Consider the following 72,089-nt stretch of genomic DNA (forward strand, 5'->3'; position numbering starts at 1 on the left):
GGAAACATAAATAATATGTCCAAATGGACAAAGAGAAAATAACAGAAACATAAATAATATGTCCAAATGGACAAAGAAAAAATAACAGAAACATAAATAATATGTCCAAATGGACAAAGAAAAAATAGCAGAAATATAAATAATATGTCCAAATGGACAAAGAAAAAAAAATAGCAGAAATATAAATAATATGTCCAAATGGACAAAGAAAAAATAACAGAAACATAAATAATAAATAATAAAATAAAGCATAAAGCAAGAAATATAAAGGACAATATAATAAATTGCGGAATTTAAAGTTAATTGTTAGTATGTTAAAGATAACCATCTTGAAACTTGTCAAGTATGTTATCAAAGTTAGTAATAAACATTGATGGTGAGTGAAGGATGTTCTCGGATTTAAATTCAATGGAACTTTATCAGAAGCTTGATAAAATCATAGCGACTACACGATAAAATTCCATAAGTCTTAAATCAACCGCATACAATTCTCTTCCATGTTTGATCTTTTTTATCCCAATTCAAGACAAAGAAAAAGATAAGAAATAATATCAAATAATAAATAAATATAAATATAAAACAAATTAAGCTTAATATTTTTTTTGTGATTTTCTTGGAATTGATTTTTAGTTAATTAACAAACTAATTAAACAAATAATTATACAAATAATTAAACTTAACAAGAAAAATATTATTTTATATGTCAAAAATTAGATTATAAAAAAAATATAAAACTAAATCTAAAAGGAAAATATTTTTGGAGTTTTTTGATTGGTTAAAAATAATTAAAAAGCAATATTTACATAATTACTAATTAATTAAGCAATATAAATTAATTATGAAAAGAAATAAAATATTTTTATGTTAAAAATTAAATAAACATTTTATCAACTTAAAACTAAAATTAAAACATTTTTTTTTTTGAGAAATTGAAAATATGCATAAATATGGAGTTTTTAATTCATGAACTCCTAACACTACTACATATTAAAAATTACATTGTACTTATTCTATGATGTTCCAAGAGTGGAATAGAGTGATTGAAATTGATTGAAAGTGGCTATTTGAATGAGCCTTGATTTTTACAAGTTTCTTGAAACTTTTGAAAAATATAAAACTTATGCTATGCTTTTGGAGTGTGTTGTTATTCTTCTCTTGTTCCTCCTCCTCTTTTTTCTCCCTTGAATGAAGAAAATGAAGTTCTATTTATAGGCAAAGAGTTTGATCTTGGAAGCCTTGCAAGTGGAAATTGTCATGATTGATTTTGTGGAAAAAATATGATAATGGAATATTTTCAATGAGTGTATTTCTTAACCATGGTTAAAACACTCAAGTATTATTCTCTTCAATCTTGCAATAATATATTTAAACATCTTGAATTGGTCTTGATTGGCAACCATAAGCATCTTTGATAATATCTTTGAATTATCTCACTTTAATTAAACTTTAAATGAATAAAATTTAATTAAAATGAAATAAAAATGTCATGAATCATGGATGGGTCGTGGATGCCCTTTAAACATATGAGAATCAAGATTGAATCACAAAAGAATTGGCCTTTTTGAAAAAAAATCAAATTTTGGTCATTACTTGTTTCATGCATTTTTCCAAAAAAGGTCAACTTCATCAAGGCATATCTCCCTCAATTTTGATCCTATGAAAGTGTTCTTTAACTTTTTGGAAAGCCCAAGATGTCCTCTACAAGCCACTTTGGAAGCGTTTTTGCATTTGGAGAAGTTATTTTGATGATATGGGTTTTGACAAAAAACTGCTTTTTGTTGACTTTCAAAATGACCCGTAATGTTTTGGCTTATATCTCTTAGGCGGAAGCATTTCTTGACCTTGGTCCCAACATCAAAGTTGTAGAGAATTGAATTTCCTTGAGAATGAGCTTTGGTTGGAATTTTTATGATAAATTATGAGAGAGTTATGGTCGGTCAAAGTTCAGTTGACTTTTAGGTAAAAAACTCTAATTTTGCAATTTTGAGTTTTGTCGATTTCTGAACTTTTCTTGATGAATTATGATCAACCATTGATCACATGATGAATCTTTTGACAAAATATGGATGTTGACCAAAAATTGCATTTTTGACTGTCTGTTGACTTTTTGGTCAAACTGGTCGTCTGTTGACTGTTTGAGCTGTTGACTGTGCGTCCGAGCGAATCGAAGTTTGAAAATTTGTCTGGTGGTACTTTGAGACGTATGTAGATCCATGAAATCCATTTGAGGTCTCAAAAACTCGTTCTCCTGAAAAAAATAAAAAAACCTAGTTAGGGACTGTTTGTGTAGGAGACAGTTAGGCGTACCTGATTTTTGTGCAGTGTTGAGTCTCTGTTGACCACGTGATTATCAGAAGACTTCTAGAACAAAATCTTGGAAATTTGAAGTGCGAAAAATTGATTTGACTGATGGTACAAACACGGAGAATTGCGCTGATAGCGGGTTTGACTGGTAACTAGCTGTCCGGGTATTAACGTAACAGTTAAAGTGAAAATTCAACAGTTAAAGTTAATTTTTTCTTTTTTTGTTTTTGTTGTGTTAATGGTGAAAAATTTATTTACCTGAGCTGTTAGAAAAACACAAACATAATAAATAAATAAAATATACTGTACGCGAACGAAAATACCGATAATAACCTTGAAAAAAAATATTTAATGCACAGAAAAATAAATATTTAACACACATAATATTATCTTGATAATTAAACTACCGTACGACAGATAGTACAACATTTAATACTAACAGTACAAATATTACATAATATAATGAACAGTACAACAAATAAAATAAACGGTACACTATTTGAAAGCGACAAATACAACAAACTTTAAAAATGACGATTAATAATCCATGCTATGAACAACAGAAAATAGATGATCGGAAGTGTAACCATCGCAGGTCCGCATTTTTCAGGACTATGCAGACAGAAGAAGGACATGATCACCGTAAAAATAGTGATGACTATAAGAAAAAGTGTATCCATCCACTTTGCCATTTTTGCCGAGGAAGAAGAGAAAATAATTATGAGATAGAAGTTTGAGAAATTTGGGAGATGAGTGAAATTTGATGTGAGAATTTATGGAAAAAATGAGGAGTATTTATAGAGTGAAAAGAGAGAGATAGAGACGTTGGGAGTGGAGTGTACCGTTTGAATAGTAGTAGGATTTGAAAAAAAAAGTATGGTAGGTTTTGAAAAGAAAAAGGGTATAGAATAAAGCTAGGATTTGATTTTGAAAAAAAAGATTTGAAAAGAAAGAAAGAGATTTTAAAAAAATAATATAGTATAAAAATAAAAATTAGTGGGAAATAAAACCAAGAATAATTTAATTGTTACCAGTATAATCTGAAACCCGGACTCCGCGCCTGCAAATTTTAATTCTGCACGAACTGCGTCAGCATTATTTATCTGAAAATAAATCTCAAATAAACAGTGTATGAAGTGATAAACAGTATTTGGCGTTTATGAAAGGATAAATTTAACAGCGAACCAAAATACTGTATAAAAAATTCTAAAAATTGAGTATTTATAAAATCAGGATATTTATGAAATAAAAATCCAAGATTGTATAAAAATCCAAATTTTTAGACAGAAGTCTGTTGACTTCTTTTTTTGAAAAAAAGAACGCGGGCGAATTTTGGGGTATAACAATAATGATCATAACACTTAGAAAATGATGGGATCTCAGAGGTCAAAAATTGGGGTGCAACAGATGCCCCTATTTAAGTTTCTTCTATCCGGAGACACGATGATTGTAAATCTTCGTTTTAACGTGATGGAAGAGACTTAAATATATAAAAAAACACAATTTTTGAACCTGAGATGCAATGTAATGCTTATGATTATGAATTCACATGATTTCTACGAGATGGAAATATGACACTAATGGGGAGAAGTAAACAGACTCCGCTAGGGAAAAGGTATACGTCATCTAGGAATAGAATCAGACTTCACACAAAAAAGAAACAGTTGACAAAAGCTTTCAAGATAAAACATGATTGAACTTTGAGAAGAGAATATCTGCGGCATACATGAATGTGGCTACATAAAATGAATATCAAGGTAAAACATGATTGGACAACATCAAATGACAATCAAGGTAAAACATGATTGGGCAACATCGAATGACAATCAAGGTAAAACATGATTGGGTAATCATCAACGGACAATCAAGGTAAAACATGATCACAGGTCCATCAAGGTAAAACATGATTGGATGTCATTAAGGATAATCAAGGTAAAATATGATTGGATAATCATCAACGGACAATCAAGGTAAAACATGATCACATGTCCATCAAGGTAAAACATGATTGGATGTCATTAAGGATAATCAAGGTAAAACATGATTGGATAATCATTAAATGACAATCAAGGTAAAACATGATTGAAAAATACCAAATGACAATCAAGGTAAAACATGATTAGAGAATACCAAGTGACAATCAAGGTAAAACATGATTAGAGAACACCAAGGTCAATCATGGTAAAACATGATTTGAACTTTAAGAAGAAAATATCAAAAGCGTTTTAAGATAAACCATGAATGCAGCAGCATCAAACGACAATCAAGATAAAACATGATTGAACTCAGAGACATTCAAGAGTGACATTGAATGAGGTAATAACACTTTATTGGGAATTGGGACATCCATAGAAGCTTTGAATAAAAGGTGACAAAGTTCTGAAAAATTGTCAGAACAAACAAGACATATCATGAAGAATATCAGATAGATACAGACAAAACGAATCAAAAGGATAAATTTGTTTTGGTAGGTGCCAATAAGTTGGACTTTGATCTCAAGGTAAGATGTTGACAACAACAGGACCTTGGAAGAATGTTAATGAGCATGATTTTGTTTCTATGCATGATGTTAAAGTTTTCTATGCATGATGAATGCTCAATGCAATGTAGTTATTCATGACGACTGGGATTGACTCTTTTGTGAGGCAAGATTGGAGCTTTGATTCCTCAACACAGGAACTCTGAAAACTCTGCTTGGAAAGAAGATGCTTGAACAAAATTCTTGCAACACTGATAACTGTATCAAACAAATGATCCTTTGAGAAGTACTGATAAATTGTGCTTGGGGATTGCTGAAGAAGATTGCCCCAGTATAAGTCTTGCAGAGGATATTCTGATCAACAAATCTTGATTAAACATATGAGCAACAGGATCTTAAAGTAACGTGCCCATGATAGGATCACTGACCAAGTTTCTCAACTGTTTGAACTTCCTAGAAGATGAGTGCTTACTTGCAAATAAAATGTTCATTCAAGAATGTTAATTTTAATGCAATGCTCAAAACACATTTTTGAAATCAAAGTCACTTTGTAAAGAAAATGGAATCACTGTTCAAAACATAAAGGTTAAAACAATCAACGTGAAAGATAAAGCAAAGATATGGTATCAACATAAATGATTGGTAAATCTCTTGGGAGTCAGCTTACGCAACCTTGTTGTAGTATGCTTTCAAAATAAACCTTGCTTCAATTAGGGCTTTTGAAGGTTGTAACGTGGTCAGGTTCACGGTTTAAAAAATAAAAGGTATAAGGCTCAAAATTTTTGTAACCCACCCCATCTTCGTGATGATCTTCAGTCCTAAACCCAGTTAATTCAAAATATGCATTCAGGTTCCAAGAGACTTCTGGAATTTTTTACCTGTTGTAATGATGATAGTTCACAAGCCAAGAAAACTTAGAGATGGCAGTCACTTCTTCCTTTTGATAGTCACAACATTTTGTGGTTCAAGAATTTATTGACTTATCTCTTCTTTTTTCTTTCTTTTGATATCCCTAACTTTTGCCTGAACTGTTTATTTTGAACTTACAGTCAGCGGGATGCCTTAATTTTTGCCTAAGTCATTTTTTGATTTTGACTTAGCAGGCTTTTCGTCGATTTTCTTTTTTGATACTTTTTTTTCTGAAAGATAGTGACTACCTTGCTTAATGATTATAATGAACCATCATTGACTTTTGCTCGGCGTCTCCAACATTTCTTTGATGTAAGTGGAGGAAAGCTTGTGATTAAAATACTTGTTAAAAGGTGTATTGAATGATTCTCTTAAAATAGAATGCACAACCAAATTAACTGGGAACTACCCTGCCCCGGGTTAAAATGTGGGTTATTTCGTATAGAAAGAAACACCAACTTCTAGGCTCAAAGGGGTTGACGAGGGATTAACTTCCTTATTTCTCCAGTGTTTGGGAATTGAAACAATGCCTGTACATCGTCAGCAAAGTTTTATTTGAAAGCATACAGTTCAACAACTTGGGTATTTCGTTGTCATCATCCTCCCTCCAATCTTTGCATAAAACACAAGTTTGATAGAGAAAGCAAAATAGAATTTTTTTTTTTGTAAAAGAAGCATAAACATAGACATAGTAGATGAAAATGAATTCAAACATACGATGCTCATTTCATTAAAATCACCATTCATAAACAAACAAAGTCTAAAAGTAAACAGCACGATTAAGGAAATGCAAACAGTAAAGAAACAAGGCCAAGTGACTAATCAGCAACAAGGATGAGTTGTCCTGTCTTGATACACTGGCTTTAGGGAGGTAATTGTTTCTGACCCGTTTTCAGCCATTCTGATTCGGCAAAGGATTAGTGACAACATTGGGACCAACATTCTTAAAAGATAACAACTTTGATCTAACCAACTCTTGAACTCTGGCCTTCAAAGGGAAACATCTTTCTAAATCATGGCCCGCTGCCCCTTGATGGAAAGGACAATGAAGATCAGACCTAAAACCTTATGGAAGAGGATTTCGAGGAGGAAGAATCAACTTGATGGTAGATAGATAACTCTAAAGATGGAGACAGACAAGGATAAGTTTCATGGATAACCTGAATGTATGTATGCAAATGATGCAATTGTTGTTTATATTTTTTTTTTTGAGTTTCAAAGAAATTAAGATATTAATTTGCAAACATTTAAGCATTGGATTAAAGCATTGATCAAGTTATCATCAAAATTAATCATCCATTTTGGTGGATTAGAGTTTTCACCCCATCAACACCCAAGATCCATTGAGTTTGATGAAACTTACGATGTTTACAAAAAAAGACCTCTGAGTTTATTGGAAATCAAAGGAAAAGATTTTTATGAATGTATGAATGCATGAATGCCACATATACAGACATGGTAACACAAACATGGTGCACATAAGATAGGTTCCAAAGTTCAACGTCACGAGCATGAGGTCAAAGAACCAAATATGGGATAGTACTAGGGTTAATCACCTGCATAACATATTCTACTGATACGTCAGAGTCTACATTTTTCTTTCGGATATTACCGGCTTGCACAACTGAACTTGTGAGCTAGCAATATTCTCAAGAAAAACTCGTCTGAGTGTGGCTCTCCGCATGACAACTAATCCAAGTCTTCACCTGAATAGTTTCTGCGCCACAACCTAATAAAGCCAAGATGGGTTATGGGTTCTACGGCCAACTCAGCTTCTACAGTTCAATGAAAGCAATAATGTCTTCGCAACTGAACTTGCTAAACATATACTACCAACAAGGAACCTCCACTGAGCGGAAGGATTCTCATGCCAGCTTTTTAAGGACTGAACTCCTTGTATGCCATACATGACTATACCCTCCACCTAATTCTTATGTGTACTTAATCCGGGTTAGGATTTGTCCATAATGTATCTCAAGTGATGGAACCACACATATATCAAGAATAGCATGAAATAACAAGTATGTACAAAATAACCAAGTATAAGCAGATATTAAAGTGATCAAAAACTATAAGGTAACCCCTCTAAAAAAAATTTCAAGTCCCCAGCAGAGTCGCCAGTTCTGTAAACTCGGTTTTTTTTAGGCGAACTGACTCCTTGCTCTTTTTTTTTTGAATTTTTATATTTTTTTGCAAGAGTCGCCACCGACTTTTATTTTATCCAAAAAAGGAAAGGCATAAAAGAACAGAAAAAGACCTTTTGACAGATTTTGGGTTCGGGGGGTTGGTTATACAAAGGGAAGGTTTTAAGCACCCTTTGTATCCATGGTTATCCATGGGCTCTTAGTTTTGCTTAGATCACTTTTTCTCTTGTTTGATTTTTTAAAATAAGCTCGGCAAGACATTAAGCCTTGTGCCTACATACCTCCTCGGTGCAATGGAGAAGTCAGAGCTAATGTAGTTCCGCTTTTAAAAAACGTTTGAAAAAAAAACATAAACACGTTTACCATCGTCGGAGCGAATACTCAGCCATTGATCTTGATCATGAGAACAAATAGATTCTTTGCATCACAAATGAAAGAAGGGCTCCAACTCGGATGAAAATCAACGAGTATGACACTATCTCTTTCACGTGGAAAAGATTCCATTATATCAATCAATCTCAAAATCGTGGGGTATCTCAACTCACTACAACACTTAACCGTGTCTAAACTTTGAAAGAAAAGCCACTAAGGGCAAAAGGTATTTTATAAGAAAAGATTTTTAAAAGAGGTTTTACAAACATAAGAAGATTTTGGAAAAAGGGAGAAGATTTTGAAAATTTAAGAAGTGGGAGGAGATGAAGAGGCTATCCTAGTGCTTAAAATAAAAGTTTAAGGAGAGAATGATCTAACCAAAATAAGAAACCAACAGTTGGCCGACGCATTACCACTTGGGGATCCAGATGAACTTATTATCTTTAGCACCACTTTGCATTAAGCACATTAAAATTCTGATGAAAATCGGGCAGAGTAACGGCTGTTTTCGGGTAAAATTCTTATCTCAATGCCTTGGAATTAACCATCAAGGACTTTCAAGGAAATACCTGCATACACAAACAGACAACAATCCAATGCCAGACAGACAGAACAACCATAGAGTAATAACAGAATAGGGGTCCAGAGGCACTAAGTCCATAAGTCCAAATCTCCAAAATGCTAGGGATAGTAACCAGTAGTCCAAGAGAGAACCTTAAGCGTTTTTTAGATTTTTGTTGTTTATTAGTGTTTTAGCATAAAAGTAAAGTATGGTCCAAGTGGACAAAAAGAAAATAACGGAAACATAAACAATGCGTCCAAATGGACAAAGAAAAAAAATAGCGGAAGCATAAATAATATGTCCAAATGGACAAAGAAAAAATAGCGGAAACATAAATAATATGTCCAAATGGACAAAGAAAAAATAGCGGAAACATAAATAATATGTCCAAATGGACAAAGAAAAAATAGCGGAAACATAAATAATATGTCCAAATGGACAAAGAGAAAATAACAGAAACATAAATAATATGTCCAAATGGACAAAGAAAAAATAACAGAAACATAAATAATATGTCCAAATGGACAAAGAAAAAATAGCAGAAATATAAATAATATGTCCAAATGGACAAAGAAAAAAAAATAGCAGAAATATAAATAATATGTCCAAATGGACAAAGAAAAAATAACAGAAACATAAATAATAAATAATAAAATAAAGCATAAAGCAAGAAATATAAAGGACAATATAATAAATTGCGGAATTTAAAGTTAATTGTTAGTATGTTAAAGATAGCCATCTTGAAACTTGTCAAGTATGTTATCAAAGTTAGTAATAAACATTGATGGTGAGTGAAGGATGTTCTCGGATTTAAATTCAATGGAACTTTATCAGAAGCTTGATAAAATCATAGCGACTACACGATAAAATTCCATAAGTCTTAAATCAACCGCATACAATTCTCTTCCATGTTTGATCTTTTTTATCCCAATTCAAGACAAAGAAAAAGATAAGAAATAATATCAAATAATAAATAAATATAAATATAAAACAAATTAAGCTTAATATTTTTTTTGTGATTTTCTTGGAATTGATTTTTAGTTAATTAACAAACTAATTAAACAAATAATTATACAAATAATTAAACTTAACAAGAAAAATATTATTTTATATGTCAAAAATTAGATTATAAAAAAAATATAAAACTAAATCTAAAAGGAAAATATTTTTGGAGTTTTTTGATTGGTTAAAAATAATTAAAAAGCAATATTTACATAATTACTAATTAATTAAGCAATATAAATTAATTATGAAAAGAAATAAAATATTTTTATGTTAAAAATTAAATAAACATTTTATCAACTTAAAACTAAAATTAAAACATTTTTTTTTTTGAGAAATTGAAAATATGCATAAATATGGAGTTTTTAATTCATGAACTCCTAACACTACTACATATTAAAAATTACATTGTACTTACTCTATGATGTTCCAAGAGTGGAATAGAGTGATTGAAATTGATTGAAAGTGGCTATTTGAATGAGCCTTGATTTTTACAAGTTTCTTGAAACTTTTGAAAAATATAAAACTTATGCTATGCTTTTGGAGTGTGTTGTTATTCTTCTCTTGTTCCTCCTCCTCTTTTTTCTCCCTTGAATGAAGAAAATGAAGTTCTATTTATAGGCAAAGAGTTTGATCTTGGAAGCCTTGCAAGTGGAAATTGTCATGATTGATTTTGTGGAAAAAATATGATAATGGAATATTTTCAATGAGTGTATTTCTTAACCATGGTTAAAACACTCAAGTATTATTCTCTTCAATCTTGCAATAATATATTTAAACATCTTGAATTGGTCTTGATTGGCAACCATAAGCATCTTTGATAATATCTTTGAATTATCTCACTTTAATTAAACTTTAAATGAATAAAATTTAATTAAAATGAAATAAAAATGTCATGAATCATGGATGGGTCGTGGATGCCCTTTAAACATATGAGAATCAAGATTGAATCACAAAAGAATTGGCCTTTTTGAAAAAAAATCAAATTTTGGTCATTACTTGTTTCATGCATTTTTCCAAAAAAGGTCAACTTCATCAAGGCATATCTCCCTCAATTTTGATCCTATGAAAGTGTTCTTTAACTTTTTGGAAAGCCCAAGATGTCCTCTACAAGCCACTTTGGAAGCGTTTTTGCATTTGGAGAAGTTATTTTGATGATATGGGTTTTGACAAAAAACTGCTTTTTGTTGACTTTCAAAATGACCCGTAATGTTTTGGCTTATATCTCTTAGGCGGAAGCATTTCTTGACCTTGGTCCCAACATCAAAGTTGTAGAGAATTGAATTTCCTTGAGAATGAGCTTTGGTTGGAATTTTTCTGATAAATTATGAGAGAGTTATGGTCGGTCAAAGTTCAGTTGACTTTTAGGTAAAAAACTCTAATTTTGCAATTTTGAGTTTTGTCGATTTCTGAACTTTTCTTGATGAATTATGATCAACCATTGATCACATGATGAATCTTTTGACAAAATATGGATGTTGACCAAAAATTGCATTTTTGACTGTCTGTTGACTTTTTGGTCAAACTGGTCGTCTGTTGACTGTTTGAGCTGTTGACTGTGCGTCCGAGCGAATCGAAGTTTGAAAATTTGTCTGGTGGTACTTTGAGACGTATGTAGATCCATGAAATCCATTTGAGGTCTCAAAAACTCGTTCTCCTGAAAAAAATAAAAAAACCTAGTTAGGGACTGTTTGTGTAGGAGACAGTTAGGCGTACCTGATTTTTGTGCAGTGTTGAGTCTCTGTTGACCACGTGATTATCAGAAGACTTCTAGAACAAAATCTTGGAAATTTGAAGTGCGAAAAATTGATTTGACTGATGGTACAAACACGGAGAATTGCGCTGATAGCGGGTTTGACTGGTAACTAGCTGTCCGGGTATTAACGTAACAGTTAAAGTGAAAATTCAACAGTTAAAGTTAATTTTTTCTTTTTTTGTTTTTGTTGTGTTAATGGTGAAAAATTTATTTACCTGAGCTGTTAGAAAAACACAAACATAATAAATAAATAAAATATACTGTACGCGAACGAAAATACCGATAATAACCTTGAAAAAAAATATTTAATGCACAGAAAAATAAATATTTAACACACATAATATTATCTTGATAATTAAACTACCGTACGACAGATAGTACAACATTTAATACTAACAGTACAAATATTACATAATATAATGAACAGTACAACAAATAAAATAAACGGTACACTATTTGAAAGCGACAAATACAACAAACTTTAAAAATGACGATTAATAATCCATGCTATGAACAACAGAAAATAGATGATCGGAAGTGTAACCATCGCAGGTCCGCATTTTTCAGGACTATGCAGACAGAAGAAGGACATGATCACCGTAAAAATAGTGATGACTATAAGAAAAAGTGTATCCATCCACTTTGCCATTTTTGCCGAGGAAGAAGAGAAAATAATTATGAGATAGAAGTTTGAGAAATTTGGGAGATGAGTGAAATTTGATGTGAGAATTTATGGAAAAAATGAGGAGTATTTATAGAGTGAAAAGAGAGAGATAGAGACGTTGGGAGTGGAGTGTACCGTTTGAATAGTAGTAGGATTTGAAAAAAAAAGTATGGTAGGTTTTGAAAAGAAAAAGGGTATAGAATAAAGCTAGGATTTGATTTTGAAAAAAAAGATTTGAAAAGAAAGAAAGAGATTTTAAAAAAATAATATAGTATAAAAATAAAAATTAGTGGGAAATAAAACCAAGAATAATTTAATTGTTACCAGTATAATCTGAAACCCGGACTCCGCGCCTGCAAATTTTAATTCTGCACGAACTGCGTCAGCATTATTTATCTGAAAATAAATCTCAAATAAACAGTGTATGAAGTGATAAACAGTATTTGGCGTTTATGAAAGGATAAATTTAACAGCGAACCAAAATACTGTATAAAAAATTCTAAAAATTGAGTATTTATAAAATCAGGATATTTATGAAATAAAAATCCAAGATTGTATAAAAATCCAAATTTTTAGACAGAAGTCTGTTGACTTCTTTTTTTGAAAAAAAGAACGCGGGCGAATTTTGGGGTATAACAATAATGATCATAACACTTAGAAAATGATGGGATCTCAGAGGTCAAAAATTGGGGTGCAACACGCACGCTGACTGCTGTCTTGAAAAAATCAACATTAGTGTTTTGGCCATAACTTGGGAACCGTAACTCCGATTTGCGCACGGCTCGAAGCGTTGGAAATCTTATTCAATTTCCTATCTAACAATGACAACATTTCAACCAAAGTGGTGATTTTTTATTCTTTGGTTTTGAGCCTTATTCGTTGATGCGCTTGTTTCGTTGCTCAAAATCGCACGTTTGAAGCCGTGTCTTCGACACTTTATTGCTCATGCTCCAAATACGCATCAATACCTACAAAATGAATAGAAAACTATCAAAAAGTAAAAAAGTATATGAAAATACAACTATTCACAAAGTATACGTATTTATATACAAGACGGAGAATTATTCAAACGGTATTAACAAAAAGTATCGATAAGTGCCACTATTTACATACACAAAAATAACTACATTTTGGCACTTATCAAACTCTCCCCAACTTAAACCTGTTTGTCCTCAAACAAGGCCAAACACTCAAAGAATCAAAAGTAAAAATCCAAATAATCAAGAATCAACACAGTTTAGAAAAACGAAACAATTGCACAGTTCAAACCAAAAACGCACAAACAAAGTAAAAACTTACCACAATCCTACAACGACACATGAAAATGAAACCAATCCTAAGTACAAAAATCATACAAAAAATTCTTAACAAAACATCCTCAATCATGAATCACGCCTAGCAAAAACTCATCGGTAAATGAAAAACACCGAAAGGTGAGGACTTTGACACACACCCAACAATCTTGCAAATAATAGACAAAATTATGCGTTCATCCAAAAATAGTATTGAAAATGCAACGGCACGAATCACAAGGGCTTTCAAGGTTGTAATGTGGCTCAGTTAACAAACAAGGAATAAGTCCTAAAGTTAATTGAAATAAAAACTTGCCTAAACCTAAGGGAGTGATCAATCCACAAAGTTTCAAACAATGGAATTTCAATCAAACTTCTTCTTTCCTTCCAAGTTTCACACCAAACACAATACTTATCATCACAACTATTACATACTCTTTTTGTTTTAGTTTTTCAAAACTTTTTCTCTTTTTCCTTTTTTTTTTCTTTTCTTTCTTTTTCACATTTTTTTCTTTCTTTTTCTTTTCTTTCCACAACCTCATACCAACCACAATATAAATGGGCAAACATCCTCTCCCCAACTTGAATACAACCATCATCATAATATGAATACTCCCTACTTTCTATGGCAAGGCAAAAATTCAAACTATAAATCATAGTTGAGGGTTCAAGAAAACAAAGAACCAAACATCCATACACAATAGAGAATCAAATGCTCATAGACAAGCATTGAACAAAAACAATATGGATGTTGACAAAAAGGATTAAAGGAGGTTACTAATGGTCACACACTCACAAGGTGAATTGACATTTGGCTATGGTAGTTGTGCTTAAAATCAAACAAGTGCCTTGATCACTTTCGTGCATTCACAAAATTAATACAAACAAAAGATTAAACATAATAATATCTAGTTAAAATAAGAAATGTCGGTCTCTCTCATATATACACAATGGAAAACCACCTCACATTTATGGTAAAAAGGTAAAGCTATTTGTGATTCAAGTCATGAGCAAGTTATGCAAAAAGAACGAGTAATATGAAATTTGTACAAATGAAAAGTCTCATAAATATGTGATGCTATAGAAAGCGATAAACGAGTACCTTGCTACGTACAAATTTGAACAATCATTACCACACAACCAGCATGTTTAATCTATCACAATCGGAGAATTACCAAATGCTACTTCAAGTAATCGGGCCATAATTTAAGTCTAAACAATAACAAAAGAATTAAAATTAAAACTATAAAAGACTATACTCTAAAGCCTTGGTGTAAGTGAGAAAAAGGCTAGGCAAGTGAACCATTAAAAAGAATTCACGGGCCAAAAGTTACAGGGCGCGCGGCGCGTCCTCAAGACCGCGCGACGCGTCCTATGTTTTGCCAAACCAAGCTCTTCAGCTCCCAGGCCGTGCGACGCGCCCTCTTGGCGCGCGATGCGCGCTACACCAGAAAAATCAAACCAGTTCCGAAAACTAGAATTTCCAGTGCGCCACCACTTAACACCTACACTACTCATTTATAGAAAATTAAAACAGAAAAATATACAACCGTTGGGGTGCCTCCCAACAAGCGCTCGTTTTACGTCGTTAGCTTGACGCCTTTTATTGTTTTACGAATGGTAAGTAACTTCCTCACGCTAAGCCAATGCTTTCGCCTCAAACGCAACCAAAAGAAAGCGACGTGCCCTAACACTTAACAAACGAATCAAAAGCAAAAGTGCACACAAGTATGTGTAAAAACACAAATATACATAAAACGCAATATTTACAAAATCCTTAGTGGGATAAACAAATTGAAAAGTGAAGATTTAGAATTTACGAACTATCCGAGTTCAATTTGTTTAGCCAACTTCACCTTGCTAAATAGCAAAAGTAAAGAGGAACAAAATCAAACACACAAACATGTATAAGTATGAAAATATAAACATGTATCAATACGAAAATATACAAGTATGAGAATATGCACAAAATATACGATATTCACAAAACTCAAAAACAAAGAAACTATCGCAATGCGAATTCAATAGAAACACCAATCCCCGGCAACGACGCCATTTTGTTGTGGCGGTAAAGCGGCAAGCAACAAAAGTTTTGGAAGTATTTATCCGGGAAATTATCGTGTCCACAGAGATTGGTGCTACTGAACTGCCGTTCGACGAATTCTTAGTTATGAGTTTGGGTTAAAATGGGTTTAGACGGTAAATGCAGAAATTTAACTTATGAACACAAAAGAATTTCATTCTTCGGACAATAGAGACTCTCGAGATTTGAAACTCATATACCCATTAAATACTTAAACTTACTACTCAGTTGAAATCAACCTAAAATACTAATCAACATCATCACGTATCGCTCACACGAAGGTTATGTCTAACGCAAAGTGAGACAACGACCGTATTACTTGCGTCGACGATCTCTCAGCACAACACGAGCAACACGGAAGCATTAAGAACCGACACTAAAGTGAATACTAAGTTCTAATCTATATCTAGAGTTAAAACCCAATAAATGTTCTTCCTAAACCCGGATTCGAATCATCCATCTCTGCAACAATCCTAACCCACATAGAGAAAGCAATCACTAATGAAGATTTGTAATGAAAGCATTAAACAACACTATGAGCAATAAATATACATATAAATAAAGCATACTTACAACAAAACCCCAACATAAATGGTTACAAAGAGAATAGGAAGAGAAGAAAACCCAATTTCTCGCAGTGTCAAACACGATCCACTAAGCTCCCGACTCCGGATCATCCATGAGCAAGCCATAAATGTTGTTTTCTAAGCTCTAATGTACAAAAATGAAGGTGATGACTTTGGGAACAAATACCCCAAAACCATAACCTAAAAAATGGGTTTTTTCCCCTATTTATGCAATTTTGGATCTGGTGTAACTCGCGTCGCGCGCTGACTGTTGTCTTGAAAAAATCAACATTAGTGTTTTGGCCATAACTTGAGAACCGTAACTCCGATTTGCGTTCGGTTCGAAGCGTTGGAAAGCTTATTCAATTTCCTATCTAACAATGACAACATATCAACCAAAGTGGTGATTTATTATTCTTTGGTTTTGAGCCTTATTCGTTGATGCGCTTGTTTCGTTGCTCAAAATCGCGCGTTTGAAGTCGTGTCTTCGACACTTTATTGCTCATGCTCCAAATACGCATAAATACCTACAAAATGAATAGAAAACTATCAAAAAGTATAAAAGTATATGAAAATACAACTATTCACAAAGTATACGTATTTATATACAAGACGGGGAATTATTCAAACGGTATTAACAAAAAGTATCGATAAGTGTCACTATTTACATACACAAAAATAACTACATTTTGACACTTATCAGTTATTCCGACCCAAGTCTAGCGCAGATCGATATCTAATTGAGATATGGTCGAAAACACTTCTATGATTTATTGGGGATATCATGATATGAAATTTGGGCAACCAAACTTGATTCTCAATTATAATTAAGAGGTCGTATGAATCAAGAGAAATCATCGTATTACCTGTGTTGTGCTTTCAAATAAGACCGATTAGAACAATTATATAAATTCAAGAGCGCAATAAGAAAATGATATAAACAATTCACAAGACTTTTCTAGTCTTCACTAATATAAATATATGGTATATTTTTACTAACACATTTCTACATAAAACTCTTGAAGTTATGCCTAGATATGTTCCAAATACCTTTCTACCTAATTGTGCGGATCTCTAAAATTCTTGAAGTCATAAATCCATTTTAATTATTAGTCTATTTTTGGATTCCTAGATATTTTCCAAATACATTTCTAATTTGAACTCATGCAAAAAAACGATACATTTTCCAAAAAAGGATGCAAAACTCAAATGAAAATCCAACCGTGACTTTGGAGTCATGCCTAGATATTTTCCAAAAACATGTTCACATGATTGTGTGGATACCTAAATTTCTTGAAGTGATATACCTACATATTTTCCTAATACTTTTACGAGTACGTAATCACCATAAAGTGATATGCCTAGATATTTTCCAAATACATTTCTACGTAATTGTGTGGATCTAAGACCCTAAGCACCAAAAGATAACGAAATTTCTTTACCCACCTCCCTACTTTCTTGGTCACCTCCAATGATAAATTTAAAATACTCCTAACTTTGGAAATGCATTTCCGAAATGTTCTTTTTTTCAAAATTTGTCTTATTTCGGAAATGCACTTTCGAAAACACGAAAAAAAGGTGTTTTCGGATATGCATTTCCGAAAACACCCCTTTTTTGGGTTTTCGGAGATGCATTTCCGAAACACCCTTTTTGGGAGAGGGGTGTCTTCCGAGATGCATATCCGAAATATTCCAAGACCAAATTGGTCTTGGAATGTTTCGGATATACACTTCCGAAAGAATTCAATAATTATTAAAAAATTAAAATCAAGGTGAATCAATACAATTAATAGGTATAAAATCAAGGTGAATCAATAAAATGAATGTGAATCAATAAAATCAAGATGAATCAAAATTTCCTAAACAATTTTAAAGTTAAAAATTATTTTACTAACTTATATAAATCAAAAACATTTTAATTCCATAAGTAAATTTTGAATTATATATAATTAAATATAAAATTTATTCATTAAATAAAGTTAAGACAAAATATTTTTTTAATTTTTTTAAACTAAATAAAAAATTATAACTCATTTTTAATTATGAATCAGAATAGAAATATATAAATATATAATAATAATTATTAATTTTGTAAGTGAAATATATAAATATATAATATATAAATATACAATAATTATTATATAAATATATAAATATATAATAATTATTATAAATTAAAACACTCATTTTTTTAATTTTTATAATTATTATATAAATATATAAATATATTTATAATTAATATATAATAATTATTATATAAATATATAAATATATAAATATATAAATATATAATAATTTTTATAAATATATAATTATTATTATAATTATTATATAAATATATAAATATATAAATTAAAACACTCATTTTTTTTAATTTTTTTGTAAATATATAAATATATAAATAAAAAATTATAACTCATTTTATAGATGAAATTATTTTAATTATTTTAATTAAAATTATTTTAAATTTTAAAATATGAATCAGAATAGAAATATATAATAATTATTATTCATAACTCATAAATTATATCAAAATATATAATTATTATTCATTACTCATAAATTATATCAAATTTATGATATGTGAATTAATTAATATCCCAAAATTTTTAATTTTTGTGATTTTTAATTTTTTTTTGTTTTTTCGGAGATGCATCTCCGAATTAATCAAAATCTCAATTTTTGAGATTTTTTCGGAAGTGCACTTCCGAACTCTGGAAAATTTTAGAAAAAAAAATATTTCGGAAATGTATTTCCGAAGCAGGGTAAAGTGGGGTTTTCGCTGGGGTGACCCCATAGGGAGGTGGGTAAAGAAAAAACCAAAGATAAAGGTGGCCTAAAACCAAAGTTATATATAACTCTACAAAGCTTATTATTTTAAGTTGAAGTTACAAACTAAACCATATTTTCCACATCATAATGTTGTCCCTTCATCTCCTTATTCCGTGTCTAATTTTTCCATTACTTTGGTTCTTTCTGAAATGTAGAAGAATCATTAAAGCCCCTCATCCACCTGGTCCTAGAGGGTTGCCAATAGTAGGGAACCTTCACCAGCTAGACAATTCTATTCTTTATCTACAATTTTCTCAACTCTCAAAAATATATGGACCAATATTTTCACTTAAACTTGGTTTAAGACAAGCTATAGTTGTTTCTTCAGCTGAAATTGCCAAAGAAATATTTAAAAACAATGATCTTGTGTTTTCTAATAGACCTATAGTATATGGTCAACAAAAACTATCTTATAATGGGTCAGAAATGGCATTTTCTCCATATGGTGATTTTTGGAGAGATATAAGAAAACTTTGTGTTATTCATATATTTAGTGCCAAGCGTGTGTCATCTTATGCCTCTATAAGAAAGTTTGAGGTGAAACAAATGATCAAAAAGATTTCCAATCATGCTGCATCTTCAAGTGTTACAAATTTGAGTGAGATAGTGACTTCTCTCACAAGTACAATAATTTGTAGGATTGCTTTTGGGAGGAGGTATGAGGATGAAGGGATAGAGAGGAGTAAATTCCATGGGATGCTGCATGAGTTTGGGGCTATGATGACAGCTTTCTTTGTTTGTGATTATATTCCATTCATGGGTTGGATTGATAGACTATCTGGACTTCGTGCGCGTCTCGAACGAAATTTCAAGGAGATGGATGAGTTTTACCAAGAGGTTATTGATGAACATTTGGATCCAAATAGAGAACATGGAGATGAAGAGGTTATTGTTGATGTCTTACTCCAATTGAAGAAAGGACGTTTGTTTTCAATTGATCTCACTTTTGATCACATCAAAGGTGTCCTCATGGTATGTTTTCTTGATCCATTTTTCAAATTGTATTTTAATTTGGCAAATTTTTTATATTCCAAAGACTTTTTTTTTTTTTAAATTACTTAGTTTACAAATATAAAATTATAAAAATAAAATAAGAAAAAGTGAATAATTATTGATAATTATATTTATATTTAAGAAATGATTGAGTGAGTTCATCATAGGTCGTTATCTTTATTAAAAGCCATTAGTGATTCTCAACGTGACAAATATAAAATTACTCTGATTTTTTATTTACAGAACATGCTTGTAGCTGCAACAGATACTACATCAGCGACAGCAGTTTGGGCTATGACTGCCCTAATAAAAAATCCAAGAGTATTGAAAAAATTACAAGAAGAGATTAGAATTTCAAGATTTGAAAAAGATTTTTTGAATGAAGATGATATACAAAATTTCTCGTACTTGAAGGCAGTAATAAAAGAGACATTGAGATTGTATCTACCAGGTCCATTGCTTATACCAAGAGAATCGAGTGAAGAGTGCATCATAGGTGGTTATCAAATTCCTACAAAGACTATAGTATTTGTGAATGCTTGGGCTATCCATAGAGATCCCAATGTTTGGAAAGATCCAGAAGAATTTTATCCTGAAAGATTTTTAGAAAATTCAATAAATTTTTACGGAAAAGATTTTGAACTAATTCCTTTTGGAGCCGGCCGTCGAATATGCCCAGGTATTTCCATGGGGGTGGCATTGTTGGAACTCATCCTTGCTAATCTTCTATATTCCTTTGATTGGGAATTGCCACATGGATTACTAAAGGAAGATATTGATACTGAAAGGAGCGCAGGGCTCTCTCAACACAAAAAGAATCATCTTTGCCTTCTTGCCAAAATTCCAATATAGATGTTGCAACTCGTTTTCATATTATTTTTATTTGCATTTGTACTCCATTTATGTAACACCCATGTTCATTTTATTATTTTTACGTGTCAAAAGAAAAATTTAATGTCGTTGATCATTATTGTTATTCTAGATGAATGTATTTTGTTTCATTTAAAAATATATATGTTGAAGGATGTCTTAAAACTTTAAGTGATTAAGAAAAAGGAAGCATGTTTTGTGATTGCAAAAATTAGAAATCAGCTAGGAGGTGGAGTCGGTGGGAGTGGTGCGATAATAGATTCGGGTCTGGTAGGTGATTCAGTTTTTCAGAGCCCGGGTTCATTTTTCTCGATTCACATGTATTGGAATTCTTTGTTTTCTTGGTTCGTGGATCCATTTATTTTAGGCGCCTCCATAAGATTCATCTTTATCTGATTTTAACTTGAGAAAACACCCATGAAACTAAGGATTTTGCAGTCGGAGGACCTATCAATAAGTCGATCAATATTGGGTAATGGATATGGATCCTTAGGACATGTCGTGCTCAGGTCAGTGAAATAGATGCACATGCACCATTTGTTTGAAAAGTTCCAAACCATAACCACATTAGCGAGCCAAGTTGAATACTTAATCTTATTTATGATGCATGCACTCTTCAAATTTTCAACCTCCTCATCAATAGTTGGCTGCTTCTTAACGCTCAATTTGCATTTTCTTTGAGATTCTAGATTCACAGTGGAATCAATGGTGAGACAATGATAGGCCACCCTGGCGTCTATTCCTAGCATGTCGGTGGGCGTCTAGGAATTTAAGTCGTTATTCCCCCTTAATACAGAGACCGATTTCTCCTCTTCAACTTCATAAAGAGAGTTTCCTAGTTTGGTGATTTGTAATTCTAAAGGCCCAATCTGGACCTCTTGTAGATTTTTTATGGGAGAGATCCTTTCATTTTCTACCTTCATTTTGGGATCTATCCTTGTGTGACTGGCTATGGAATGGCGGCTATAACCATCCACTCTCTTAGTCCCGTTTGGACCACCCCACCTTCATTTTGGGTTAGGTATGGAATGGCGGCTACAACCATCCACTCTCTTAGTCCCGTTTGGACCGCCCCGACTTTAGTGTTAGGTATAGGATACATCATGATTAAATGTAGACCGGATAGGACGACCCCAATAGATTGAAGGCGGGTTGTCCCTGCAATAATGTTGTATTAGACATTGATATCATTGATAAATTTCTTCCTCGGTTAAGGGCTTTAGAGCGATATCAAATTCATGCTCTCCAGTTAAAGCCTCATGCAATCTATAATATTGATGATTGGATCTTATATAGGACATACTTTATGTATCTTAACACTTTACCCGAAAAAATACCGAATGTAGTAAAGTTATTGATTATGAAAAATAACATGGAATGCATCTTAAAATTTTCACTTGAGTACTCATCATCAACATCAAAGCCCTCCTCCCACGAAATTCTTAAATCCAATAAACATAAATAAACATCTATGCCATTTCTTGATTATCTTGAGCCCGAAATCATTATAGATAACATCATATATTAATGATTCATGCACAAGCACGAAGATAAGTTATAAATTATGAGAAGAATAAACCATGAAGTATGATTAGTAATTAAATTACCAAACGAATTCGTTCTATTAGTGGCAAGTCCAAGCCTAAAGTTTCTAGGATCATGGAAAAATTTGGAAACAACGAATCTACTTTCTTCCATTTAAAAGAATCAACCAGATGGGGAATTTTTGCATCACATTTTATTTCCTCTACATGCCATCTAATATTCTTTGTGTCATTTATATTAGAAAAAATCTCTTCAAACTTTGAGTTATTAGTAGGTTACAAGACGGGTTCATTCCATTGGTGGCAAGTCCAAGCTTAAGTTTTCAAGGCTCATGGAAGAAATTTGGAAACAAAGACTCAATTTACTTCCGTTTAAAAGAATCAACTACTTGGAGAATTTTACAATCATATTTTATTTTATCTCCATACCATATAATATTCTTTGTGTCATCTTGTTTAGCAAAAAGTCCATTGAACCTTTGAATTATAGTTAGGTACCACATCACCTTTGTAGGAGGGCCCTTTGTGCTTACACCATGATCAACAATGTAGCAGTGAAAAATAAAGACATTGATTAGCTCAAATTATATTTTAGTTAAAGTCGCCACCGCGCTTTATTGTTTCCAAAGGAAATGGGAATAAGAGCAAAATAAAACTCAAAGAATTTTTTAAATCAAAACTAATAAACAAAACAAAGTTCTTAGGTTCGGGGGTTGGCTATACAAAGGGAAGGTATTAGAACCCTATGTATCTATAGTACTTCATAGGAACCTCTTTGAAATATGTATATTAAAGTTTATTATTGTTATTCTTATTTTTTTGCAAAAGAGTGGGGAGGTGAGAAGAAAATTTTATTGTGCTCGACAAGACATCGCATCTTGTGCCTACATACCCCTTAAGTGCAATAGGGAAGTCAGAGTGATTGTAGTTCCCCTAAAAAAAGGTGAAAAGGGGCCAAAGTGGCAAAATATTTTTGGGTGCTAAGTTTTAAAATTACAAAGCATATTTTTGAATTGCTGAGCTTTAGAAATGCATAGCAAGTTTTAAAAGGAGCTAAGCTTTAGAAATACAAAGAAAATGTTTGAAATGCTAGGTTTTAAAATCACAGAGCATCTCCTGTTCAATGTCTTGAACATACGCTATATAGAAACCATAATCTTTTCGTGTAAACAAGACTTTCCTGCAGAAAATTAAATAGGTAAATTTAGGTTCCCAATAAGTGAGTCCTTTGGGTTAGTTGAGGTACACTTACTAACCCATGTAATTTTACCATTTGGAACTTTGTAATTCCTGCCGTGACATTGAGGCCTAATATGTCCCTTATCACCACAATAATGACAAATGACTTTAGATAAGATTCCTCTTTTATTTCTCCTAGAGACACGAGGATTTTTCTTGAAAACAATTCCTCTATCACTTGAAGAGCTAGAACAAGAATAAGATGGTGAGGTAACATGTGTTAATTGTCCTTAGATATTTTCAATTTCAAGTTTTAAAATTGGACATTCAACACATTCCACTTTTTCCATCTTTTAAACTAAAGTATCAGAAACATTAAAACACTTATCCACAAGAGATGCATGTGCGTCTTTAAGACACTCTAAAGCACAATTAAGATTATTGATCTTCTTTTCAAGAGTTGAAATCATTTCATTTTGGAGGGCAATTTTATTAAACGCATATATAAAATTAACATATATGTCATTAAAAGCTTTAGATAACTCATTATACGAAAATTCATTTTCGAAGTCACAATTATATACCTTTAAAGAATCACCTTTCTTGCATGCCATCAAACATAGATTGGCACACTCATCATCTGAACTTCAGCAAGAATTCAAGGAGGAGCTCTCATCCTCTTCTTCCAACGCGATATAGGCTCTACGACCTTTGAAACTTTTTCCCTCCATCTTGTAGAACTCCTTATCCTTCTTTTTATGATGTTTGGTGAGACTAGGATATGTTGTTCTACAATGACCTGATTTATCACACTCGTAACACGTAATATTACCATTCTTTTTCTTGTGTTCTTTCTTAGGCAGGTGAGTGTTTCTAAAGTTTATTAAACCTTTGTCAGTGTGTTTGAGCTTGTTCTTTCTCAAATATCTATTGTAGCGCTTGGCGAATAAACTCATCTCATCTTTCTTAAGAGCTTCTATGTCAGAATTGACATCTTCTTCCTTTGATTTACAAGCTTTAGATGATGAATCTTTCAAAGAAAGATCCTGTTTCTCTTTTTTTCCTTTCTCTTTAGTTTTCGACCTTACTTCGCTAACGGCGAGTAGTTTAATCTCATTTTTATGCTCGGCTAATTATCAAAATAGCTTTGTAATGTCCAAAGTACTAAGTTCATTTTCTTCCTTGATAGCGGTAAACTTTGGTTGCCACTCACTGCATATAGACCTTAATATTTTTTAGCACAATCTTTGTTGGAATAGGTTTTACCCAAGTTGCTTAATTTGTGGATTAAGTGGAGGAATCTAGTTTGCATGGATTCCACGGATTCTCCGGGTTCCATATGAAACAATTTTAACTCCTCTGTAAACATATTAATTTTAGAATCCTTGACTTCTTCCATACCCTCATAAAGAATTTGGAGAGCGCCCCACATACCTTTAGCACTCGTATGATGTGAAATCGAGTAGAATACTTTAGCGCTTAGATCAGATATAAGTATATGGGTTAAATAAGTTTTTGGTCCCTCTAAATTTTGCAATTTTCATTTTCAGTCCCTCCCTGCCTTTAGGCAACGAGTTTTACAAAAAAACCGTTGCCAAAACCAGCTAAAACCGTTGCCAAAACCCTAGAGGGACTAAAAATGAAACTGCAATATTTATAAGGACCAAAAACTTATTTAACCCTAAATATATTTCTTGCTTTCAAATCATATGAAGCCTCTTTGGTTTCATCATCCGTCCAATCCTTAGGAAGTTTTACAACACCATCAACACCCGTGGAAATGAAAGGTCCTTCGGTGACTACACACCACAGATTTTTGTCAACTGATAATTGGTGCATACTCATAATTGATTGGGCGCGAATATGGAATTAGAAAATTTTCTAGAGGGGGAGGGGTGAATAGACTTAAAAACAAAACTTCAAGTGATTCTTCAAATAAGAATAATCGGTGGTTTTTTAGAGTTTGCACGCAGAAGATTTATAGAGCAAAAATATAAAATTATACTCAATAGAAAATTATTAGGTAGCAACCCAAATCATTTTACAATAGAAAAGAGATTGAGTACCTTGACAATTTTAGTCAATACCATTCTCATTCCTTTGGATTTTTCAACAACAACTTAAGCAATCAATACCTTGGAAATCATTTCATGTATGAATGAAGATGATGAATGGTGGATGGATAAATATCTCATGCAATATGGTTAGTACACAATGTATATGTACAATGGATAAAGTACAATGTACAAGGATAAAAAACAACAAGTATATGTACATAAACAAAGACAATGATCAAAGAAACAAGTTATATTGACATGGAAAAGCTAAAGATCAAAGATTCAAATTAGGGTTTTAAAGACAAAAGTTTCACATTCTAATCATGCATTAGTCATTAAAAGAATAAAGTCTAATTAATTCATGGTATGAACAACAAAAGACAAAGATATTCCAATGGTATGACACTAATATCAACATTTTATCAAAAGATTATATTAACAAGTATTAAAAATTTATACCAATTAATTTAAAGAAAACATATTTTTTAATGATTTTTTAAAGATATTAAATATAAATGTATAGAAATTAATCATTTACTAAACATAAAACAATTTGAATCAAACATCTTCATGGTATAAATCTTCACTTAAACATGGTATAAACCCCAAGGAAACTAAAGTCATACTCAATTAAGCAAGTTAATTATGGTATCATGGCATCAAGAGTTTATCAAGAAATTAGACCACACAAACTTTCAACAAGAGCTAAATGATTTAAACAACAAACTTTTTTTTGGTTTTTTATTTAATACATAAGATAAAATAAATTTAAGACTTGATTAAATAAATAAAATATTTTTAGATTTTTTTATTGTATTAAAACTAAATGAAATCATAAATGATAAATAAATAAAGTAAACCAAAAGAATAATGAAAAGACAAAAAAAAAAAATAGAAAAAAATAAGAGCTCAAGTGAGCAAAAGACAAATGATGTAAAGATAAAATACAATGGAATGTAAAGAACATAAAATAAAGAGCATGATATAAAGTGCGAAAATATAAATTGCGGAAACATAAATTGCGTTAAAAGTAAAAGTTAGTGCAAAATAAGGTAAGTGTAAACATGGGTGGATCAAGACCTAAGTCAAGGAAGCTTATGAGATCATTACATCAATCAAACATTTCTTAAGGCCTTAGGACAAACTTATCACCATCCCAAAGTACTCAAAGTAATCTCATGATCACCTTAAAGTAGATTTGAAATGATGAAATTTCATCAAGCCTTAATCCATACTTAATTGAACAAGATGAATCATCAAAGTCCAATTGATCCAAAAATAAAATCAAAAGAAGAAGATGGAGGTTCAAGAACACTTTTCAACTCTTGATTTAAAATCAATTGAGTTTTTCATAAAAATGTTGATGATTAAGGTACTAAATAAACAAAACAAGAGTAAAAATGCAATAGAATCAAATAAAGAATAAGCATAAGAATCTACCTATTTAATAACTTAAAATACAATAACCAAGAGGAAAAATGAAGATTTTTGGCTTAGTTTGCATTGAAATTGCTTGGAACTCAATAATCACAAGTTTATAAAAAAGTGGAATTTTGGAGCTTTCAAGTGAGGGAGTGAGTTGAAATATTTTTTTGTGTGTCCTTGAAACAAGAGGCAAAGGCCTCTATTTATAGGGAAATTTTGTGATTTGTGGAGGGAAAAATATAATAAAAAAATGTACCAAATTCAAATGGTGTTAGGTTGCTTTTTGTGAAGAAAAGTGAAAGTTATGGTTCCCATGAACTTTGGCAAGCTTTATTCATGAACAATAGGGTGACTTCTATGCTATTAGATGGTTGCTTATTGGTTTTGTGATGTTTCAAAGTTAGAAGCAACAAACAATGGACTCAATGCATAAAGTTTTGTGATTAAAGTGACTTTTCCAAAATGGCAATGGTACCTTTAGTGTAAAAATGAAATGATTTAATGGACAAACACTTAACCACTTAGAAAATGCTTCAATTAATGGTGTAAAGATTAAATTATGGCAATATTTAGAAGCAATATAGGCTACAAAAAAATTTGTAAAGAAATGATTTGAGTTTAGCAACTTAGTTGATCATGGAAAAAACAACTTCATGGTGCCATCTTCATAAATTCATATCTCCTAGCTCACAAATGCTATGGAGGAGTTCTTGTACTTTTTGGAAAGCCCTAAACATCCTCTACAACTTTGATGTTTAGTGTTTTCTCAAATTCTCAAAGGAGCTTGATAGCAAATGGCCTCAAAGTTGGGCATAAAACATGCATTTCTTCTATAATAAAAAAATACAACTAATAATAAAAAAAGTTAGTATAAATGATGAAAATAATAAAAACTAAAAGAATAAAATAAAATCAAGAAGAAAATATTTTAATTTTTTTTTAATTAAAAACGAGACCGAAAATAACGAAAAACGATAAAAAAAACAAACTCCTAATTAATCGAAAAAAGAAAATGAATATATTAAAAGAAACTACATGCAACAAAGATTAATAAAAAAGAGTGCAAATGATCAAAATCGAATATTAAAATACCCAGTTAAATAGACACTGACGATAAAAAGCGACTATGAACTGCACCGGAAAAAAAAGCGAGCACACAAACATGATCTACGTGAAATTTAGATTCACAAAGCAGACAATTAAAGGTTAAAAATCGAAATATTTTCTTTCTAATTTTCGTACAGTGTTGAATCGTTTTTTACCGGTCTACCTGTAGAACCAATTTTTCTGAAGACAGTAAAATAATTCAAAAAGACGCTTAAGGCGCTAAAAATGCATGAAATGCAATGAAAATGCGATTTTCGGTTATTTTTTAGTTTAAAAAGATGCAAAGGCAAATTTGTAAATGTGGTGGAATCTTAGGGTCAAAATTTGGGGTATGACAGCTGCCTCTATTTAATTGTCTCGAGCCTTATAACATGAAAGACTTTAGTCCTCATGGTAATAATGGTGAAAGGTAATTAAATACATAAAGACCCAAATTATTGTCCTCCCTACGCAACTGAAATGCAATGCATGAACTCTTTTTTTTTACGAGTATATAATATGAGAGACTTTGAACTCTGTGGGGAATATGACATCCAATTACTGGCTTTAAATGAAAGGAAAAGGAATCACGACATCCAAGAATGGCATTGAATGAAGTGAGAAATGACATCCAGGTTGGCACTGGAGAAAAGGAATCACGATATCCAAGAATAGCATTGAATAAAGTGAGGATCACAACATCCAAGAATGGCATTAAATAAAGTGAGAAATGACATCCAGGAGTGCCACTGGAGAAAAGAATCACGATATCCAAGAATAGCTTTGAATAAAGTGAGGATCACAACATGCAAGAATGACATTGAATGAAGTGAGAAATGAAATCCAGGAATGGCACTAGATAAAAGAGACAAGACATCCAAGAATAGCATTGGATTTAAGAGAAAAATTTAACATCTAGGAATAGCACTGGATAATTAATGAAAATACAGACAGACATATGTTTTGGTAGGTGCCAAATAAGTTGGACTTAGATCTCAAGGTAAGATGTTGATAGGAAGAGGACTTTGGAAGAATATAAATGAGCATGAAATTTATTTCTATGCATGATGAATGATCAATGCAATGCAATTTGTTTGTGACAACTCAGGTAGACTCTTTTGAAGATTGGAACACTGATTCCTCAACACGGGGAACTTTTCCGACTCTGCTATGGAAGATGCTTGAACATATCTCTGTCACACTGGTAACTGTATCAAACTGACAATCTTCTGATTGACAGATTATTGTAGGCTAACTGGTCATGGCTTCAGTTTGACTATTGATGGGGATAAGCTGATCATGGCTTCAGTTCTTGAAATGATTGCAGGAAAGCTTGCCCCAGTATGATGCTTGAATGGATGTTCTGATCAACAAATTTTGAGTTGAACAATCTTTGAATAAAAGGACCTTGAATTAATGTGCCCCTGATATGATCACTAATAAAGTTTCTCGACTTTTTTAAATTTCCTTGAAAATGAGTGCTTACTCGCAAATAAAATGTTCATTTCAAAAGTGGTAATTTTAATGTAATGTTCAAGAAAATTTTGAAAACAAAATCATTATACAATAGATGAATCACTGATCAAAACACAATGGTTTATATATTCAAAGTGAAAGAAGAAGCACAAACATGATATCAAAACAAGTGATTGGCAAATCTCTTGGGAGTCAGTTTACGCAACCTTGTTGTAGTATGCTTTCAAAATTAACCTTGCTTCAATTAGGTCTTTTAAAGGTTGTAATGTGGCCCGCTTCACGGTTTCAGAAATAAAGGATATAAGACTCAAATTTTTATAGTGACCCACCCCCTTCTTCGTGATGATCTCGAGTCCTACGCTCAGTTAATTTAACTTATGCATTTAGGTTCCAATAGATTTTTGGAGTTGTACTTGTGATAGTTATGATGGCTCCCAAGCTAAGAGAATTTTGAGATGGTGGTCAATTCTTCCTTTTGATGGTAACAAAATTTTGCTGTTTGTCAGGTATTCATTGACTTCTCTTTTGATTTTTCTTTTGATATCCCTACATTTTTTCTGAACTGTTTCTTTTGATCTTACAGTCAGCGGGATGCCCCAATTTTGCCTAAGTCTCCTTCATAGCTTTTGATTTACCGGGCATTTTCTTTGATTCTCCCCTTTATATTTCTTGGGAAGATAGTGACTACCTTGCTTAATGACGAATCATTATTGGCTTTGATTGTCATCTCCAACATTTCTTTGATGTGTGAGGAGGAAAGCTTGTGATTGAAACCCTTATTGAAAAGGTGTACTGAGTGATTCTCTTGTAATTGAATGCACAACCAAATTAACTGAGAACTGCCCTGCCCCAGGTTAAAATTATGTGTTTTTCGTATAGAAAGAGACTCCAACTTCTAGGATTAAAAGGGGTGAACGAGGGATTAACTTCCTTATTTCTCCAGTTTTTGGGAATTGAAACAATGCCTGTACATCATCAGTAAAGTTTTATTTGAAAGCATACCTTTTAGCAATTTGGGTATTTCGTTTTTATCATTCTCCCTCTAATCTTTGCATAAGTAAAAGTTTGATAAAGAAAGTGAGAAGATATATATTTGAAAACAGTAAGTAGAATTGAGTCAAAACATGAAATGCTCATTTTATTAAAATTATAATTCAGAAACAAACAAAGTTCAAGGCCTAGTGACTAATCAGCAACAAGGAGGAGCTGTCTTGTTTGAAACATTAGCTTTAGGAAAGGTTACTCTGGATTGCTTTCTCTTTAGCCACTAAGTTCTGGCAAATGATTAGTTTTTACATTGGGACCAACATCCTTGAAAGTTAACATATTTGCCCTCATCAACTCTTGTACTCTAGCCTTCAATGCATAATAGTTTTCCAAATCATGACCAGCACCACCTTGATGGAATGCACAATGAAGATCAGACCTGAAACCGGTTGGAAGAGGGTTTGGAGGAGTAAAAGCTCTGGTTGTAATTAGACCTTTCTGAACTAACATAGGACAGAGATCAGTGTAAGTCATGGGGATAGGATCATATGTGATCCTATTGCTGTTTTGGTTTTGTCCAACAGCCTGACGTTGAGGAACTTGAACTGGTTGAGGATTAACAGCAGGAGAAACAACAACTACAAATGGTTGATCATAGCATTGGGCCTTTTGACGAGGCATTCTTCTTTCACTCGAGACAACATTGGTTTCTTCCTTCTTTCTTTGAAAGTTCCCAAAGTATTTCTTTGTACTATTAGCAGATTCACCAAAAGTAGACACTTTTCCCTTCTTAATCCCTTCTTCTAACCTTTGGCCAATAGTCACCAAATCTGTGAAGCTTAAAGATATACTGCCAATCATTTTCTCCCAAAAGAAAGGTGAGAGAGTGTCCATAAACATGCTTGTAAGTTCCTTCTCATCTAGAGGTGGTTCAACATGAGAGGCTAGCTCTTTCCAATGCTGAGTGTACTCCTTGAAGGATTCTTTCTCCTTTTGAGACATGTTTTGTAGCTGACAACGGTCAGGGGCCATGTCGAGGTTGTATTTGTATTGCTTCATGAAGGCGCCAACCAAATCCTTGAAGCACTGGATATGGTTCCTTTCAAGTCCCATATACCACTTGAGTGAAGCACCAATAAGACTGTCTTGAAAGAAATGAATGAACAATTTCTGGGACATGTTGCCCCTTGTATTTCTCAAATTATGGAGTCTTAAACTTTGCAGGCATCACAAGGTCAGAAACTAATCACATGTTCCCAGCATCAATGCTAAAGAACTCATTACCTACCATGGCCCTCAATCTCTTTTCTAAAGTTTGAAACTGTTCTTGGACACCTTCATGTTCAATAGCATCTTCTTGACTTTCACTTCAGACATCAGCAGCATGATGCTCAGAGAGAGGATTTTCATAAGGAGCTCGGGTAGTTTGTGCAGTAGTATGAACAACAGGATGAGGTTCAGTGAATACAGGAGCTTGAAACACCGGTTAAGAAGATTGGCCAATCATACTAGTAGTGGAAAAAGGTGGAGAATAATTCGAAGGCAAACCAAACTCTGGCCATGTAGTTGTGGTCCTTTGGTTAGACTGAGGGTCAGTAAAAACATCAGTAAATTCTGAGACAACAGTTCTTTGAGGTGGCTCCCCTCTAGCAATCAAAACTTGCAACATCTCTGTGAGCTTGGTCATGCCTATCTTCAACTCTTATAAGCATTTAAGAGAGATGCAAATGAAACTAATTTGTCATTTGTCAACAAAGAAATTATGGTTTATCAACATAAACATACTGCATTCTTTTAAAACCAAAAACTTTGAAATTAATTTGCTACAAATTAGCTACAATTTTAGCTACAGATTAGCTACGAAATTTTATGGTGTAATACGGTGGGAGAATTGACTTTAAAAATGTTGCAGATAGCAAGAGTCGCCACCGACTTTTATTTTATCCAATTAGGAAAGGCTAACAGAACAGGAAAGACCTTTAAAAGATTTTGAGTTCGAGGGGGGGGGGTAGGTTATACAAAGGGAAGGTACGAGCACCCTTTATATCCATGGTTATCCATGGGCTCTTAATTGCTTAGCTCACTTGTTTGTTTGAATTGTTTGAAAAGTGTCGTGTGTGTTTAGAAAATATTTTTGAATAAGGACTTTAACTTGTAAATTAGTGTAGTCTTTTGGAAATTGTTTTGAAAAGGAGGTGTATGAAGTAATTTGAAATGATTTGAGAAAGCAATTAAGAACTACCTACCCTAAGTTCGTCTTTCTTGTTCTTTAAGTCTTTCGTTTAAGGGAAAGAGACTATCCACACCATTAATTAGCGGGAAGTTCTTTCATTGGATGTGATCGGGTCATCGAGGGTCATCGTTTGTCATAGGGCTATCCATACCATAAGAAGGGTAGGATGCACTATGAATGGATGAGAATAGTCATTAAGGCAACAAGTAAGGATACCTTAGCAATCGAAAGGGACTATCATCATTTAATCGAGGGACAAGATCATTTATCGTAGGTAACCCGAAGGGATAATGATCTTTTTATGATGATTTAGAATCGTAGGCAGCAGGTTAAGGTATCCCTTCGTTCGAGGGACTTGACTATTATATCGAAAGGCAACGGAAGGGGAGTTACCCTAAAGGTGTGTGGGTGCAACAATCACGTGAATTGGATTCAGATATTTATCTTGCATTAGGTGAACTAGGGGTGGCAAAACGGGTCGTGGCCCGCCGGGCCGGCCCGCGCACCCGCCAAAAAACGGCGGGTTGGGTTGGGATTTTAGGCCCGCCGCTCGCCAAAGCCCTCCCTGCCAAAACCCGTCGCCCGCCATAACCCGCCCCACCAATGCCCGCCGCCCGCCATAGCCCTCTCCTCCTCCAAAATTCCCTCTTTTTTAGTTAATTTTAGTAATTTCAATTCTTGATGGTTTATTTTATATATTTATTTGTAAATATATGTAATATTTTTTTAAGTAAAATTTGTTAAAAAGTTGCTTTTATAAAAAATTGTTTTAAAAAGTAAGTGAAAAATTTAATTAAAAGGTAAAAATAACCTATTAATCTATTAAAAAAATGGAAAAAAATATAAATAAAAATAGGCGGGCAAGCCCGCCAACCCGCCATCTTGGCGGGGCGGGCATGATTTTTGTGCCCATTTCACTTTACAGGCATGTCCGCCCCGCTTGTTTTTTGGCGGGCTTAAGGTTGGGCGGGCGGCCCGTTTTGCCACCCCTAAGGTGAACTATATTCAATTAATTGTTTTGTCACTCCCTATTTTACTAACCACGCAGTTAATAGCAAACAAATAAAATAGTTATAGTGTGCGGAAAATAAAAGCAGAAAAGGTAAAATCCTAATTACTATTACATCACAAAAATTGCAACATATACACCTTCTAGAATTTTAAATAATAGAAAATAAATAATTAAATAATCACACATGCGACAGTCAATGGAGTTTGGAGATGAGAAGAGAAGATCGCGATGAAATATTGTAGTTAGGAAAAAATCAGGGTTGGAAGTATTTATGGTGATAAACCCTAAATCTTGAAGGTTGACTTAAAATTGGCTCAAGGCTAAATAAATTATAACCTAAAACCAAATTGATTAGCCTAAAAACCCTAATGTTTAAAAAACCTACTGACAACATTCGCCTAAGGGAGAAAACCTAGTGGGTAAAAAAACCTAATGGGTAAAAAACCTAAGCGAAGGTTAATGGATAACATCTATCTAATGTTAAAATATCTAATTAAGAAAAATATCCTAAAAATATAATCCTAATTTAATTAATTTAACTAATCCTAATTATATAAAAATATTAAATTGATTAATCAAGACCTAACGTCTGAATTATACAAAAAATCTATTTTAAAAGAAACCTAATCAAAACCTATATTCTAAAAACTTTAACTAATTACTATTAAGCCTAAATCATTTAACCTAAATTAACTAGCTATAATTTAAATTATGGTTTTAGTTAATTTGTGGGTGGTAAAAAACAAACAGCAAAAAAAACAAACAAAGGTGGGACACTTGGATCCGGTGCATCAAGCTCTTGATGGTACGTGGTGGAACTGCAAGTTATGGGACATTGGATTAATCCACGCACGTATCTGATGGTAGACAGGGAGGGTGTATCGCCTGGTGAGAACGCGCGCGCTGGATCTACATGCAAAGTTCTGGGACATTGGATTAATCCACGCGCGTATCAAGATTGATACGCTAACCACCATACCACTTTAACTTTGCTGTCAAATAAACGTCACGCAAGAAATATGAACAAACAAACAAAGTGGAATTTAAATGAAACGCGCACAACCCCCATCTTCTTCTTCGTTTGAATTTTTTTTTGAATTTTGCTACGACTTAACCTCCATTCAGCTGCGATTCTTACCATAGCTAAGCCCTGCAAGTTTCATACATACCATATAAAGAGAATACACCACAAACATTAACCAAATTCTAATAAACCTCACCCCCTGAGCGCAGAACTGCAATCAATTTGGATTAATTCGGTCTCTAAGTAACATCCTCCAATTCAAGGTTTATGAACCCTAACAATGGCATATCCACGTACCTGTAACTAAACTCAAATTAAACGGTCCAGAAACTTTGCAAACATCATCACAAGCATGAACATGTATTCAAATCTTATTTATAATGCAAGAATGAACGTAATCATTGTGAAGTTTGGAGGCTTAAACCGTGAAGGTTTTTGGGTGATTCCGAGTGCTACGATCAATGGTGGTGATGTAATTAGCTTCAAAAGAGGGCGAGAAACTTTCTTGGATGCTTGTGGTGGCTCGAATCGTTCTCTAACCTTGGCTGCCAACTCTTTGTATCCTACGTTTTTTCTTCTTGAATCGGTCCAGGAGGCTACCCTTTTTTTTCTCTCCTACTATGCCGCAGGTCTTATGTATATATATGTGAGTGAATTAGGTTAATGAGTTTAGAAAGAAATCATGTAATTGAGAGGAAAGGAAATTTGTTTGATTTTACACCAAATCTTTCTATTCTTGCATCCAACTCTATTTCATGCATATTTTCCAAACATTATTGGCCATTGGATTGATTGTGATTTGGTTGAATCTTTGGAGAATGATTATATGATTTTTTTATACTTTAATTATAATAATATTTGATTTTATTTGAAATTAAAAGAATAAATTCAAAATAAAATAAATAGAAATCATAAAATAAAGATAAATGGGTTTATTGGCCTTTTATGAGATCCTTATCACGTTCATGACTCCAAAATATAGGCCTCCTACTTAAAAATTCAAAATTCCCCACTTAGGGTTTCATGCTTTTTCACAAAATTGTCAAACTTTAGCAATCCATAACTCTCTCAATAATGATCACATGAAGGTGTTCTAGGACTTTTTAGAAAGCCCAAGATGTCCTCTACAAGCCACTTTGGAACATAGTTTTCATTTGGAGATTTTATCTTGAAGATCTGAGTCCTGACAAAAAACAACTTTTTTGTGAACTTCTAGAAGGACCTGTAATATTTTGGCTCCTATCTCTCAAATGAAGCATTTTTGGCCTTGGCTTTAGAGAGACAAAGTTGTAAAGAATTCAATTTCCTTCCAAATGAGCTTTTGTTAGGAAATTCATGATAAAGTATGAGAGACTTATGGTCAATCAAAGTTCAGTTGACTTTCTTCTAGAAACCCTAATTTAGAAACTTGGACTTTTGATGATTTCTGAGCTTTCTTTAATGAATCATGATCAACCCTTGATCAAATGATGAATGTAACTTCAACATATTAATGTTGACCAAAAATAAGTAGTTTTAACTGTAATTTGACCATAGTTGACTTTTAGGTCAAATCAGTCAACTGTTGACCATTTGAGCTTTTGACTGAGCAACCTTGTGATTCAAGGCTTGAAAATTCATGTGAGGATCCTTTGAGGCATATGAGATGCTTATGATGTCCACTTGAGGTTTTAGAACCTGATTTTACCTTGGGAGAAGCAAAACCCTAGTTGGAGGCTTGTTGCTTAAGAGACAAGTAAGTGTGCCCAATTATTGCATAGTCTTGAGCAGTTGAAATTCATATGACTCAAAATATCTTGAAATATGATGGGCAAATTTTGGGGTATGACATATGGGTTCAAGTGTGATGTTGCCTTGGCCACGTGGCATGACACGTCAGAATCTTGCTACTCTGGTATTGCCACGTGGCATGCCACATCAGCTTCTCTTAACGACATTAGACATGAGGGATCAAAAGTGTGGACAAAAAACTTTATGAGGACCATTCTCTGAAGGAAATTTTTTGAGGGACCAAAAACAAAGTTTGAGATATTTAGAGGGACCATAAACTTATTTAACCCTAAACCTTATTCTTATGATGTTTGGTGAGACTAGTAATATCATATTCATTTTTCATGTGTTCTTTCTTAGGCGGGTGAGTGTTTCTAAAGTTTATTAAACCTTTGTCAGTGTGTTTGAGCTTGTTCTTTCTCAAATATCTAATGTAGCACTTGATGAATAAACTCATCTCCTCTTTCTTAGGAGCTTCTTCGTCAAAATTGACATCTTCTTCCTTTGATTTACTAGCTTTAGATGATGAAGCTTTCAAAGAAAGATCTTGTTTCTCTTTTTTTCCTTTCTCTTTAGTTTTCGACCTTACTTCGCTAACGACGAGTAGTTTTATCTCATTTTTATGCTCGGCTAATTTTCCAAAGAGCTTTGTAATGTCCAAAGTACTAAGTTCATTTGCTTCCTTGATAGCGGTAAACTTTGGTTGCCGCTCCCTGCACAAAGACCTTAATATTTCGTTAGCGCAATCTTTGTTGGAATAGGTTTTATCCAAGTTGCTTAATTTGTTGATTAAGTGGAGGAATCTAGTTTGCATGCATTCCACAGATTCTTTGGGTTCCATATGAAACAATTTAAACTCCTCTGTAAACATATTGACTTTAGAATCCTTGACGCCGTCCATACCCTCATAAAGAATTTGGAGAGCGTCCCACATACCTTTAGCACTCGTATGATGTGAAATCGAGTAGAATACTTTAGTGCTTAGAGCAGCTATAAGTACATTTATCGCTTTCAAATCATATGAAACCTCTTTGGTTTCATCATCCGTCCAATCCTTAGGAAGTTTTACAATAACATCAACACCCATGGAGATGAAAGGTCCTTCGATGACGACACACCACATATTTTTGTCAACTGATAATTGGTGCATATTCATAATTAATTGGGTGTGAATATGGAATTAGAAAATATTCTAGAGGGGGAGGGGTGAATAGACTTAAAAACAAAAATTCAAATGATTCTTCAAATAAGATTAATCGGCGGTTTTTTAGACTTTGCACACAGAAGATTTATAGAGCAAAAATGTAAAATTATACTCAATAGAAAATTATTAGGTAGCAACCCAAATCAATTTACAAATATCGTAATGATTAGTTGAGGAAACACAATGTATGCAATTGAATCAATTAAGTCGAATTCTAAAAAGCACGATGTTTCACAAATTTTAATCACCACCATAGCTCATAATGGTTTTCCAATTCAAACAAAACCTAAGCTTTTCTAATTAAGTTGCTATTACCAAAATGTAAACCTAAGCACATATGTTCTAAGGAATGCAAATTAGAGAGAGAGATATGACACAACCATTTAAAGAGCTTCGACTATTTCGTCCTTGCATGAGTCTCTGTGCACTATTGAAAGTACATGCATAATTCCACTAGATTTTGACAAATATACAAAGAGTTCATAAAATCACTTATCCATAATAATGTTGAGGACAATAAAACTTTGATTCCAAATCTTGACTTGTATAAATGGCCAACTGCCAAAACCTTAATGCACAATCTTCACTCGATTAATGTTTCCCAATAACACCAATGTTGCTCCACCTTATTTGTAGCCTTCCAAACAATCACTACTAACACAATTCTGGAGAGAAGACCTTCTTCACAAATGATTATGCATTCGTGTTGTGAAAAAGTTGACTTGAAGCTTATATATATGCTTGAGATGAAGCACACAAAATATTGAAAAAAATGGTTAGATTCGAATCAAAGTCAAAGCATGCAATTTTTCAAATGAGAAAGTGAGTGGAATAAAAGAAAATCTGAAATTTTGACCCATTTGTAGTTGATTCGGATCAAGTGCAGAGTATGATTCGAATCACATGCCACGTGATTCTAATCACGTGCAATTTTTGATTCGAATCAATTGCTCCAAAATCAAATGAAAAACCAAAAAGCTTGCATGATTTAAGTTATATGTAAGCAGTGATTTGAATCAATTTAGACAGAGGTGATAGAAAAAAGGTCTGTTTCGAATCATGTGATGACCCTGATTCGAATCAAACGATTTTAGAAAGTTTTTGGTGATTTCTTTTTTATTTGATTTGAATCAAATTACATGTGTAAATTATTGATTCGAATAAATATCTCAAAAACTAATTTTTCATGTTTTTAACATTTTTCTTTCCACGTGTTTTGAAAAGAACGTGCAATACTTTTATTCCACTGAGTCATAGACTTGACTAATAACATTTTGATCAAGTTCAAATATAATCAAAAGGTTTATGCATGTTAAAAGATATGTATTATGTGTGAGTAATCTATGAGAGAGACACAAAGATAGAATACGAAAGCGATTAAACAAACAATCAAAACACAATTGTACACAACTGTATAAGGATTCCCCCCATATAAGATGAGGATGTGCAACAACAAATCCCTCGAAGGATATACAGGTACAGTGACATGGAGATTTATAAATAAAAAAAAAAGATAACAACTAAGTTTTTTTTTTATGTATTTCAATAAACTTTGGTTCTTTTCTTAATGGCTAATGAAAAATGTCAATGCTAAACTACCCTCAACAATTACAATTTTGATAGGACTTTATTATAAAAAAATGAAGAACTCCTATTTACAGTATGGAAAAGATATATTTACACCATTTTTTAACACCTTCACCGTAGATGTCTACATAAAACATACATTTTTTATTTTATAATAATTTATTTTCCCTTGATTTTTGTGCAAAGTTGTTTTGCTGTGTTGTGATAAATTACGGTGTAGATACAGTGTAAAAAAAACCGTGTCAACATAGCAATGCTCTTACATTTTTCATAGTTTAAGTTTATGCATTTTTTTCTAGCAAGTAGATTCATTCTTACATTTTTCATAGTTTAAGTTTATGCATTTTTTTCTAGCAAGTTGATTCATTTATATGTTTTTATACATTATTTTTTGTTAAGTTTCTTGTAACACGTCTTTGTTGCAAGACAATCTTTAACACTTGAACTTTAAATCTACCAACTTAAAACTCAAAAGGATCAAATTATAGTGTTCTTAGATTGATCATCAAAATTATTTGTTGAAAATTATAATTTTCATTGTCAAAGAAAATATATAATAGATACATCATATATAGTTGATTGATCATCAAGTTCTTCAACTTTTATACCATATTATAAAAAGTCATATAAATATAAATCACATCTACATAGGAAATTTTGCTGCAAGACAAAGATGATTCTTCTTATGTTGAGTGAGTCCTGGCCACCTTTCGGTATCAATATCTTCCTTTAACAATCCATGTGGCAATTCCCAATCAAAGGAGTATAAAAGATTCGCAAGAATAAGTTCCAATGATGCAACTCCCATAGACATACCTGGACAAATTCTACGACCAGCTCCAATGGGAATTAGTTCAAAATCTTGCCCGAGAAAATTAATCGAACTTTCTAAGAATCTCTCTGGATAAAACTCTTCCGGATTTTTCCAAATATTAGGGTCTCTTTGAATTTCCCAAGCATTCACTTAAACTATCATCTTTGATGGAATTTCGTAGCCGCCTATAGTGCATTTCTCCCTTGTTTCTCTTGGCACAAGTAATGGAGCTGGTAGATACAATCTCAATGTCTCTTTTATCACTGCTTTCAAGTAGGTGAAATTTTGTATATCATATTCATCTAAAAATTCTTTTTCAGTTCTTGAATTCCAAATCTCTTGTTGCACTTTTTTAATTACCCTTGGATTTTTTATTAAGGCAGTCATAGCCCAAACAACTGTCGCTGATGTGGTATCTGTTGCAGCTACAAGCATGTCCTGCATAGAGTCATTGACAATTTGTATAAGAGAGTAACAAAAATTTATAAAAAAAATGGGTGATGCACTGACAGTGTAAAAATAATTTTACATTTGCAACTAATCATAACCTTGTTAAGCGCTAAGTCATACTGTAAATTTTGAATTAGTGATATGATATGGCAGAATAAAATGTTTTTATTGGATGACAGTGTAAAAATTTTTTACACCGGTCCACTACCTTTTAACTCAAATTTAAAACATCAAATTTGAAAGATGAATCAAGAGAATTTAACATGAGAACTCCTTTGATATGATCAAAAGTGAGATCAATTGAAAACAAACGTTTCTTCATTAATTGGAGTAAAACATCAACAATAACCTCTTCATCTCCATGTTCTCTATTAGGATTCAAATGTTCATCAATAACCTCTTGGTAAAACTCATCCATCTCCTTGAAATTTCTTTCGAGAGGCGCACGAAGTCCAGATAGTCTATCAATCCAACCCATGAATGGAATATAATCAGAAACAAAGAAAGCTGTCAACATAGCCTCAAACTCATGCAGCATCCCATGGAACTTACTCCTTTCGGTTCCTTCATCCTCATACCTCCTCCCGAAAGCAATCCTACAGATTATCGTACTTGAGAGAGAAGTTAATAATTCACTCAAATTCGTAACAGACGAAGAAGCAACATGATTAGAAATCTTTTTGATCATTTGCTTCACCTCAAACGTTCTTACAGATGAATAAGATGCCACACGCTTGGCGCTAAATATATGAACAACACAAGTTTTTCTTATATCTCTCCAAAATTCACCATATTGAGAAAACACAATTTCTGAACCATTATAAGATAGTTTTTGTTGACCATATACTATAGGTCTATTGGAAAACACAAGATCATTGTTTTTAAATATTTCTTTGGCAAGTTCAGCTGAAGAAACAACTATAGCTTGTCTTACACCAAGTTGAAGTGAAAATAATGGTCCATATTATTTTGGCAACCCTCTAGGACCAGGCGGATAAGGTGCACTAATGGTTCTTTTACGTATCTGAAAAAGCAGAAGTAATGGAAATGTACTTAGGAACAAAACAAGCAAAATTAGTGATAGCATATTGTTACCAATTTGAAGAGGAAAAATGCTTTAGTTCTTAACTTCAATGTAGAATAATTATACACACACACACATATATATATATATATATATATATATATATATATATATATATATATATATATATATATATATATATATATATATATATATATATAGATATATAACTTGGAAATTGCAGATAAGATAAAGTAGGCATTGTTTAATAATGCCGTTATAAATCTATGAGAGAAAAAATTCTAATTTTCACAAATTTTATAATTATTGTTCTTTTGGTTTTATATTAAAAATAGAGTCGGTCAAATTTAATAAAAAAGTTAATGAAAATACACTAATAGTATAAAAGAATTTTATACAATTAATTAATCATAGAAGTTGAATGTTAGAAAAAATTTGATTTTTACTTTAATCATCTATAAAGTTATGCAAATGGATGATAGTTGACGTTGTAAAATATTTATGTTTGTGTGACACTTATATTTATTCCATTTCTAAAAGAAAGTTCATGTGGATAGGAGCAATTAACTCAAATTTGGACTAAAATAAGTTTCAATTAATAAATGAATATTGTTGTTATCTAATAATCAAATGTAATACGACGTCTGGTGGAGTTTCTTTTGATATGTGGTCCATCAACTTTTGATTATGGTGTCCATAAAAAAGTTATTTTAAGTTTTATCAGTAAAAGATTCTAGTTATAGATGAAGTGTAAAATGAATAATGAATTAAGTAGAGAAATTATTATTTAAAAATATATATTTTATTTTGGATGCGAAATATATTTAACCTCAGCTATAGAAGCGAGATAACATAGAGCGTCATAAAAAAACACTACTTTATCCTTTGGTTATTAAAAATCCAAGAGGTAAGGTTATATGCACATGAGTTCGATCTCCAGAATCTGCATTTTTATTATTTTCAGTACTGGATGGCGCGTTAATTATTACCTCTTGGTTTTCCATAAAATCGAGGTAATAGCTCTAAGTTTTAACCTCGATTTTAAAAAAAACTGAGGGCATAAGATTTTTTTTAGTATTGTCGTATGCACCTGTATTACATAGCTATGTCACAGAATATAGAACATATTTTACAGAACTGAAACAGAAATATTGTACATTTTCCCAAGTTCTCAAATAGAAACATTGGATTACAAATATTCATTGTTTACACCAAATGAAAACCTAAAATCCAAAATGACACACACTTTATAATTTTACAACAAAACTAAAACAAATGATTAACCAACAAAAGTAATAACCAAAATAAAAAGTTTTGTAGGTTATCCAATAGGATTTGTCACTAGTCGTTAAGCACCTATAATTTGAACAACATTTGAAACCAATTAGGATAATCAACAAGAACTTTAAATCTTTAGTACAAGGAATAAGAAAAATAAAGAGTAATTATAAATTACTAAGTGATATAAAATATTTACTTATTAGTTTTCTCATATCCCCTCTTTTAGATCACGACGAATAGCATGCACATCATCTGAATCATTTTTTTAGATGAATGACATAATGTGTTGCGAAACAGGGGGTCTGATAGTTAAAATCTTTATTTTCATCAATACTATCAGGATGATATTTTCCATGAAGAACAATTGATCATCTAGTGTTAGAATCGTTGACTTAAAAAATTTGTTTTGCTTTGGATGCCATGATGAATGATTGTTTTTATAAGTTACCTTTCGAAGATCAACCTGTCTAAATCCAAATTCATCGGTTTCTACACTCGTGTAACTGTCAATCAACTTGCACTTTGTAGCGGGGAAAATCTGAGATCAAAGCCATAGGATTGACTCGACTCAATATTTCAGTGAAAGTCGCCACCGCACTTTATTGTTTCCAAATGAAAAGGGAAAAGAACGAAGAAAACCCAAAGTTTGTTTTTAAAACAAAAAAAAGAGATCTTAGATACGGGTGTTGATTATACAAGGGGAAGGTTTTAAGCACCCCTCATATCTTTGGTACTCCACAGGAACCTTTTTGAAAATCTGTGTCGTGTGTGCTAAAAAGAGGGTTTGTTTTATTTTTAAATAAGCTCGGCAAAGCATTAAGCCTTGTGCCTACATACCTCCTCGTTGCAATGGAGAAGTCAGAGCTAATGTAGTTCCGCTTAAAGGGAAAATGGTTTTTAAAAGGAATAAACACTTCATCGTCGTCGGAGAGAAATACTCAGCCATTAATCTTGAGCATGAGAACAAATGAGTTCTTTGCATCGTAAATGAAAGAAGGGATCCAACTCGGATAAAAATCAACGAGTATGCCACTAGCTCTCTCACGCGGAAGAGATCTCATTATATCAATCAATTTCCAAATCGTGGGGTATCGCCACTCGTTACAACAATTAGTCGTGTCTAAACTTTTGCAAACAGGGCCACTAAGGGCAAAAGATATTTTTAAAAGAAAGATTTTAATAGAGGTTTTACAAACATAAGAAGGTTTTGGAAAAAGGGAGAAGACTTTGAAAATCTAAGAACGGGAGGAGATGAAGAGGCTATCCTAATACATAAAATAAAAGATAAGGAAAGAAACGGTCTAACCGAAGAAGAAGCCAACACTTGACATTAAGAGTCAAGGTAGATTTCCCACCCTTTGGAATATCAATACTAAACCAACACATTATCACTTGGGGATCCAGATGAACTTATTGTCTTTAGCACAACTTCGCATTAAGCACATTAAAATTCTGACGAAAATCGGGCAGAGTAACGGCTGTTTTTGGGTAAAATCCTTATCACAATGCCTTGGAATTAACCATCAAGGGCTTTCAAGGAAATACCTGCACACACAAACAGACAATAATCCAATGCCAGACAAACAGAATAACGATAGAGTAACAACAGAATAAGGGTCCAGAGGTACTAAGTCCAAAAGTCCACATCTCCAAAATGCTCGGGATAGTAACCAATAGTCCAAAAGAGAGCCTTAAGTGTTTTTTAGATTTTTGTTATTTATTAGTGTTTTAGCACAAAAATAGAGTATGGTCCAAGTGGAAAAAAAGAAAATAGCGGAAACATAAACAAAGCGTCCAAATGGACAAAAAGAAAATAGCGGAATGTAAACGTCCCAATGGACAAAGAGAAAATAGCGAAATGTAAACGTCCAAATGGACAAAGAGAAAATGGCGGAAACATAAACATGATGAAATGATAAAATAAAGCAATAAAGCGAGAAATATAAAGAGCAATATAATAAAGTGCGGAAATTAAAGTCAATGATTAGATGTTAAAGATAACCATCTTGAAACTTGTCAAGTATGTTATCAAAGTTAGTAATGAAGATCGATGGTGAGTGAAGGATGTTCTCAGATTTAAATACAATGGGAATTTATCAGAAGCTTGATAAAATCATAGCGACTACACGATAAACCTCCATAAGTCTTAAATCAACCGCATACAATTATCTTCCATGTTTGATCTTTTTTATTCGGGACACGAAATATTGCGCTATGTTAAGCAGATCACCAAGTGATTTATGTAGAAATCACCCTACAACGAGGCCGGTCAAAACTTTATGTGTTAATGCATGCGAGAGAAGCGATATATAGATCACTCTCCGAAAGCAATACCGCACGAAAAGAAAATAGGTAACGATATAGTCTTTACCAAGAATCCATAAGAATTCTCAAGGTATCAAAGACTTTCATCGATCAAAAGGAAAAAAGAGAAGAAGAAGAATAAAAATGCATAAAGTAAAATCAACTCACACTATCATTAATATCATTCATCTAATATTATGGATTTGGTCATTTCAAACCTATCAACATCCTAGATCCAATGATATTAATGAAGTAGAGGAAGAAAGAAGGCAAAACAAGCATAAAAAAGGCAAAAAAAACATTCTGCCTCACTGGAAATCGATTTACCTCTGTAGGAAATCGATTTCCTGAGTGCAGAGTTCAAAATTGGCATAAAAACAAGGTGGAAATCGATTTCCTACAGAGGTAAATCGATTTCCTGCGCGCAGCTTTCAAAAAAACAGCATTATGAAGCATAAAACTTGATTTAAGCAAACATACAAACACCTTATGATCACATATCAATTAGAGCACGAAATTTTGATCAATTCACCATCAAATAGGACCAATGTAGCATCAAAGATGCATTGAACATAAGCAACAAAGATCTACATCTTAGAGTTTAGAATTTTACCACTTCTTGAACAAAATCTTGGAGTAGCTTCAAGAACAAGCACCAAATGAGTAGATCCTTCAAAATTGGAGATGAATAAGCAAAAAAAAAGAGTGAAATGAAGGAGGTTTAGTTCAAAACTAGCAAGATTCAAGGTGAATCTTACTAATTCTATGAAAATGAACTTTGGGTGAGGGTTTTGGAAAGGATGAGAAGTGAAAATGCAAGAATTTCTTTGGCTCTCCAAGCTTATCAAATGAAGATGTGAAGGCCTCTATTTATAGGATTGTAGCAAGAGTAGTGGCAATTTGATCATTGTGCACTTGGTAATTAATCTTGTGTTTAATTGGTAAAATGGGGTTAAAATGGGTTTAATGAAGGGAATTAATTTTGGTGAGGTGAAAAATTGGTAAAATGACAAAAATGATCAAAGAAAATAGGTGCCAAAATGATGTCATGCTTCCCTCTCTATTTTTTAATTTTCGTCCCAGGAAATTGATTTCCCATATGGGTAAATCGATTTCCACCTTCAAATTTTCAAAAATTTTCCTTCTTGCACTGTTTTGATTTTTTCCCGATCTCTTGCCTATAAAACACAAATAAAAGAAACAAAAGGCATATTTTTGGATTTTGGTTTGTATAAAACAAATTAGACAAATATAAATGTTTGATGGTTCCCCTCAGAGACAAAGTGAGTATAAAAGAAAAAAAATGATACCTCAAGATTGTGATCTTGATTGATGATTGAAATGCAAATGATGTATGATCTTAGGGTCAAAAATTAGTGTATGACACACTTAAATAAAGTCACTTTAAAAGTAACATAGTCAATCTCAAAAATCTCCTCAATGACCCCAAAGTACGCTCTAGATGCTAGTAAATGATTTTTATATTTGGAGATAGAAAAGTACATGGATTCATATTCAACCATAACTAAGGTTATTCAATATATACCAATGTGCTTGAAGAACTACTTCTCGGTCAAATTTCTAGACATTTTAACCTTGAATACCTCTACCATCATAACATCCATCATGACCATACTCAGAAATTCCTATAGAGTTCGCTTCTAACAAATAGTTTGTACACAACTGAATAACTTCTTATTTGATGTATCATTGACAAATAGTTTTTAACCTTGAACACAAAATGGATATAATCTCGATTACACAGGCGGGATAACGAAGGGAGACGTTAAAATTTTCCACTTATCACCTCGGGGATTTTAGCACAAAGGGAAAAGTGACACTAGTCATGAGTTTGATCCATAGCAACTGCATTTTTTTATTTTCAAAACTGCGCTACTTTTACCTCGATTTGTAACAATAATCGAGGGGCAAAGTCTTGTTTGTAAAATTTTAATTTTAACATGTTTTTTTTAACGTTTTAATCTGCAAATCTCTAATTTTTTTGACAAATTATAAATCTTTCTCATCATCAGTAACAACATACATAACAACAACAAAAACAAAATTAATAGAATCCTTAAACATTAAATCTCACAACAAAAACAACAACAAGAAAAACAACAAAATCCATGAAATCTTCAAATGTTAAATCTCAACAACAACACAAACAAAATAATAGAATACTTAAACATTAAATCTCAACAACATAAGTAACATCAACAACCATACCAACAACAACAAAAGCCATGAAATCTTTAAACGTTAAATCTCATCAACATCAACAACAACGATAAATAAACAAAATCAATAAAATCGTTAAATTCTAAATTTCTACAACAATAATATTAAACATTTTACTCGATATAACTACAACTAACATTAAACAATTTTAACATGGAATTACTAGATAAAAGATTACATTAAGAAACTAACCTTGAAATATTTTTACTACTCTTGCTTTCATTATCATTGTTTACAATCTGTTAAGTTTAAATTTTAGCACTTTGCATTCAAGATGGATAGTTGTGGCATTCACATTTTAATTGGCTAGTGATAGTTTCACGCAGATCACTAATGTTTCATGTGGATTAATGAGTTGACAATGTCTTGATCATTGTTATTTTATAGATGGACGACAAAAGTTTGTTACTTAATTTTTTTCATCAAATTAGTCGTAAATAAAAATATTTTAAAAAATAAAATATGCTACTTTACTCCTCTATTTTTAAAAAATCCGAGGTAATAGGTCATAAAAAAAATTTTAATTTTTTTTAAGGTGATATTTGTCATGGGTTCAATCCCCAGCAACTGCATTTTTTGAAATTTTAAAACTACGCTAATTTGTACCTCGGTTTTTAACAAAAATTGAGGGGTAAATTTCTGTTAAAAAAAATTAAAAGGTGATAAAGTGTAGTTTTTGGGATTCGAAGACATGTCCTCTAAATACTTTACCCCGTGGTTTTCATTAAAATCGAGGTAATAGGTCATAAATAAATTTTAAAAAAAATTATAAGGTGTTAAAATGTAGTTGCTGGGATTCGAAGATGCTTCCTCTAAATACGTTTCCCCTAGGTTTCCAGCAAAATCGAGGGAATATATGGAATTTTTTATTTTAAAAACTAAAACGTGACGCGTTTATGGTTTACACTACAGTTTTTGATGGATGACGTGAAATATTCCATCATGAAATGTATTATTTGTTGTAGTGAAGCTTCCGAACGGTGATGATTCTTTGTATAACATTTTAAAACCTTCATGTATCGCTCTACCAGATACATCCACTATAAATAAACTAGACCACAAATTAAATTCTCCCTTACTAGATGAACAACTAAGTCAACCATAATGTCAAAGAAAAATAGAAGGAAAAACATCTCTAATTGACACAAGATAACTGTAGTCTCATGTTCCAAGTCGTCTAAATTTTTATGATCAAAGATTTTACTACATATAGCATTGAAGAATAGGCACAATTTGGCTATAGTTACCCTTATATTTCTTGGTAAAATGTCACGGATAGCCATTGGTAGAAGTTGTTGCATCAAGACATGACGATCATGAGATATTAAGCCAACTAACTTGATATCATTCATTGACACAAGTTTCTTCATATTTGATGAGTATTCTTGGAGAACTTTGATACCCGACAAACAATCACAAATTTTTTCTTCTTTAGATAGAGTGTGACATGCTGGAGGAAAATAGGTTCTATTTCCTATTTCTCTTAAGGATAACTATTGTTGTATACCCATCACTACAATATCTTCACGGGATTTCTTAGTATCCTTTGTCTTGCATTTATTATTGAGAAGTGTTTCAATGAAATTACCACATATATTTTTCTCCACATGCATCACATCAAGACAATGTCTTACATCAAGACTAGACCAGTATGAAAGATCAAAGAACACCGACCTCTTTCTTTAAATATTTTTCTCCACAAGTTTTTTTTGTTTCTTTCCAATGACAACATTAATATGTTATTGTCTTTTATAAACTTCATTCCCGGTTAAGGGCTTTGGAGCGATATCAAACTCTTTATCTCCATTAAAATCCTTCTATAGTCTACGGTATGGATGATTAGGTCTTAGAAATTTTAGATGCCCGACCAAGATAATTTTTTTTTTTCCTTTTTGTAATTGGTGGTCACATGTATCAAATGTCATGAGAGAGCAGGGCTAAAAAAGAATGGTGTTCTTCCATCCTCATTGGAGAAGAATGGTGTTTTTTGTTGGTTGGAGAAGAACAATCTTTAGTTTACTAGGACTCAAAAAGTGAATGAGATAGACTTAACATTAACTCTGAAGGAATAAAAAATTTAGAGAGTTTTTATCTCGGTTTTCTTAGAAATCGAGGGATCATATCCGACGTAAATTTGTAAAAAAATAAAGGCGCATTTTTTGTTCTAAAAGGAATAAAAAACTTATAGAGTTTTTATCTCGGTTATCTTAAAAACTGAGGGATCATATCCGACATAAAATTTGTAAAAAAATAAAGACGTCTTTTTGGTTCTAAATAAAACATAAAATTGCAGGAGTTAAGAATCAAAGTTCAAATCCTAACTAACTTTTTATGTCAGTTTTGATGATAACCAAGGAAACAGATATATATATATATATATATATATATATATATATATATATATATATATATATATATATATATATATATATATATATATATATATATATATATATATATATATATATATATATATATATATATATATATATATATATATATATATATATATATATATATATATATTTCATTCTTAAAAAAAATCATGTGGATAGTAATAATTAACTCAAATTCGGATTAAAATAGGATTTATATTAATAAATTAGTTATGTTGCTATCTATAACTTGTACAATAATCTAATGTCATACGTCTTTTGGTGAAATTTCTTTTGATATGAGGTCCATCAACTTTTAATGATGTCTCTGTAAAAAAATTATTTTAATTCTCATGAGTAAAAGAGTCAAGTATTAGATAAAGTGCAAAATTAATGATGAATTAATTAGAAGAATTTGAAGTTTCAAAATTTTGAAAGGGAAAAAATGTGAAAACTCGTTTGTTTTTATGTCTGAATAATCAATGTATTAAAAAGGTATAAGAAAAACTTATAAGATATTGAGACAATCACACACACATGCATTAAAAAAAACTCTTAAAATCTCTCTTATTCTTCAAAATCTCTGGAAAATCTATTAAGACTTGTGTGGAATTGATTAAGAAGTATTTCTAGTTAATTGAAAAAACTCTTACAATGCCTAATCGATTAGAAACCATGTCTAATTGATTAGATTGGGGAAAATGACTTAATTATCAATTAGAAACACTTTTAATCAATTATAACATAGATTCATTTAGGGTTCCCTTCTCTGGATTAAAGTGACCACCTTTTGGAGTGTATTAATCGATCAAATAATGATTTTATCAATTAAATCATTTAATTTAGCTCATGGATCATTTTCTTTTGAGCCAAATTATTTCTTATTTGAAGGAAGATTTTCCTCATTCCATAACACACAATTTGTTTTAAAATAATCCTTTCTCTCATTGTTTCTACTATTTTTTTTCCTTTTCTTTATATTTTTAATTAAAATTGCCTTAATGTCTTGTGAGATGAAAAATACATGTGAGAGTTTGGTTGTACTAGTGTTCAAACTTCTATTGTTATCCATCATGAATGTGATTCTCTTGTTTGATATCTTGTTTGGGTTCTTGAGATTATCCTAGTAAAATTTATGTTTGGTTCTTGAGATTATCATGGTAAAATCTCTGTATAATTCTTGAGATCAGTCACTAAAAATCTCTGCTTTGTCTGTGAGCCCGGCCGTTAAAAACTCAGTTTGCTTTGGGGGATCAACCTCTGTAAGATCTCTCATCTGTTGTAAAAAGGGTTGTGGTCGTATCCTTAAAAATTCAAGACATTTTATTAGTGGAACTCTCAAGAAGAAATTCTCGGGACAAGAGTAGGACAAGTGGTTATTTCTTTAAACACTCAAGACATTTTATTAGTGGAACTATTAAGAAGAAATTCCTGGGGCCAAGTGGGTAGGCAAACCTATATACATATCCTTCTTTTTTATTTTCTATTTTTTAATATTCCTTCTTCTCTAATTCTTTCTGAACTTTTATTTATCCACTCTTTTATCTTTGTATTTCTGTTGAACTAACATAAAAAAATTTTGAAAAAAATATTTTTTTAATATTAATTGCAATATATATAAACCACAATCCAGCCCCCTCCCCTTGTGTTTGGAGTCACTTATTCAATATATGGTTGTCGTTGCTGTTTGCGAGCGATAAAGTAGATGGTGAAGGCGTTCCACATGTCCTTCCACGAGTTGATTGTCTCATCTAAGAGGCTTTTGTAACAAATTATAGTAGCTCCAGTAATGGTTAGTGCAAAGATTATGCACTTTAAAACTCCCTTGACAAGATGGCAGTCTAGCCAACTGTGAATGTGCTCAACGTGCTCGCCGAGATCCTTTGTTAAGACATAAGAATCAAAACAAAATAAAAAAATTATTTTATAGTTATTTAAATTTGGAAAACTAAATTACGAACGTGATTCTTAAATTACAAACATATAATTTTTTTAGTAAAGTGTATAGTGATTAATTCATTTATCATCTCAATTTTAAATCACAAATAAATCATTATAATGTAAATTTAATAATTATATTTTAACAAAGCAAATTTTAAAAATATTTAAAATTAAATAAAAATAAATAAACTAATTTAGAACCGCATATCGTGCAGACATCAATTTAATTTTTATTATTTTCAATCAATTTAGGTGATCTACGTTAAGAAGATCTTAAAGTTCAATATTAATTAAAGATAAAGTATTGAAACTCTAATAATGTTATCAATTTTAATGCTTTTGATACAAGGAAGCAAACACTTATAACTTGTAAGTCAAATCATGAGCTTTGATATTAATGATTGATCACAAAAGAAGTTAATTTGAAATTGTTATCCATATAACCAATTATTTTCAAGCAAATACTTAAACAGACCACCTTTTAAATTAAAATCTCAATATAAACAACTTTGAAAAAAAACACCAAATCAATTTGAATTTGTTATCATTTTTATTGGGACATGCTAATTCAATTAACACCACTATATTTTTTAATTTCATTTACTTTTCTTTGTAGATTTGACATTTTCTATATATATATATATATATATATATATATATATATATATATATATATATATATATATATATATATATATATATATATATATATATATATATATATATATATATATATATATATATATATATATATATATATAGGGGTGTTCATTGGTTCGGGTAAATCCGAACCAAACCAGAATCCGAACCAAACCATAGTGTTTGGGTTGGACATTTTTCAGTTCGGGCAAGAACCGAACCAAACCAATGAAATTCAATGACAATTGGTTTGGGCATCGGATTTTCAATTTTCTACCCGCAAGCCCAACCCAAACCAATCATAATTAATTATCATATGGATAGGATCAAATGACACTTAAGTGTTAAAGTTTTGTTTGACACCGAATCTCAACCGTTAATAGTAATCGATCAAACAGTATTATAAATAGCCTAATTTTTAAGCCTAATCAATCAAACGGTATTATAAATAGCCTAATTATAAATGACCGTTTGATCAATTTTTTTAACCGATGAGATTTGGTGTCAAATTAAACTTTGACACCTTTGTATCATTTGATCATATCCCTATAAATATATATTTAATATTAAATTCATTTTAATACGGAACTCTTTAAAATATTTGTCATGTTCAATACTATGGACGTTAGTATAAATGAGAGGTGGTTTGATATTAGAAATATGATAGTAGATAGTTTAATAAATTTTTAATACATTATTATAAATCATATATTTTATGACAAAACTTTCATCTCATCTAACAAAAAATCGAGGTGTAATGTCAAGCCGCGGCATGTTTTATTTTAAAATATATATATATATATATATATATATATATATATATATATATATATATATATATATATATATATATATATATATATATATATATATATATATATATATATATATATCTATATCACATATTCCCTCGGTTTTTAATATAATTGAGAGGAAAAATAATTCAGGACATGCTTTGAATTCTAACTGTTGAAGATTATGTTTTTATTTCTTTATAAGTGTAAACTAAATGATATATTCCTTCGATTTCCATAATAACCGAGAGATAAAATAATCAGATTTTACTATAAAAATACTCGCTAAATAGATTTTAACCTAATTCTAACTTATATCCAGCCTCCCCAAACTCGTATGCATCATTCTGTGATGGATTGCAAAAACAGAAAAAAAATATTTGCTCAAGATAATGAAATCATGGAACTTAAAGAAGTTTGGAAAAGTTCTCTATGAAGGATCGCAAGTAAAAAAAAAAAACATTTTCTAATGGTTGAAACAGATATCTTATTAGAACTTGGATGCATTCAAACTATTGAGAATATCGAAGGTATCTTCATCGAGGGGATAATTTAGCGTGATTATTGAGAATATTAATCAATATCCTTAAATAAATCTTCACCGTCCATTTCATGAGTACCAACACTCAAGACACTACAATTAGTGATCCGCGTGAAATAAAAAAATTTCCATTATAAAAACATTCGGAATATCAAAAATTGATAATGAAACATCATGACGCGCTTGAAACTATCTACATTACCCACTTTAAGATTTGTAAGAGTATTTTCCATGAAAAGTTCTCTATGATGGATTGCAAGAGTATGAAATTATTTAGGTTTAAGATTTTTGTTCTTAAATATTTTTTTGAGTAGAAAATCATTTATGTATCTAACCTTTTTTTGTTTTATATCAGAAACAAATGCAAGTAAATGCTATTGAAAATTTCCTGGCGCCTAGCATTTGATCTTCCCCCAAATTCAATGATTTGAAGACCCGACATTTTATCTTCACTAACAAATTAGTTTTTACTTTAATATTTTGTGTAAACAGTATAATTTTTTGGGTAAACAGTGTAATATTCTAGGTAAACAATGTAGTTTGTAAACAAATAAGTTAGTAATAATCTAGGTAAACAATATAAAACCCTCGATGAAGAACATGGTGAAATTTGCAAATGACAATACTCTAGCAGCTGAAGGTATTGGAGACGTTTTAATTATGAGAAAAGATGGCAAGAGGTCAGTAATTTCCAATGGGTTGTACATACCAGACATGAAGAGAAATTTTCTCAGTATAACGCAATTGGTCGAAAAGAATTATAAAGTGTTGATCGTAGACAAGATGATGAGAGTCGTCGACACAAGAGGAAGGTTAATCTTGAAGGATCCCATGTCTTAAAATAGAACCTTCAAGATTGAACTTAATGTGATAAAGCACAAGTTCCTTGCAACTGCAGCTTACAGAGATGAATGGATATGTCACTATCGACTAGGCCATCTCAACTTCAATGACATCAAAGAGTTGAAAATAAGAAATATGGTTTCAGAATTATCAAAAATCGATATTCCAAGAGAAGTGTGTGAGGAATGTGTGCAGGCAAAGCAACACAAGACCAACTTTAACAAGGATACATGAAGCAAGTCAAAGGCAATCCTTGAAGTCATATACTCTGATGTGTGTGGTCCAATCCAGGTGGATTCGAATGGAGGTAACAAATACTTTGTCATATTCAAAGATGATTTTAGTTGAAACCTGTGGACTTACCTGATCAAGAAGAAAAGTGAACTGATCGAGGTATTTTCCAAGTTCAAATCTATGGTCGAAAGACAAAGTGGGCGAAAGCTCATGGTTTTGAGGACTGATGGGGATGGAGAATATGTGCCGAAAGACTTCAACATGTTATGTGAGAAAGAAAGGATTGTGCATGAGGTGGTGCCACCCTATACTCCACAGCAGAATGAAACTGCAGAAAGGAAGAATTGAACCTTCATGAATATGGTGAGAAATATGTTGAAAGGCAAGCATTTACCTAAAGAATTTTACGGTGAAGTTATTTCGACATCGACATACATATTGAACAGATGTCTGACAAAGAAGTTAGTAGGAATTACGCAATAAGAATGTTAGTCTGGTGTCAAGCCTAGCTCAAGTCGTCTGAAGGTATTTGGATCTATAACACATAAACATGTGCCAGATCACTTGAGAAGAAAACTTAATTACAAGTCGGGTCAAATGATCCCAATAGGATATCATTCGAATGGAGGATACAAGTTGTTCGACCTGTAGCGGTGAAATTGGTGAGACTAAAGCCATGGGAAATACTTAGCTCATTTTATTTCAAACAGAGTCGCCACCGCGCTTTATTGTTTCTAAAAAGGAATGGGAGAAATAGCGAATAAAACCCGTAGAAGTTTTTAAAATCAAAACTAATAAACTTATCAGAGATTTGGGTAAGGGGGTTTGTTATATAAGGGGAATGTTTTAAGCACCCCTCATATCCATGGTACTCCATGGGAACCTCTTTGAAAATTTTATTGTTTTTGTGTACATCTTTTGAAAAAAACATATGTGAATTTGTTGAAAAAGAGTGTGGGGATGGGAAAAGAGGTTTTTAAAAGTGAGCTCGATAAGACATCGCATCTTAGGCCTACATACCCCTTTAACAATAGGGAAGTCAGAGCTTTTGTAGTTTATCTTAAAAGGAAAATAAAAGGGCCAAAGCGGCCAAAATCTTTTTGGATGTTGAGTTTTAACAATACTAAGTACAAAGATAAAAGAAAAGAGATTGAGTACCTTGACAATTTTACTCATTCCCATTCCTTTGGATTTTTCAACAACAACTTAAGCAATCAATACCTTGGAAATCATTTCATGTATGAATGAAGATGATGAATGATGGATAGATAAATATCGCATGCAATATGGTTAGTACACAATGTATATGTACAATGGATAAAGAACAAATGTACAAGGATAAAAAACAACAAGTATATGTACATAAACAAAGATAATGATCAAAGAAACAAGTTATATTGACATGGAAAAGCTAAAGATCAAAGATTTAAGTTAGGGTTTTAAAGACAAAAGCTTCACATTCTAATCATGCTTTAGTCATTAAAAGAATAAAAGTCTAATTAATTCATGGTATGAACAACAAAAGACAAAGATATTCCAATGGTATGACACTAATATCAACATTTTATCAAAAGATTATATTAACAAGTATTAAAAATTTATACCAATTAATTTAGAGAAAACATATTTTTAATGATTTTTTTGAAGATATTACATATAAATGTATAGAAATTAATCATTTACTAAACATAAAACAATTTGAATCAAACATCTTCATGGTATTAATCTTCACTTATGTAACACTCCATATTTTCATAATTTAATTTAATTAATTTAATTGAATTATGAGGAATTAAGCAATTGAGCTTGAGTCGCGATTAGTAAAGAGGGGGTGCATTGGTAGGCCCTATTACTAATTAAAATAATTTTATTTTATTTTTAATAAAATAGAAGGAGTTGTGGAATAGAGAAGGTTACAGCATTGGGAAAAAAGTCTGAACGTGAAAAAGAGGAGAAGCAGAGAAGTGCGACAAGAGGAAGAGCGAAGAATCAACCTTCAGGTAAGGGGGGACTCTTCCGTTTATCTTCTATTATGGGGTTATAGGTAGTATGATAGAATTGATCGTGTTAATCGTACCAATTGAGTTATGATTAGGTTGTAGAAATGTTAGGTTTTGTGAGAATGGATTGGTAATTATTGTGTTGATCATGTATGGTGTTAATTAGATGATTGAAATGTGTTATAATGTGTTATAATATGTGTTTGTTTCACTGTATACGAAATCTGGTTGGAATGAGATTGGTTTGGTAATGAATTGATGAAGGAAGGGAAAAATCGTAGGCTTTTTTCTGCGATTCAGAGTTCTGGAAATCGCCAGTTCGCGCCGCGTCCAGGAGTTGGCGCCGCGAACTGCTTGGCAGAAAGCCAGGAAGTTTGGTTGTGTTCAGTACGCGCCGCGAACCTTCGTTTGCGCCGCGAAGGCGTAGTTCCTATTCGTTCCGCGCCGCGAACCTCTGTTTGCGCCGCGAAGGCGTAGTTCCTATTCGTTCCGCGCCGCGAACTGTGTGTGGCGCGGCGTGCTGTTGGCTGTTGGCGACAGGCCATTTTGAAAAATTTAAAGAGGTGTAACTCTTGAACCGTAAGCCGGATTTTGGTGCCATTTCGAGTATAGTGAAGCTAATCAAATAATTTATATAATAAAATGGTGTTTTGAGTTGTGACTCGAAATTATTTTAAAACACTCGATTTTATTTGGTTGTGGTGGTTTATGCTTATAAGTATACCAATGAATGATTTACCTGTTATGATGTTGTGGTTGTAATTGGTGTTTGTTATACATATATTGTTGATGTAAAATATGTATTTTATTATGGTTGAGAAATAGCATAACTGTGTGTTGCTATAGATTATTGTGGTGGTTGATGATTAGGACATTTGGTTGTTTAATGTTGATGATAAGCATGTTATGGTTGATGCATGCATTCATAATCATTATGTGGCTGGTCCTTGACGATGGTGGATCAGTGGTAGCTAATTCCCATTGTGTGGAATTAGTGAGTGGGTGTTACCGTATCCTTGACGATGGTGGGTCGGTGAGTTGGGTTATCCCAGATTTTGGTACCACATGCATGTAGTTGCATTGCATTAGGCTACTTGTGCTGTTATAACATGAATGGAAGATTGTCCAATGTTATTATATGTGTTTATTGGTGGTTTGCTTACTGATTGTATGGTTTTGAATCTGATCGTAACTGTGATTGGGTGAATGGCATGTGATTTGATATCTTATTATCTGTATCTTATAACATTAGTTAACTGTGAATGAGACTAACCCTTACTGTTGTTATTTTCAGATTGAGGAGTAGCTCTTGTACTTGGTGAGGATTAGCTCGTCAAGTAGTTCGTTAGAGTCAGTTGGGTCCGTGTCATGCTCTGGTCGTGTAACACTGGGGACGTCGTTTAGAGTTGCTTGTTAAACTCTTTTATTTGGATGTTTTATTATGGTGTTGTTATAAGTCTATGACTTTAGATGTTGCATTATTCAGATGTTAAAGATATTCCGCTGTGTTAACATGATGATCTGAATAATTTTGGTTTAACGTCCTGTTTTATGGCATGACATGAGTATTGTTTTGATCATATGGAAGTTGTAATGCCCTTTTCATGTTTTACTCTGATTATTGTTTAATATTTATGCGGGGTATTAGAAGGGTGTTACAATAGTGGTATCAGAGCATAGTCCGTCGTTTGAGTCAGAGTCTTAGTGTTGGTTAATCCCTCGTATGCGATTAGTGCAAGATTGACACTGTCGATACTTCTTGTTCTAATAAATATTGTTTTATACTTAGCAGAACAATGGCCAGAAGAGGAGGAAGAAACGACGACGCGATTGCTGAAGCTCTGGGTATGATTGCTGGTGTGTTGGGTGGGAATGCCAATGGGGCTGGAATTGGTGTTGACAGGAAGCTGAACAGTTTTCAGAGGAACAACCCTCCGTTGTTCAAAGGTACTCACGATCCCGAAGGTGCTCAGAAGTGGCTAAAGGAAATTGAAAGGATCTTCCGAGTGATTGATTGTGACAAAAATCTGAAGGTGAGATATGGTGCCCACATGCTGTCTGAAGAAGCTGATGATTGGTGGATGGCTAGTAGAGACGAACTGTAAGCCGCAGGTGTTGCAATTACTTGGGTTGTGTTCAAAAGAGAGTTCTTGCGGAGGTACTTTCTTGAGGATATTAGAGGCAGGAAGGAGGTTGAATTTCTAGAGCTGACGCAAGGTAACATGACTGTGCCAGAGTATGCGTCCAAGTTTGTTGAGTTGGCAAAGTATTATGTCCACTACAACAATGATGAGGCTAGCGAGTTCTCGAAGTGTGTTAAGTTTGAGAATGGTCTTCGTGACGAGATTAAACAAGGTATCAGATATCAACGGATTCACAGGTTTGTTGATCTGGTTGACTGCAGCTGAATCTTTGAAGAGGACAATATTAAGCTGAAGTCGTCACACTCTCGCGAGTTAGTCGACAGGAAAGGGAAGAAGCTTTTGAATCGTGGTAAGCCATATGGTAGAGGTAACCAGAAGGCTGGAGGTTGGAAGAAGCCTAGTGGGGGAGACTCTAGTGCCCCTATTAAGTGCTTTAAGTATGGAGAACCTGGACATCGCATTCACAAGTGCAAAAGTGAAGAAAAGAAGTGCTATAGGTGTGGAAAGGCATGTCACATTGATATTGAGTGCAAAGGGAACACTGTAACTTGTTTCAACTGCGGAGAAGAGGGCCATATTAGTCCTAAGTGTCCTAAGCCGAGGAAGAATCAAGCTGGTGGTAAGGTGTTCGCCTTATCTGGTTCTACTCCAGAAGATCGGTTAATTAAAGGTACGTGTTTTATTCATGGCACTCCTTTAATTGCAATTATAGATACTGGAGCAACTCACTCGTTTATTTCGTTGGATTGTGCTAAACGACTGAACTTGGAAATATCTGATATTAATGGAAGTATGATCATTGACACTTCTGCGTCGGGTTCAGTGACTACTTCGTTCGCTTGTTTGAACTGTCCAATCGATATTTTTGGTAGAAAATTCGGAATGGATTTAGTGTGCCTTCCGTTGGAGCAACTCGATGTTATTTTGGGAATGAATTGGTTACAATTCAATCGGGTTCATATCAATTGTTTCTCGAAGACGGTTATTTTTCCTGAAGATGAAAGTGTGGAAGGTTTGGCGATAACCGCTAGGCAGATCAGAGAAGCAGCTAAGGACGGGGCTGCCATGTTTATTTTGATTGCATCCATGGAAGTGAAAGGGAAGGTAGTGAGAAGTGGATTACCGGTAGTATGCGACTTTCCCGAAGTCTTTCCAGAAGATGTTAGAGAATTGCCACCTGAGAGAGAAGTAGAATTTGCTATTGAGTTAATTCCTGGGACTAATCCTGTGTCGATGGCACCGTATCGTATGTCGGCATCTGAATTGACTGAATTGAAGGGTCAGTTGGAAGAGTTGCTTGAGAAGGAATTTATTCGTCCTAGTGTTTCACCGTGGGGTGCACCGGTATTGCTAGTAAAGAAGAAAGAAGGCTCGATGAGGTTATGTGTGGATTATAGGCAGTTGAATAAAGTTACTATAAAAAATCGGTATCCGTTGCCGAGGATCGATGATCTAATGGATCAACTGGTTGGGGCGTGCGTGTTCAGTAAGATTGATTTGAGGTCGGGATATCATCAGATTCGGGTGAAGACTGACGATATTCAGAAGACTGCATTTAGAACAAGGTATGGTCATTACGAATACACTGTGATGTCGTTTGGAGTTACGAATGCACCTGGTGTTTTTATGGAATATATGAATAGGATTTTTCATCCCTATCTTGACCAGTTCGTAGTAGTATTTATCGACGATATTTTAATATATTCTAAGAATGAAGAAGGACATGCAGATCATCTTAGAGTGGTATTGGAACTATTGAAGGAAAAGAAACTTTATGCGAAACTGTCAAAGTGTGAGTTCTGGTTAAATGAAGTAAGATTTCTTGGGCATGTAATTTCTAAGGATGGTATTGCCGTTGACCCAACGAAAGTAGAAGCAGTGTCTCAGTGGGAGGCTCCGAAGTCAGTTTCCGAAATCCGTAGTTTCCTTGGTCTTGCGGGTTACTATAGAAAGTTCATTGAAGGTTTTTCAAAGTTAGCGTTGCCGTTAACTAAGTTGACTAGGAAGGGTCAAGCGTTCATCTGGGATTCGAAATGTGAAGAAGGATTCCAAGAGCTGAAGAGGAGACTGACTAGTGCGCCGATCTTGATTTTGCCGAACCCGGCGGAATCTTTTGTTGTGTATTGTGATGCTTCATTGACGGGATTAGGAGGTGTGCTAATGCATAATCAATAGGTAGTCGCTTATGCGTCGAGACAACTCAAAGTGCATGAGAAGAATTATCCGACTCACGACTTAGAGTTGGCAGCAGTGGTATTTGTGTTGAAGCTGTGGAGGCATTATCTATATGGTTCAAGGTTCGAAGTATTTAGTTATCATAAGAGTCTGAAGTATCTCTTTGATCAAAAAGAGCTAAATATGAGACAAAGAAGATGGTTAGAATTTCTCAAGGATTATGATTTTGAACTGAATTATCATCCGGGTAAAGCAAATGTTGTTGCCGATGCATTGAGTAGGAAGTCCCTGCATATGTCTATGCTTATGGTGAGAGAATTGGATTTAATTGAGCAATTCAGAGATTTGAGTTTGGTATGTGAAAACACTCCTACGAGTGTTAAATTGGGTATGCTGAAGCTGACGAGTGGTATTCTTGAGGAAATTCGAGAGGGTCAGAAGACTGATGTAGAGTTGGTTGATAAGTTGACCCTGATTAACCAAGATAAAGGAGTTGAATTCAGAATCGACGAGAATGGTATAATGAGGTTTGGTAATCGTGTTTGTGTTCCTGATGTTGCCGAGTTAAGAAGAAGCATTCTTGAGGAGGGACATCGTAGCGGATTGAGTATTCATCCTGGTGCTACCAAGATGTATCATGACTTAAAGAAGCTGTTCTGGTGGCCTGGAATGAAAAAGGAAATAGCTGAATTTGTTTATGCTTGTTTGACTTGCCAGAAGTCGAAGATTGAACATCAGAAGCCGTATGGAGCTATGCAACCGTTATTTATTCCGGAATGGAAGTGGGTTGACGAAGCTATTTGGGTTATTGTGGACAGGTTGACGAAGTCTGCTCACTTTATACCAATGAGAATGGATTACCCGATGGAGAAGCTGGCTCAATTGTATATTGAGAAGATAGTGAGTTTACATGGTATCCCTTCGAGTATCGTGTCAGATAGAGATTCAAGGTTTACATCCAGATTCTGGGAAGGTTTGTAGAAGGCTTTGGGTACTAAGCTGAGATTGAGTTCTGCTTATCATCCGCAGACTGATGGTCAGATTGAGAGGACAATTCAATCATTGGAAGATTTGTTACGTGCTTGTGTATTGGAAAAAGGTGGTGCATGGGATAGTTATTTGTCGTTGATTGAATTTACCTACAACAATAGTTTTCATTCGAGCATTGGTATGGCTCCATTTGAAGCTTTGTATGGTAGAAGATGTAGAACACCTTTGTGCTGGTATGAATCGGGTGAGAGTACGGTGATTGGACCAGAAATTGTACAAGAGACCACGGAGAAGATTAAATTGATTCAAGAGAAGATGAAGGCTTCTCAGAGTCGCCAGAAAAGCTACCATGATAAAAGACGAAGGACACTTGAATTTCAAGAAGGAGATCATGTGTTCTTGAGGGTGACTCCTACGACAGGTGTTGGTAGAGCACTGAAATCAAGGAAGTTGACTCCGTGTTTCATTGGTCCGTATCAAATTACAGAAAGGATTGGAGAGGTGGCTTATCGTATTGCGTTGCCACCAAAGCTTGCGAATTTGCATGATGTATTCCACGTGTCGCATTTGAGGAAATACATTGCGGATCCATCTCATGTGATCCAGGTAGATGACGTGCAGGTGAAGGATAACATGACAGTTGAAGCTTTGCCTACGAGGATTGAAGATCGAAATCTTAAACAATTGCGTGGCAAAGAGATAGCACTGGTCAGAGTAGCTTGGGGAGGACCAGCAGGTGGGAATGTGACGTGGGAACTGGAAAGTCAGATGAAGGATTCCTATCCAGAGTTATTTTCCTAAGGTATGTTTTCGAGGACGAAAACTATTTTAGTGGGGGAGAGTTGTAACACTCCATATTTTCAAAATTTAATTTAATTAATTTAATTGAGTTATGAGGAATTAAGCAATTGGGCTTGAGTCGTGATTAGTAAAGAGGGGGTGCATTGGTAGGCCCTATTACTAATTAAAATAATTTTATTTTATTTTTAATAAAATAGAAGGAGTTGTGGAATAGAGAATGTTACAGCATAAGGAAAAGAGTCTGAACGTGAAAAAGAGGAGAAGCAGAGAAGTGCGACAAGAGGAAGAGCGAAGAATCAACCTTCAGGTAAGGGGGGACTCTTCCGTTTATCATCTATTATGGGGTTATAGGTAGTATGATAGAATTGATCGTGTTAATCGTACCAATTGAGTTATGATTAGGTTGTAGAAATGTTAGGTTTTGTGAGAATGGATTGGTAATGATTGTGTTGATCATGTAAGGTGTTAATTAGATGATTGAAATGTGTTATAATGTGTTATAATATGTGTTTGTTTCACAGTATATGAAATCTGGTTGGAATGAGATTGGTTTGGTAATGAATTGATGAAGGAAGGGCAAAATCGTAGACTGTTTTCTGCGATTCGGAGTTCTGGAAATCGCCAGTTGGCGCCGCGTCCAGGAGTTGGCGCCGCGAACTGCTTGGCAGAAAGCCAGGAAGTTTGGTTGTGTTTAGTACGCACCGCGAACCTTCGTTTGCGCCGTGAAGGCGTAATTCCTATTCGTTCCGCGCCGCGAATCTCTGTTTGCGCCGCAAAGGCGTAGTTCCTATTCGTTCCGCGCCGCGAACTGTGTGTGGCGCCGCGTGCTGTTGGCTGTTGGCGACAGTCCATTTTGAAAAGTTTAAAGAGGTGTAACTCTTGAACCGTAAGCCGGATTTTGGTGCCGTTTCGAGTATAGTGAAGCTAATCAAATAATTTATATAATAAAATGGTGTTTTGAGTTGTGACTCGAAATTATTTTAAAACACTCGATTTTATTTGGTTGTGGTGGTTTATACTTATAGGTATACCAATGAATGATTTACCTGTTATGATGTTGTGGTTGTAATTGGTGTTTGTTATACATATATTGTTGATGTAAAATATGTATTTTATTATGGTTGAGAAATAGCATAACTGTGTGTTGCTATAGATTATTGTGGTGGTTGATGATTAGGACATTTGGTTGTTTAATGTTGATGATAAGCATGTTATGGTTGATGCATGCATTCATAATCATTATGTGGCTGGTCCTTGACGATGGTGGATCAGTGGTAGCTAATTCCCATTGTGTGGAATTAGTGAGTGGGTGTTACCGTATCCTTGACGATGGTGGGTCGGTGAGTTGGGTTATCCCAGATTTTGGTACCACATGCATGTAGTTGCATTGCATTAGGCTACTTGTGTTGTTATAACATGAATGGAAGATTGTCCAATATTAATATATGTGTTGATTTGTGGTTTGCTTACTGATTGTATGGTTTTGAATTTGATCGTAACTGTGATTGGGTGAATGGCATGTGATTTGATATCTTATAACATTAGTTAAATGTGAATGAGACTCACCCTTACTGTTGTTATTTTCAGATTGAGGAGTAGCTCTTGTACTTGGTGAGGATTAGCTCGTCAAGTAGTTCGTTAGAGTCAGATGGGTCCGTGTCATGCTCTGGTCGTGTAACACTGGAGACGTTGTTTAGAGTTGCTTGTTAAACTATTTTATTTGGGTGTTTTATTATGGTGTTGTTTTAAGTCTATGACTTTAGATGTTGCATTATTCAGATGTTAAAGATATTCCGCTGTGTTAACATGATGATCTGAATAATTTTGATTTAACGTTCTGTTTTATGGCATGACAGGAGTATTGTTTTGATCATATGGAAGTTGTAATGCCCTTTTCATGTTTTACTCTGATTATTGTTTAATATTTATGCGGGGTATTAGAAGGGTGTTACAACTTAAACATGGTGTAAGCCCCCAAGGAAACTAAAGTCATACTCAAGTAAGCAAGTTAATTATGGTATCATGGCATCAAGAGTTTATCAAGAAATTAGACCACACAAACTTTCAACAAGAGCTAAATGATTTAAACAACAAACATATTTTTTGGTTTTTTTATTTAATACATAAGATAAAATAAAGTTAAGACTTGATTAAATAAATAAAATATTTTTGGATTTTTTATTGTATTAAAACTAAATAAAATCATAAATGATAAATAAATATAGTAAACCAAAACAAAAATGAAAAGACAAAAAAAAATAGAAAAAAATAAGAGCTCAAGTAAGCAAAAGACAAATGATATAAAGATAAAATACAATGGAATGTAAAGAGCATAAAATAAAGAGCATGATATAAAATGCGAAAATATAAATTGCGGAAACATAAATTGCGTTAAAAGTAAAAGTTAGTATAAAATAAGGTAAGTGTAAACATGGGTGGATCAAGACCTAAGTCAAAGAAGCTTATGATATCATTACATCAATCAAACATTTCTTAAGGCCTTAGGACAAACTTATCATCATCCCAAAGTACTCAAAGTAATCTCATGATCACCTTAAAGTAGATTTGAAATGACGAAAGTTCATCAAGCCTTAATTCATACCTAATTGAACAAGATGGATCATCAAAGTCCAATTTATCTAAAAAAAATAAAAAGAAGAAGATGGAGATGGAGGTTCAAGAACACTTTTCAACTCTTGATTTAAAATCAATTGAGTTTTTATGGTGATGATTAAGGTACTAAATAAATAAAACAAGAGTAAAAATACAATAAAATTAAATAAAGAATAAGCATAAGATTCTACCTATTTAATAACTTTAAATAAAATAACCAAGAGGAAAAATGAAGAGTTTTGGCTTAGTTTGCATAGAAATTGCTTGGAACTCAAAAATCACAAGTTTATAAAAAAGTAGAATTTTGGAGCTTTCAAGTGAGGGAGTGAGTTGGGAGATTTTTTGTGTGTCCTTGAGACAAGAGGCAAGGGCCTCTATTTATAGGGAAATTTTTTTATTTGTGGAGGGAAAAATACAATAAAAAAATGTACCAAATTCAAATGGTGTTAGGTTGCTTTTTGTGAAGAAAAGTGGAAGTTATGGTTCCCATGAACTTTGGCAAGCTTTATTCATGAACAATAGGGTGACTCCTATACTATTAGATGGTTGCTTGTTGGTTTTATGATGTTTCAAAGTTAGAAGCAACAAAGAATGGACTCAATGCATAATGTTTTGTGATTAAAGTGGTTTTTCGAAAATGACAATGGTACCTTTAGTGTAAAAATAAAATGATTTAATGGACAAACACTTAAACACTTGGATAATGCTTCAATTAATGGTATAAAGATTAAATTATGGACATATTTAGAAGCAATATAGGCTACAAAAAAGATTTATAGAGAAATGGTTTGAGTTTAGCAACTTGGTTGATCATGGAAAAAACAACTTCATGGTGTCATCTTCATAAATTCATATCTCCTAACTCACAAATGCTATGGAGAAGTTCTTGTACCGTTTGGAAAGCCCTAAACATCCTCTACAACTTTGATGTTTAGTGTTTCCTCAAATTCTCAAAGGAGCTTGAAAGCAAATGGCCTCAAAGTTGGGCTTAAAACATGCATTTCTTCTATAATAACAAATACACCTGATAATAAAAAAAGTTAGTATAAATGATGAAAATAATACAAACTAAAAGAATAAAATAAAATCAAGAAGAAAATATTTTAATTTTAATTTTTTTGAATAAAAAACGGGACCGGAAATAACAGAAAACGATAAAAAACATACTCCTAATTAATCGAAAAAAGAAAACGAATATATTAAAAGAAACTACATGCAACAAAGATTAATAAAAAAGACTGCAAATGATCAAAATCGAATATTAAAATACGTGGTTAAATAGACACTGACGATAAAAAGCGACTATGAACTGCACCGAAAAAATAAAGCGAGTACACAAACATGATCTGCGTGAAATGTAGATTCACAAAGCAGACAATTAAAGGTCAAAAATTGAAATATTTTTCTTTCTAATTTTCGTACAGTGTTGAATCTTTTTTTACCGGTCTACCTGTAGAACCAGTTTTTTTAAAGATAGTAAAATAATTCAAAAAGACACTTAAGGTGCTAAAAATGCATGAAATGCAATGAAAATGCGATTTTCGGTTATTTTTTACTTTAAAAAGATGCAAAGGCAAATTTTTAAATGTGGTGGGATCATAGGGTCAAAAATTTGGGTATGACAGCTACCCCTATTTAATTATCTCGAGCCTTATAACATGAAAGACTTTAGTCTTCATGGTAATAATGGCGAAAGGTAATTAAATACAGAAAGACCCAAATTTTTGTCTTCCCTACGCAACTGAAATGCAATGCATGGACTCTTTTTTTTGTACAAGTATATAATATGAGAGACTCTGAACTATGTGGGAAATATGACATCCAATTACTGGATTTGAATGAAAGGAAAAGGAATCACGACATCCAAGAATGGTATTGAATGAAGTGAGAAATGACATCCAGGTTGGCACTTGAGAAAAGGAATCACAACATCCAAGAATAGCATTGAATAAAGTGAGGATCACAACATCCAATAATGGCATTGAATAAAGTGAGAAATGACATCCAAGAGTGGCACTGGAGAAAAGGAATCACGATATCCAAGAATAGCTTTGAATAAAGTGAGGATCACAATATGCAAGAATGACATTTAATAAAGTGAGAAATGACATCCAGGAGTGGCACTGGAGAAAAGGAATCACGACATCCAAGAATAGCATTGAATAAAGTGAAGATCACAACATCCAAGAAGGGCATTGAATGAAGTGAGAAATGACATCCAGGAGTGGCACTGAAGAAAAGGAATCACGATATCCAAGAATAACTTTGAATAAAGTGAGGATCACAACATCCAAGAATGTAATTGAATAAAGTGAGAAATGACATCCAGGAGTGGCACTGGAGAAAAGGAATCATGATATCCAAGAATAGCTTTGAATAAAGTGAGGATCACAACATCCAAGAATGACATTGAATGAAGTGAGAAATGGCATCCAGGAGTGGAACTGGAGAAAAGGAATCACGACATCCAAGAATAGCATTGAATAAAGTGAGGATCACAACATACAAGAATGGCATTGAATGAAGTGAGAAATGACATCCAGGAATGACATTGGATAAAAGAGATAAGACATCCAAGAATAGCATTGGATTTAAGAGAAAAATTGAAAATTCAGGAATAACACTTGATAAATAATAATACAGACAGACATATGTTTTGGTAGGTGCCAAATAAGTTGGACTTAGATCTCAAGGTAAGATGTTGATAGGAACATGACTTTGGAAGAATATAAATGAGCATGAAATTTATTTCTATGCATGATACTGAATTTTTTCTATGCATGATGAATGATCAATGCAATGCAATTTGTTTGTGAAAACTCAGGTAGTCTCTTTTGAAGATTGGAACACTGATTCCTTAACACGGGGAACTTTGCAGACTCTGTTATGGAAGATGCTTGAACATATCTCTGTCACACTGGTAACTGTATCAAACTGATAATCTTCTAAGAAGAACCAATAAACCATGCTTGGGGATTACTGAAGAAGATTTCCTCTGATTAACTGATTGTTGTAGGCTAACTGATCATGGCTTCATTTTGACTGTTGATGGGGATAAGCTGATCATGGCTTCAGTTCTTGAAATGATTGCGGGAAATATTTCCCCAGTATGATGCTTGAATGGATCTTCTGATCAACAAATTTTGAGTTGAACAATCTTTGAATAAAAGGACCTTGAATTAACATGCCCCTGATATGATCACTAATCAAGTTGCTCGACTGTTTTAAAATTCCTTGAAAATGAGTGCTTACTCGCAAATAAAATGTTCATTTCAAAAGTGGTAATTTTAATGCAATTCTCAAGCAAATTTTGAAAACAAAATCATTATACAATAGATGAATCACTGATCAAAACACAATGGTTTATATATTCAAAGTGAAAGAAGAAGCACAAACATGATATCAAAACAAGTGATTGGCAAATCTCTTGGGAGTCAGTTTACGCAACCTTGCTGTAGTATGCTTTCAAAATAAACCTTGCTTCAATTAGGACTTTTAAGGGTTGTAATGTGGCCCGCTTCACGATTTCAGAAACAAAGGATATAAGGCTCAAATTTTTATAGTGACCCACCCCCTTCTTCGTGATGATCTCCAGTCCTATGCTCAGTTAATTCAACTTATGCATTTAGGTTCCAAGAGATTTTTGGAATTGTACTTGTGATATTTATGATGGCTCCCAAGCTAAGAGAATTTTGATATGGTGGTCAATTCTTCATTTTGATGGTAACAACATTTTGCTGTTGGTCAGGAATTTATTGACTTCTCTTTTGATTTTTCTTTTGATATCCCTAAATTTTGCCTGAACTGTTTCTTTTAATCTTACACTCAGCAGGATGCCCCAATTTTGCCTAAGTCTCCTTTATAGGTTTTGATTTACCGGGCATTTTCTTTGATGCTCCCTTTTATATTTCTTGGGAAGATAGTGACTGCCTTGCTTAATGACGAATCATTATTGGCTTTGATTGTCATCTCCAACATTTCTTTGATGTGTGAGGAGAAAGGATTGTGATTGAAACCCTTATTAAAAAGGTGTACTGAATGATTCTCTTGTAATTGAATGCACAACCAAATTAACTGAGAACTACCCTGCCCCAGGTTAAAATTACGGGTTTTTCGTATAGAAAAAGACTCCAACTTCCAGGCTCAAAAGGGGTGAACGAGGGATTAACTTCCTTATTTCTCCAGTTTTTGGGAATTGAAACAATGCCTGTACATCATCAGTAAAGTTTTATTTGAAAGCATACCTTTTAGCAATTTAGTTATTTCGTTTTCATCATTCTCCCTCTAATCTCTGCATAAGTAAAAGTTTGATAAAGAAAGTGAGAAGATATATATTTGAAAATAGTAAGTAGAATTGAATCAAAACATGCAATGCTCCTTTCATTAAAATTATCATTTAGAAACAAATAAAGTTCAATGCAGTATGCAATACAAAACAAGGAAATTACAAATAGAAAGAAACAAGGCCTAGTGACTAATCAGCAACAAGGAGGAGCTGTCCTGTCTGAAACAGTTGCTTTAGGAAAGGTTACTCTGGATTGCTTTCTCTTTAGCCACTCTATTATGGAAAATGATTAGTTTTTACACTAGGACCAACATCCTTGAAAGTTAACATATTTGCCCTCATCAACTCTTGTACTCTAGCCTTTAATGCATAACAGTTTTCCAAATCATGACCAGTATCACCTTGATGGAATGCACAATGAAGATCAGACCTGAAACCGGTTTGAAGAGGCTTTGGAGGAGTAAAAGCTCTGGTTGTAATTAGACCTTTCTGAACCAGCATAGGATAGAGCTTAGTGTAAGTCACGGGGATAGGACCATATGTGATCGTATTGCGGTTTTGGTTTTGTCCAACAGCCTGACGTTGAGGAACTTGAATGAGTTGAGGATTAACAGCAGGAGCAACAACACCTACAAATGGTTGATCATAGCATTGGGCCTTTTGACGAGGCATTCTTCTTTCATTTAAGACAACATTGGTTTCTTCCTTCTTTCTTTGAAAGTTCCCAAAGGATTTCTTTGTACCATTAGCAGATTGACCAACAGTAGACACTTTTCCCTTCTTAATCCCTTCTTCTAACCTTTGGCCAATAGTCACCAAATCTGTGAAGCTTGAAGATATACTGCCAATCATTTTCTCCCAAAAGAAAGGTGACAGAGTGTTCATAAACATGCTTGTAAGTTCCTTCTCAGACAGAGGTGTTTCACCTTGAGAGGCTAGCTCTCTTTAATGCTGAGCGTACTCCTTGAAGGATTATTTCTCCTTTTGAGACATGTTTTGTAGTTGACGACGGTTAGGGGCCATGTCGAGGTTGTATTTGTATTGCTTCATGAAGGCGTCAGCCAAATCTTGGAAGAAATGGATATGGTTCCTTTCAAGTCCCATATACCACTTGAGTGAAGCACCAATAAGATTGTCTTGAAATCAATGAACGAGCAATTTTTGATTGTTGGTGTAGGCAGCCATCTTTTTGACGTACATGACCAAATGGCTTCTATGACATGTATGCCCCTTGTATTTCTCAAATTCTGGAGTCTTGAACTTTGCAGGCATCACAAGGTCAGAAACTAAGCACATGTTGCCAGCATCAATGCTAAAGAACTTATTACCTTCCATGGCCCTCAATCTCTTTTCTAAAGTTTGAAACTGTTCTTGGAAACCTTCATGTTCAATAGCATCTTCTTGACTTTCACTTTGGACATCAGCAACATGATGCTCAAAGAGAGGATTTTCATAAGGATCTCGGATAATTTGTGCAGTGGTATGAACAACAGGATGAGGTTCAGTGAATACAGGAGCTTGAAACACCGGTTGAGAAGATTGGCCAATCATAGCAGTATGTAGCGGGGAAAATCTGAGATCGAAGCCATGGAATTGACTCGACTCAATATTTCAGTGAAAGTCGCCACCGCGCTTTATTGTTTCCAAAGGAAAAGGGAAAAGAACGAATAAAACCCAAAGTTTGTTTTTAAAACAAAAAGAAGAGATCTTAGGTACGGGTGTTGTTTATACAAGGGGAAGGTTTTAAGCACCCCTCATATCTGTGGTACTCCACAGGAACCTTTTTGAAAATCTGTGTCGTGTGTGCTAAAAAGGGTTTGTTTTATTTTTAAAATAAGCTCGGCAAGACATTAAGCCTTGTGCCTACATACCTCCTCGGTGCAATGGAGAAGTCAGAGCTAATGTAGTTCCGCTTAAAAGGGGAAAACGTTTTAAAAAACGAATAAACACTTTATCGTCGTCGGAGAGAAATACTCAGCCATTGATCTTGAGCATGAGAACAAATGAGTTTTTTGCATCGCAAATGAAAGAAGGGCTCCAACTCGGATAAAATCAACGAGTATGCCACTAGCTCTCTCACGCGGAAAAGATCTCATTATATCAATCAATTTCAAAATCATGGGGTATAACCACTTGTTTCGACAATTAATAGTGTCTAAACTTTTGA

At 33.1% G+C, this 72,089-nt stretch overlaps 1 protein-coding gene and 1 pseudogene across 1 annotated transcript; one reads left to right on the plus strand and one right to left on the minus strand.

The window, feature by feature from the left end:
- Window positions 1-19,010: 19,010 nt before the first annotated feature.
- On the plus strand, window positions 19,011-20,908 carry LOC131625297 (cytochrome P450 83B1-like). Its single transcript, XM_058896176.1, has 2 exons — window positions 19,011-19,937; window positions 20,202-20,908. The coding sequence occupies exons 1-2, from the start codon at window positions 19,053-19,055 to the stop codon at window positions 20,808-20,810; spliced, it is 1,494 nt and encodes a 497-aa protein (XP_058752159.1). The 5' UTR covers window positions 19,011-19,052; the 3' UTR covers window positions 20,811-20,908.
- Window positions 20,909-39,944: 19,036 nt separating this feature from the next.
- LOC131625298 (5-OH-xanthotoxin synthase-like) lies at window positions 39,945-41,817 on the minus strand (annotated as a pseudogene).
- Window positions 41,818-72,089: the final 30,272 nt, after the last annotated feature.

Source organism: Vicia villosa, unplaced genomic scaffold, assembly GCF_029867415.1.
Source record: "Vicia villosa cultivar HV-30 ecotype Madison, WI unplaced genomic scaffold, Vvil1.0 ctg.000205F_1_1, whole genome shotgun sequence".
In the NCBI taxonomy this organism is placed as follows: Eukaryota; Viridiplantae; Streptophyta; class Magnoliopsida; order Fabales; family Fabaceae; genus Vicia; species Vicia villosa.

Coding starts and splice junctions, on each gene's coding strand:
- LOC131625297 (XM_058896176.1), top strand. CDS start 19,053: ATGTTGTCCCTTCATCTCCTTATTCCGTGTCTAATTTTTCCATTACTT. Junction 19,938..20,201: donor ACATCAAAGGTGTCCTCATG/GTATGTTTTCTT, acceptor TTTTATTTACAG/AACATGCTTGTAGCTGCAAC.